This window comes from Phodopus roborovskii, unplaced genomic scaffold (assembly GCF_943737965.1).
Source record: "Phodopus roborovskii unplaced genomic scaffold, PHOROB, whole genome shotgun sequence".
In the NCBI taxonomy this organism is placed as follows: Eukaryota; Metazoa; Chordata; class Mammalia; order Rodentia; family Cricetidae; genus Phodopus; species Phodopus roborovskii.
Window position 1 is genome coordinate 2,180,268 of NW_026125554.1, and position 68,984 is coordinate 2,249,251.

Consider the following 68,984-nt stretch of genomic DNA (forward strand, 5'->3'; position numbering starts at 1 on the left):
AGAGTCCACCTGGCTCTCAATGCTGGAATTGAAGCCATGTGCCATCACCACCTGCTGCACTTGTTTACTTTTGGGACAGTTTCTCAACACTGCGGGGATTGGCTTTTAACTCATTCTGTAGCCTGGATTGTTAAATGCATGGGATGCCAAGTGCCCTATTTCTGCTAGTGTTCCTGGGTCCAGCCATATCTGACTTTCCCCAGATGGGAACCTGTAGTTTTTTGCTTTATTTAGTCATCTGAGTTGGGCCTTTTGTCACCTGCCACATGTTTAGGTTCACAGTAACCTTGGATATTACCTTTCAAAATCAGGTCTTTGTTTATCTTTAAGAAGCATGGAATGAAAGGGGGGCGGTGGGGGACGGTGGTGGTGCACACTTTAATCCTAGCACTTGGGAGGCAGAGGCAGGCAGATCTCAGTGAGTTTAAGGTCAGCCTGGTCTACAGAGCAAATTCCAGGACAGCCAAGGCTACACAGAGAAACCCTGTCTCAAAGAAAACAAAACAAGAAACAACAAAAGAAGTGAGTCACTGGGCCAAGGAGATGGCTCGGCATGAGAACTGCATTTGGATCCCTGCATCAGGTAAGACACAGGTGTGGGGGTGCAGGTCTGTAACTCCAGCACTGGGATGGAGAGGCAGGAGGATCCCTGCGAGTCACTGGCCAGTCATCCTAGTGCAATTGAGAATCCCTATGTCAGAAAACAAGAGGAGGAGCCATTGAGGAAAAGAACTGATGCAGACTGCTGTCTTCTCCGTGCACACATGACAAGGCACACCACCATGTAACTGTCACACAGACTGTTGAGTTGGTCCCATACTATTTAACTCAGCCTGACCCAGTCTGCTGTCAGCTTTGTGTTTGGAGACAATGTATTTCCCTGTCTCAAGTAGCTCAGGCTGGCTGGCCTTGAACTTGCAGTGTAGCTGAGGATGACCTTGAACTCCTGGTCCTCCCTCCACATACGGCTGCTGGGATGACAGGTGTGCAGCACTATCGTTCACACTCTGGTGATGGTGAGGGAACCCTGGGCCTTGTGCATGCCAGGTGAGCGCTCTGCCTACTGAGCCACAGCCTGACCTCCAGGAGCATGGCCTCCCCAGTGACACACAACAGTGTTCATGTTATTACAAGTCCTCTTTCCCATCTCTGTTGGTATTTGTCACGTGGAAAAGAACGCAAAGCCAACTCCATCATTCGTTTCACTGTGCAAAAAGCCATACTTGAGGGAATAATCCACCCACTTGGGAGCCCCGAGGACAGGCCACTGCTCCCCTGGGAGGTCCTGTGCAGCTGGGAAAGGAGCCAGGGCCAGGTAGTAGGCTGGGCTGGGGTGGGCTGGGGAGGGTAAGGTGGACTGGGGTTCGGTTGAGAGAGTGCCTGTCAGTACAGAGCTGGTGCAGCATGCATGAAGCCCCAGGTTCTATCACCAGCACCACATAAATCAATTGTGGCTCACACTATAAGAATGGAAAAATAGAGCCTAACTCTCCAAAGACCCCAGGAAGCTAGAAGTTTAAACCTTAAATTCCAGACCCTGCCCTCAGCCAGTAAACAGGCTAAAGGTCACATTCTTTGTACAGGAAATGAGCTTTGTTACCCCACCCAGGAACCTGTGCCAATGCAAACCTCTGGGGCTATAGGAAACTGATTGGTCTATAAAGCATGGGCTTGGATGGTTTAAATTGATTGGTCTGTACTGCGCAGGCTCTGGATGCTATGAGATGATTGGTTTAAGATGTGCGGGCTTTGTTGTAATCCTATAAAAACTATCTCAATTCTGCCCTCACGGTCCTTAGTCCTCTGCCCCTGCGTGGCGCATGACTGTGGACCCCAGTGCACTGGAATATAAAAGACCTCATGCTTTTACATCAAGACCGCTTCTCCTGAGTGATTTGGGGGGGGGGACGCCTTTCCTGAGTGAGAGTGTAAAGGTCTACTCTCTACGGGTCTTTCAACACCTGTCGTCTCATCACTTGGGAGATGGAAGCAAGAAGATCCTCAGCTACTTGTGGATTCCCTCTCTTAGCTTGGCTTATTGCTAGTCAGCCTTTCTAAATTATCCCACCTACCTTTTGCCTCTGGGCTTTTTCCTTTTCTCATTTCTGTATATCTTATTTTAACTCTTATCCCATGGCTGGCTGGCCCCTGATGTCCTCTTCTTGCTCTGCCTTGCCTCTTCCCACTGATCCTTTCTTCTGTCTCACTATTGGCAGTTCAGCTCTTTATTAGACCATCAGGTGCTTCTTTGAGACAGGGTTCCTCTGTGACTTTGGAGCCTGTCCTGGAACTTGCTCTGTCGACCAGGTTGGCCTCAAACTCACAAAGATCCGCCTGCCTCTGCTTCCCAAGTTCTGGGACAAAAGGTGTGTACCACTAATCTTGGCTAAAATATATCTTTGTATAACCTTGAAAACATATCTAACTACCTTGACTATAAGTTTGATTGTTATAGATGGTTATTAACCTGTATTTCTTTATTGTTCTAAATAGCTTTTAAGAACTAAAAGTTTGCATTATACTTTAAGATCTCATTATGGATGGTTTTGAGCCACCATGTGGTTGCTGGGAACCAAACTCAGGACCTCTGGAGGAGCAGCCAGTGCTCTTAACTACTGAGCCATCTTTCTAGTCTCAAGGTACAATATCTTAGACAAGAAATAGAAACATAATACAAAAATAACTTTAAATTTGTATTAACATACAAAAAGTCCACATCAATGTAAAATATTTGAGACTGTTGGTTATTTAAAAGTAGACTCACTGGGTGGTGATGGCACATGATGCCTTTAATCCCATCACTTGGGAAGCAGAGGCAGGAGGAATTCAGTAAGTTCCAGGACAGCCAGGGATACACATGGAAACCCTGTTGAAAAACAAAACAAAACAAACAAAAAGGTAGACTCAACCCTTTTATTCCATCATTTTTATAGTATATTGCCCCCTTTTCCCTTCAGAAAGATATCCCTGAATTTAATCTCCTTTGTTCAGCTTTCTCCTTGACCATGTCCAATAACAACTTGTAACCAACCCATTTAAATGATGACAGATATCCATAACCCACCAAATGACCAAAAATCATCCATCCCATCTCTTGGGAATATGGGCATTGTGTTCTCTAGACTGGGGGCACTGGAATCTTTGAGGTACCTGAGATAATTGAGATAATGTTCAAATCCTGGGAGAGCTAGTTGTTGTCTAGTCTTGGCGCAATGGGAAATTGTGGGGCTTATCTGAAGTCTGGCTGGAGTAGTCTGTGAGGCTGGACCATCTCAGCCAGCAGCCTTGAAGCTGTTCTTGTAGAGCTCTGAGGAAACTGCAACAGAGGCACTGAGAGGCTGGACAACCTGGGCCACACATTTTCATTGGTGTCTGGTCCCCTGCTCTGAAAACACACACACTTTCAAAGTAACACACATATCTGCATTAACACAAGTATGGAATGTGTGGTGTGCACATGTCAGCTACAAAATGATTTCTGTTTTATGTTTGAGCAGGTAAAATATATGTCACCTCTCTTGTAGGTTTTTTTTTTTTTTTTAAAGGTTTATTCCTTATGTCTGTAGCCAGGATTTTCAGGGGTTCTCCCCTGATCTAAACTGTTCCTCTTTAGCCTTGAACAAATCCACAGCCTTTTGTTTTCAGTGGAAATAAAAGCATAACCTCTTCCTCAAAGCAATGCATTTTTAAATTTTAATTTTAAAAGGCATTTCTAAAGTATCTAGGTTGGTTTAATTCCACAATCCAATGTCTCTCAGCAGTTGCCATTCTCTGTTCATTAGAATTAGAAAAATTTAAAGTCAACTCAACACCATACAGGATCCAGACTCTATGTATTTCCCATCTTTATATGGCTTATCTTTTTTATATTTTATTCTCTTTTTGGGGGGGTGGGTTTCGGAGATAGGGTTTCTTTGGAGCCTGTCCTGAAACTTGCTCTGTAGACCAGGCTGGCCTTGAACTCACAGAGATCTGCCTGCCTCTGCCTCCAGAGAACTGGGATCAAAGATGTATACCACCACTGTCCAGTTATTTTATTCTCTCTTTAAATACTTTATTTACTAGGCAGTGGTGGTGCATGTCTTTAATCCCAGCACTTGGGAGGCAGAGGCAGGTGGGTGTCTATGAGTTCGAGGCCAGCCTGGTCTACAAAATGAGTTCCAGGATAGTTAGGACTATTATACAGGGAAACGCCCTCCCCCACCCCTCCCCCACCTTGGCCAAAAAAAAAAAAAAAGAAAAAGAAAAAGAAAAAAAGACTAACTCATTATTTATAAACTATTTTTTTCTATGACTGTCCGTACCTATTTTCTTTCTTTCTTCTTCTTTTTTAAACACAGGGTAATCTGGTTAGAAGTTTTTTCCATCTGGATCTGTCTTTACTGAACATCTGCTGTGTTCTCTGATGCTGTGAGACAAACTGCTATGTCAGCCACTAGTGTGGCTCAGCTTAGTGTGTCAGTAGTACTTGTGCGTTGTCTAGCAGATGGCTCCAGCCCACAGGCAGCAGCTGTACGTGGGCCTCTCTCTGCTCTCTCTGTGTGCCACTAAGCACAAGCCTCCCTGAGAGACTCCCTAGTTACATCTCTCTGGTTACTTCCTGTCTATTGGTTGCTTGCTCAACCTCTTGACCTATGGAATGTTTTTATTTAGTCCTGTTTACAACAATCTGAAAGCTCTTATATTAAAGGTGTGTGCTAGGACTGAGTCACAACTAGAAACAGGTTTTTCCAGTAAATAATGCCATCTTGGGGTTCTCAAAGTGATCAAATATCCTGCAATAGTAGGGCTACTTGTTCTGCATAGACAGAACCAGACTCTAGGCCAACTTTACCTAGAGCAGAATGCCTGTAAATACATCTCTATCTGACCTCTTAGTGACTGAGGCAGATCAGGCAAGGTCAGAAGGCCAGAAATTCAGCAGCACATGCTGAGCCAGAGGCCTTCATCTTGCTGGGACCTTTCTGCAGCCTGTCCTGGCTGGGCAAGGGGCTGGGCCCTTCAGTCACATGTGCTTTATCAAAGAGTTTCTATGCAGCCACAGCCTAAGCTTTACTGTGTACCTGGAATTGGACTGATTAAACTGAGTATGCCCTGAACATCTTTTCTCACGTTGTACTGTGTTTTATGTATGCTGACAGTGAACCACGTGGCATTAGACTTCTGAAGTCTCATCATCCAGGTTGATGAAGTCAATCTACCCAGGGTTTTCATTCTCATCTCTCTGAGGGGTTTGCTTCCCTGTTTGATACCTGCAGGGACACCCTCAGATAGCTGGGGCCATGGGGTGTCAAGGACATTCTGGTGATCTGTGACTGGTGCAGTGCCAGGAGGTGGGGAAGTGGTAGGCTCTTGCTAAGGAAGCTATGGGTTTGCATGGGGTGTAGGGACCAGACCCTCACCCAGCCCCCTACTTTGGCAGCCATGCTAGGCTACAGAAAAGTCCCAGCAAGATGTAGGCCTCTGACTCAGCAAAATGTGCTGAGCTTCCTGACCTTGCCCTTCCTCCCAGTCACTAGGAGGTCAGATACCCTCCATGTGGCAAGGAACCAATCAGAAGTTAGCTGGTGGACTCTGGGTGTGCTTTATAGTAATAATGGCATGACAATGGTGTACACAGCATAGTAACCACCCTGGGAGGGCCTATAGGCCCAGCAACCAGTTGACCAATCAACACAGGACAGGTTGCCTTTAATCCCAGTACTCTGCAGGCAGAGGCAGGCAGATCTCTGTGAGTTTGAGGCCAGTCTGGTCTACAGAGCAAGTTTCAGGACAGGCTCCAAAGCAATACAGAGAAACCCTGTCTCAAAAAACAAACAACAAGTGTTACATCTGTGTTACATACAGAATAATTGTTTATGTAAAGATATATTGCATTGTTAATTATGTAAAGGTATGTTTCTTGTGTTTATGCTACATTTGTTTAGCTATGTAAAGATGTGCTGCTGTTTTACTTTGCCTACCTGATTTAATAAAAAGCTGAATGGCCAATAGCTAGGCAGAGAAGTGATAGGTGGGGCTGGTAGGTAGAGAGAAAAAGGGGGCTGGAGGCCAGTCGGCCAGATGGGTAAGCATGAAAGCTGGATGGACAGTAGTAGATGAGCAGTAAATGAGCCTCAGGGCTGCACATAGATGAATAGAAATGATTAAGTTAAAGATAAATAAATAAAAGCTGGGCTTGAATAGAAGTTTTCCTGTGAAGCAACCCATGGGGGGGGAGGGAGGGGGAGGGGAGGAGGAAGCTACCCCGAAACAAGCCTTAGCTAAGGACCAGCATTCCTAACTAGTAAGTCTCCGGGTCATGATTTAGGGGTTGGTGGTACAAGAAAGCCTGCTACAAGTCCTGCCATCAGCAGAGATGTGTTGTCCTTGGGAAGATCCTCCCCAAATCCCCTCATCTTTGTTGGTCTCTAGGGTGAAGGGCTAGGGGCCGTAGCTGTAGTTGGTGGTAATGGACGAGGAGCTGCACACAGACGACCAGCAAGGTCAGGTCTTTTCAACTTTTATTTCTTTGAGTAGGGATGGCAGGCCAGTACAGAGGGGACTGAGCTGCGGGTTCTGGTCCTGCAGGGTCCACGCGGGGCTTCCTTGGGTGTGGGCCCCGTGCAGGGTGCCAGGACACTGGTTTGCAGGTCCCAAGTCCTGTCAGAACCTTCCCAGGTGACTGGGCGTGCCAGCGTCGTGGGCTCAGCCTACCGGTTTGACCTTGGCGATGAAGAGGGCTGCAGCCTTCTCCAGGAACTCTTCGCGGGCCATGGGGGCGCTGGGCCGCCGTCCAGTCGCTGCCCGGTCCAGGGCACGTGCCAGGCTGTCGGGGCCCAAGCGGGAACCGGCCTCTAGGTAGTGTGTGGGAGCCGCCGCCAGGTCTCCGGTGCCTAGCGCACCCTCGAGCGTGTCCAGCACAGCCTGGCCCACGCGCCGATCAGCTACCGCCAGGCCTGGGTCCTCCAGCAGCTGGAAGAGGGCACCGGCCCGTGCCACGAACTCCAGCAGCACGAAACACGACAGCATGCCTGCCCGGAAGATGCCCAGCGGCACAGCCTCGTGGTCCCGGCACTGGATCTTGCGTAGAAGTGGCGCCACCACCTCCTCCGGTGCCCCGCCATCCCTGCACACGCGCTTCAGCAGCTCACTGTATGTGCGCCCATCCAGCCCCGGCTTTTTCTTGCGGCCACTGGCGCTCAGACACTCATAGGCCACACTCACATTGTTGTTGAAGGCAGTCCTGCAGGGATAGCAGGGTGTCAGGGCTCCGCAGCCTGGCCGGCCACCGGGGCCTTTCCAGACCTCCCCAGCAATCCAGCTCATTTGTCTGCCCTCCCTCCCGAGCATAAAGGAACCCCAGATGTTTGCTTTCTTAAAGTGTATTTAAGGGGCTGCTGAGATTGTTTGGTAGATAGGCCTACACTTGCAGAAGACCTAGGCTCATTCCCAGCACCACATGGCGGCTCACAACCATCTGTAACTCAAGTTGCAGAGAATCTGATGCCCTCTTCTGGCCTCCCAAGCACCAGGCACACATGCAGGTAAAACACCTATACATAAACAATTAAATTTAAAAGTTCATTTAAGATGAAAGTGGTAGAGCAATCTTTGAATCCCAGCACTCAGGAGGCAGAGGCAGGAGGCTCTCTGTGAGTTTTGAGGCTATCTGATCTATAGAGTGAGACCTTGTCACAAAACCAATTAATTGCTGGGCGGTGGTGACACACACCTTTAGTCCCAGCATTCGGAAGGCAGGGGCAGGCGGATCTCTGCGAGTTCGAGACCAACCTGGTCTACAAGAGCTAGTTCCAGTACAGCCTCCAAAGCTACAGAGAAACCTCGTCTCAAAAAAAAAAAAAAAAAAAAAAAAAAAAAAAAAAAGAAACAAACAAACAAAAAAACCAAACAACAGCTAAACCAATTAATTATTAGTGCATATGAATGTATGTGTACCTGTGGTGTATGTGTAGGTGGCCAGAGGATGACCCTTTAAGAGTTGGGTCCCTTCTGTCTTCGCATGGTTTCCAGCAACTGAATGGATTCAGGTAGTGAGAATTCAGCAAGCACCTTTACTGGACAAGCTTTTGGGGGTTTCTGTTTGAGAAGGGTCTCATATAGCCCAGACTGATTTTGAATTCCTGATCCTCCACTTCTTGAGTGCACTATGTCCAGTTTATGCAGTGCTGGAACCAGTGGTTCAGGCATGCTAAGTGAGAGTTCTGCCAACTGAGTCCCACCCCAGCACATAGTATGCACTAGTAAGTGCCCACTCAACCAAGCAGCAGACTTGTTGGGGCATCTAAGGGATCATTCACTGCTCCCCCAGGGAACAGCCGGGGAGGGGCATCAGGGGCAAGGACAATCCTCATTACTATCACCTACACACCTAAGCCTTCCTGTGATGTCCTCATGCAGCCATCCTGTGACAAGCAAGCTGTTTGTTGTGAAGCAGTGTCTCTCAGTAGCTGAAGCTTGAGCCTTAAACCCATGATCTCTGTGCCTCAGCTCCATGGCTGGTTGTAAATGAAGTTTTATTGAGGCACAAAGTGGCCAGTTCTGACATGGATCTCTCAACTAAGAGCTAGTGAGCACAGAAAGTGTGTGCTGTGTCAGGTAGCTCTTTCCCTCACCCCAGGGTGGGGACCCTCCTAGTGGACCACAGTGGTGACCACAAGCGCAGCTTTGTGGGAAATCCAGGCTCTGAGTAGGCTGATAGTCTGACTGTAGAACCCAAAGAGTAACTGACAGTGGACCTTACTCTGGTCGTTGTGTGGCTCAGATTCACAATGAGGGTGGTCTGTTTCACCCTGACCTCCTGGGGCTTCCTAGGATGCCTCACCCTCTAGAGACCTTGGTGTAGTAAGAACTTAATAAATCTTAGCCAGCTGCAGCAGATGCCCAGAGAATGGACTGTGTGTCTTTTGTGAAGGTCTGTCAGCAGGGCCCCAGCTGTGTTAAGAGCCACGGAGACGCTGGGGCTATTTGTTATAGCAGCACAACATAGCTCTTCCTGACTGATACACAACCACCAGAACTCTTGTCCTGTTTCTACCTTCTCTGGCAGTGACCTCCAAGGGTACAAGGCCTAGGCCCTTGCTTGGTTCCTGGACCAGATCCAGACCTGCCTCTGAGTAATTGGCTTTCTGACAATGCTGCCTCTGTGAGCTTTGCTCTGCTTACCCAAGGAATGCAAACCGGAATTCTGCAACTCCAGATTCTTGGGAGGATGGACAACATGATCTTCTGCTCACATGGGAGGAGGGCCCCACCCACCTTGCCAAGCCCTTGGCTGTTTACAGGTACTTATGGCCTGGTACAAGGACACCCACCTCTCAGGTGGCTCACATCAGCTCCTGGGGATCACAGGATGAGTCAGACAGGTGAGGGGGCAGAGACACGGTGGTGAGCTCCAGCCTTGGTAGAGCATGGGCTATGGATCTGCTTTGCACAGACAGCTCTGTGCTCAGCACTGTGTGCAGGTAGTGGGAGCCCCTTCCTCCTCCTCCCTGGGGCACGGCTGGATGGGGGGGCACATGCCCCTGTTTCAGCTCTCTATACTCAGAGAGCTCCTAGTATGGAGGGGTGTAGGCAGGGATGCTCTTCAGCACCTTGCAGGATCTGGGGTGCCTCAGGGAGAACGGCTGTGGCTGAGGGGAGGCTTTCACTGGATCATCCTTCAATGTGACCAGCTAGTGCTTCAGTGATTTTTAAATCATTAAGTTATATTTGATCAAAAGAGCCCTAATAGAGTCACAAAATGACCCCCTAACAGCTTAGGGACAATATAGCCAGTGTACCTTCCCTGCCACCATTAGCAGCATGGTAGCCAGGAAGGTTTGCAGGGGTTTCATCTCATGGGTCTGACTCCTTCCTGGTTTGGCCCCTGGTAGCCAAGGCTTCAGTCATATTCTGGGGTGAACAGTGATTTTAAGTAGCTCTCATGGGTTGGCAGGGAGATGATACATGGGGACACCAGGGCCATGGCCTATAGAGGCTTGAGAGAGACTTGAGACGTGCAGCCCCTTAACTCTAGGGAAGTGGCTCTGCTGACAATTTGTTAGTGGCAGTGTTTCTATGTGTGGTGGCTCATGCTGAGCACTGCACAAGGACCTGCTCTCTACATAGACACAAATCATGGGTTCTGAAGTGGAGAGCAGTGACTGGGGCTTCCCTGGGGGAGGAAGAGAAGCCTAGTTCTGTGACATCAGATGGACACATTGGTGGTTTCACCCTTGGGTGCATTTCTGGGGACTTGATTGGCTTGCTGTTCTGAGCTGCCAAAGGTTAGTGGTATAACACTGGGTTCTGGGGTGAGCAGTTGTTGTAGAATATTAGTTTAACATGTGTTACATTTGTTTATGCTGTGGAATTCTTTTATGTTGCATTTGCTTAACTTTGTGAAGCTGTGTTACTTTGTCTGCTTAAAACACCTGATGGTCTAATAAAGAAGTAAGTGGTCAATAGCTAGGCAGGAGAAAGGATAGGTGGGGGTGGCATGCAGAGAGACTAAATGGGAGAAGAAGAAAAAAAAGATCTAGGAACAAGAGAAGGATTGATAAAAGAAGGGGCTAGATACTCAGCTAGCCACAGAGTAAGAGTGAAAGTAAGATTACAGAAGTAAGAGAAGGAAAAGGCCCAGAGGCAAAAGCTAGATGGGATAATTTAAGAAAAGCTGGCAAGAAACAAGCCAAGCTAAGATCAGGCATTCATAATTAAGAATAACCCTCCAGTGTGTGATATATTTGGAGGTGAGTGGCAGGCCCCCAGACAGCCAAGGAGTAAAACAATCAACAACAAGCAGTGACCCCAAGTTCATGTCCACACACAGCTCAGAATGGGCTAAACACCATTTTCATGGTTTCATCTGGATAAGATGAGGCCATGTCAGAGGAGGGCAGGTATGGACCCAGGGGCTGGCAGGATTAGGATACTGGCACAGAGGCTATGCACGTGGTGAAGGACACAGAGACCTGATGACATGGTCACAACCCTTGCCCCAGATAATCAGACGAGGCTGTGACTTCAACTCAGACAATGTGTCTATGTTAAATCACAAGCTGACTGCTTTTCATCTATGTGAGACTCTCTTGCAGACAGATGCCCCAGGAAGCCATTTATTCCTGTTTATTCTCTCCCTCCCTCCCTGGGGCACCTCAGTGTGCAGACCTGTGTGCTTCCTCCTCTGCTGATATGTTGTGGAATATTACTTTAACTATGTAAAACTGTGGTACATTTGTTTCTGTTGTGGAATATTTAGCATGCAAAGATGTGTTACATTTGTTTATGTTGTATTTAATGATGTAAAATGTGTTGTTTTGCCTACCTGATTGGTCTAATAAAGCTGAATGGCCAATAGCTAGGCAACAGAGAGACAGGTGAGGCTGGCAGGATGAGAGAATAAGTAGGAGGAGAAATCTAGGAAAAAAGAGCGAGAGAATTAAGGAGAAAAAGAGGGAGATGCCAGGGGCAGCCACCAGCCAGAAACAGGAAATAGGAAAGTAAGATGTACAGAGTGGGAGAAAGGTAAAAAGTTCCAAAGAGAAACAGGGTAAGTTATAAGAGCTACCAAGAAGCTAAAGTCAAGCGTTCATAACATAAGTCTGTGTCATGATTTGGGAGCTGGTTGGTGGCCCAAAAGAAAGTCTACCACACTGATAGCTTCACCCTCTGCTCACATCCCCACTGCAGTCTCAGCTGTAGACTGTCCACCTTCTTGCTTGGATTCCTCATCAAGTGACTAGCAACTTTACACAACCACTGGTCTCTCAGCCTTTATGACTGTGTCCCACCGACCGTATGTTTGTAACCCCCCTCTCCTGCCACATCAGCCCATCCTCCCCTTCCTGGCCATCATCTGGGGACACTGAGTGCTCTCCCCCTAGTGTAGAGATGTCTGCTCTGCTCAGACCCACCCCTACTCTGTTCTACTCTTCCAGCTTCTTTGGGACTCGGGGACGGAACCAGCAGGAATGTACGATGCCTGGACTTTTGACTCCCCTGGGCAAAACCGGGGTCACTGCTGCCTAACATCTTCTGAGTCTTTCTCCATGCACCCTTTGTAAAGCCACTTCCATGCTGAGACCCCAGACACCAGTTCACTCACTTTGTCATCTGCTGGTTAATGACCCCTACTGATCAGCTTCCTCTATCCACTGTGCAATGGGAAAGTGTCCCTCAGTCATCTTCTACACTGGGAATTTTTCCCACTGGGGCACAGAAGCGATTGCAACTGCTGAGCTCCAGGCCTCCCAGCAGGTTCACACCTGGCTCTAGACCAGCCTATGCCCTGCAGGTGCCCCCCTCAGGATTGCACTGCAGGGTGGCGCTTCAGTACACAGGCTGCCCATCTCCTGGACAAGCACCGCAGCTATTTATGCTCTGACTGCAGGGGTGGCGTCTTGGGCCAGGTCGTCGCTGCGCTTCTTGACCTCCAAATCCCTGGGCTGCGAGGAGAAACAGGGCAGGGCTCAAAAGTAAAACCCCTTAGGCCATAATCATCAGGAAGCTCCAGCAATATATGGACTACAACTCCCAACACTACCTACTAGGACCATAATCCCCAGTACACCCCGTGCATAAAGCTGCCAGAATCTACGCGAAGCATGCCGGGAGCTGTAATTCGGATGTCACACCGCTCTTAGCGGACCAGGCCCCGGAAAAGAGGACAGACTACTACTCCCGGATATGCCCCGCGCTGGCGGCAAGTTGAGCCCGCGCGGGGCCTGTCGGGAGCTGTAGTCCGGGCACCCCGCCCGCCATCGGTCCGCACCTCTGCGAGTGGTGAGCCAGGCGAAGGTGCCACAGTGCGCGGCCCAGGCGCTGCTGCTGCAGGAGGAGCTGGCCTGGGGGCTCCCCAGCGCCGCCGTTGGCTGGCGAGCGCAGGCCCATGTTCTCGAAGTAGTGCGCCAAGAAGGCGATGGGCTCTTCGGGCCGTGTCTCCAGCACTTTCAGTAGGGCCGCGCGCAGCATCTCCGTCACGCCGACCTGCCGTAGGAAGTCCTCCTCGCTCTCGGCTGCCGCTGCCGCCTGGGACACCGATGTCCGGCTGCTGTCCGCGAAAGTGGCCGCTGGTGCTACTGTCAGCCGCCGCTTCTCCACTGCCGCCATCTTTGCTGAGGGCAGCGGGACCGGAAGCACTGCCATAATTCACGGCGCGACAAGGCACTTTCCTTGGACGGCCATTTTTGTTAAGGGTAGAGGCGGCCGCGTCCTCTCTGAGTCTTGTCAGTGACAGGCACAGGCTACCTTTCCCTCTGTGCCCTAAGTGGCATTCTCTGTTTTCATCTCTTCTGGTACTCCGTGACTGGATATCTTAGCTTCGGTCCGGAATCGTGAGCTTGCCAGACCAGGAAGGGCTTGATTTCTGGTTCGAAGCGCTATCGCTCGCCATCTTGGTCGTGGGCAATTCTTCATAACCATGGTCTCCTAGCAACGAGGCTCCTTGGGTACCAGAGAAATCCTTGCCTGCCAAACCTGTGTAAGGCTTCGTCCACTGGGAATCTAGGACTGAGGGCGGGGTTCAGACCCTTTTCTGCGTTTAGTCTCAGACGTTGTACTCGGCTTGAACTCTGCCGGGATTTTGGCTTCACACTATGTCTCCTGAAAGGTTTAGCTCTCCTTGAGCAAGCCTTCACCAGATTCCCTTTCCTTCTCAAGGCTGTTAGTTACTCTTCCTGTCCACCAGGGGGTTTGTCCTTGCTGTATCTCTAGTACCTTCGCGAGTCCCTCTTCTGTTAACTCCATCCCCTTGCCCCCCCTTATGCCCCATTTTCGTGTTTGCCCAGGCTACTCTCCCACCTCGAGTACTTTTTTCGCAGGCCATTGGGTCTGCTAGGGCCTACCAAAATGGACTGGGATATATATGCCAGTCTCCAGGGACCCCGGGTGTAAGTCTGAGAAATGCACAGAGCTTCTCTGTTTTCACAGTACGACAGGACACAGCAATGACCAGATAATGGGATCTTTATTCTGCTCTGGGCCAGCAGCTGGAAGGAGCTTTTAGAAGTGCCGCCCATCAAGAAAAGGGGCCATACTCTTATCATCGTGACTGCCCTAAACCCAGCAGCTGGTCATTCTCCGATCCCCATAGTCTGGCACAATCGAGCTTCATAGGCGTGTGCATGAGGTGGTGTCTGGGGGAGGACTTGATCGGTAGCGTTTCCACAGGCGGTAGGCAAGGAAAGCCAGCATGAGCAATGCCAACGCCAAGCTGCCAATCCAGAGGGTGATGATGGAGGCTGAGAGAGTAGAAAGGCTGTCATGAGACCCTGTGCCTGCAGGCTCCATTGAGGGAACTGTACATAGGCCCATATTGTTTAAAAGTGGACTACCATCTTATTAATGTGTTTTAAAATCCAACCATTAAAACAGGTGTCGTGGTGCACATCTGTTATCCCAGCACTTATGGGGCTGAGGCAAGAGGATCAGGGTCACTTTCAGCTACAAAGCAAGTTTGAGGCCAGCCTCAGCCATCTGAAACCAACATTAAATAACTTTTTTTTAACCATTTATTTCACAGGATCTGCAAGGTGCTTTGAAGGCTAAGTGAACTCACAAGGAAACAGAGTCTAGGCATGGCACAAAAACCCAACTAGTGTTTTGTTGTTGTTTGATCTTTTTGTTTGTTTTTGAGGCAGGGTTTTTCCTCTGTGTAGCCCTGGCTGTCCTAGAACTAGCTCTGTAGCCCAGGCTGGCCTTGAACTCATAGAGATCTGCCTGCATCTGCCTCTGGAGTGTTGGGATTAAAGGTGTGGGCCACCACCATCCAGCCCCAACTGGTCCCAACTAGTGTTTTAATCCCATACTTCCATCCCTCCCCAGGTCCCCAGCACTTACAAGGTTTTGAGAACACCTGGCCAGAGACATACAGACTGGCTACCTGGCCCCCAGGATCCAGCCGGCACTGGAACCAGCCCTCAGGAATGGGACCTGAGGGTGGTATGCTTAGCCATGCCTGGGCCCCGACCTCCTTCTTGTGGTACTCTGCCAGGTCTCCAGGAGCCAGCGTCCAGTGCACCGTAACTCCAGGGCCACAGGGTGCCTTGCAGAGTAGTTGCCAGCCAGCTGACTCCTGGTCCTGATGGATCTGAGGATGGCAAGTTCCAGCGTAGCTCAGAGTCCTAGAGCTAAGCGTGGAATGAGGAGGGGTAGACAGCAGGGTTGTGTGGTTGGGGAGTTCAGTGGAGCTGGCCTCAGTAGTGTATGGTGAGGTCAGAATGTAGGGCTTGGTAGAGGTGGTGGTGGTGGGCTCTGGTGAGGTCCGGCTCTGTAGGACTGCAAACAGAAGGTTCTTCCTGTAGCCCTGGGCCCCTCTCCTGCCTCAATTTTTTCATCTGCATCCCAGTATTGGGACAGAATCTACCCCCCTCCCATCTTCCCACCCTTATCACTGAAGGGGCATGGGACATCATAGTAGAGTAGCTGGGGTCAGGAGATGCTGACACAGGCAGAGAATTTATTGGGTATCGGGTCCTATGTAAGTCTACTAGGCTGCTGCTTGCTTATTTATTTATTTATTTATTTATTCCTTTGAGACAGGGTTTCTCTGTGTAGCCTTAGCTGTCTTGGAACTCATTCTGTAGACCAGGCTCACCTCAAACTCAGAGATCCACTTGCTTCTCTCCTCCTAGTGCTGGGATTAAAGGCTAGACCACTGTTTATAAAGCACCTATTGGGCACAGGTTCCTATGAGTCTACTTGACCAGTGTTTATAAGGCACCTATAGTGTGCCAAATTCTATTAATCTGCTCAGCCAACATTTGTAGAATACCTACTGAGTGCTGGGACCTGCCTTGAGTCTACTTGACAGTGTTTATAAAATACCTACTGAGTGCTGGCTCCATCCTTGTCTTTCAGCATAGAATGGCCTTGGCAAAGCCAAGAATTGGGGAATGGAAAATGATGGAGATATCATTTTGGAGCTGGCACAGAGTAGGCCCTCATCTTTCGAATTTGTCTTTTCTCTGGCTGCCTCATGGGGCTGGTACCCTGACCAGTTCTTGTGGGTGTTCATAAAGATGGCTGCATTCCATCTTGGCACAAGGACAGAGTTCAAAGCTGTCAGCAAATCACAAAACCTAAAGGTCAAAGGTGTGGCTACAGAGGGATGTTTCAGCTGTCTTAGTCTAAATAACAACAGACCTGAATCTGAGGTGTGGCTACTCCTGACCTCAAGGCTAGGGAACAAGAAGTTGAATCTAAGGTGTGGTTACTGAACCCTTAGAATAAATGAGGAAGAAAAGTCTGTTTGTTCCATATACATGATACTGTGTTCCCCTTTTGGTTAAGGTATATAAGAGTAGTGAAGAATAAACTTGTGGCATTTCAGTATTGAGTGACCTGCCCTCCTGACCTTTATTCTGTCTCTCTGTCTTTCTTTATTGTCTATATCTAGCCTTTCCCTCATCCACACTCCCCCACTCAGGTACAGACGTGGGGCCTCTCAGCTGGCTCCAATTGCAGCCCCACCAAGGCTGCTTCCAACAAATTCTGTTGGGAATATCCAGGTGTGGACAAGCAATCCTGGTTCAAGCTCCAGAGCAGCTGAGCCTAGAGACAGGTGGGACACAGAGGACTTACCCGGAAGCTCCCTTCTGTGGGTCAGCACCACATTGGGTAGCTGCATGGTGGCCTGGCAGTAGAGGGCAGAAGGGGCAGGGGTCTCCAGGGCGGGTAACAGCCAGCGCTGTGTCACTCGGAACAGAGTCGTGACCTCGGCCTCCTGGGTCTCCTCCTCCTCTTGCTCTGGTTCCAGGGCCTCAGCACCCTCTAGACTCTGGTTTCTCAGTAACAGGGCAAAGGAGAGACTGTCCGGGCCTGCAGGCCAGATGTTGTGGGCTGTGCAGGACACTTCTCGGTCCTGTCCGGGTACAAGGGACTTTGGGGACACCACCAGCTGGTCTGGGAAGGCTGTGGATGAAAGGTAGGGCTCAGGGCTGAGTTTGAAGATCAGCGCTGGGCCAGGCAGAGGAGGTAGGTTTGGGGAGATGGTACCTTAGGTACCCGGGACAGGACAGGAAAGGTGGATATGTTAGCCTGCAGGTCTGGGGTGATGCTGTTAGTGTGGTATAAGGTTCTGATACCCCTGGGTAGGTAGCACCTAGAAGGGCAGGGTGGGCCTCACCATACACAAGGATCTGCACGGAGTGCTGGGAGCTTTGGCCCCCACAGGAGCCCACACACATACGCATGCCCGTGTCTGTCAGCATGCCTTGTATAGAGAGGATGCTGCTGCCAGGGAGGGTCTGCACATTGGCCAAGTCAGTGTCCAGGCCAAGCCACTGCACCCTGGCTACGCTCTTGTTACAGGGCAAGCTGCAGGTGAGCTGGAGCGATGTGCCATTGGCCACAGCCACCACAGGCTCAGGGGGATCCACATGGAGGAACTGGCCTGGGGGAAATAGCATTAAATCCACATTGGGGTGACTGGGTCTCAGATTCCAGACCTGACTCTAGGTTGAGACCCCAGGGCTCTAGACCTCTGCCCCAGGTGCCTGACCTTGATCAGAGCAGCTAGAACCCCCACTTCCCCGACCAGCTTCTAAAGCTCCAGGCTTTCACAGTACTCCCAAAGCCCCTTCCCTTATACCCACTCATCTGTCAAAGCCCCCTCCACTCCCCACATCCCTGCTCACCACTGCCAAGCTGGAAGGGTACCATGGCCATGGCCAGCAGGAGGGCCGGGCTGAACTTCATGCTGTCCCCTCTGTCTTGCGACTGCCAGGGGAAGCGGTTTAAATAGCAGCAGGCTGGCGACTTCCCGCTGTCTTGAGACCCTGCCTCTCCTTCCCCTCCTCCCAACTCCGTGGGAGTTTCCCTGGGGGCTTTCCCAGCCCGACCCCCACTCCACAAGAGGCAGAGACCTGGGAACACAGTTGGAACAGACAGGCAGGGAAGGTTTGGGAAGGTTCCAGGCCCCAGTTCTATGGACGGGAAGGCTGAGGCTAGAGGCTGGGGTCACCATGGTGGGTCAAGTGCATGGAAACCAGCCAGTCCTAGGCTGCTCCGCCCCGGCTGACTTGAGCCCTGCCTTCATTCCCACAGGTGGCCACATGGGGGTGGCATAGGGGCCTGGTCCGGTTCAGGATGGAGGGAGTCCCTTGTGGCCATGTGCATGAGGTGGGAGTGGTGGGGGGTTGGGGGTTTCTCCTGGGACTGAATGTCAGTGTCTGGGACAAGTCACCAGTTGCCCCCTGAATTTGTGCCCTTTCATTGCATAAGACTTTGCAGGCCTGACAGAGACTGGAGTCTGGGGCTGGCTTGCTTTTGATCCTGGGCCTCACTGCTGAGTTCTGAGAATCTCTCACCACTTCCTTAAGTTCTCTCCCATTTTCCTCCAAGATACTTTTCCTCATGGCCCAGACCCTTCTTGAGGAACATTCTTCCCTATATCAACACCCAGAGAAGGAAGGTTAGAGTCATATGTCCTTCCTGCCTCCAGCAGCCACAGGACCTTTGCACTGCTGCCCTGTCCTCTCCAGTCTCCGTGACATGCCCCTGCCTTCCTAAGGTCCCTGTGGAGGTCAAGTCTGCAGATGCTTGAAGTTTGTCTCCATCAACATGGACTTGCCTAGGGGTTTGGTGACGATATAAGCAGAGTCATTTGGGAAGAGAGAGAGAACTTCAGTTGAAAAAACTACCCCCACCAGATTGGTGAGGAGGCAAGCCTTTGGGGTATTTTTTGATTTTGTTTTGCTTTTTGAGGCAGGGTTTCTCGGTGTCCTGGAACTTGCTCTGTAGACCAGGCTGTTCTTGAACTCCTAGGGATCTGCCTGCCTCTGGCTCCCAAGTGCTGGGATGAAAGGTGTATGTCATCACCTCCCAGCTGGGTGGTGGAGATGTATTTTTGATTAATGATTGATGTGGGAGGGCACAGCCCATTGTGGATGGTGCCATCTGTGGGCTGGTGGTCCTGGGTTTTATAAGAAGGCAGGCTGAGCAAGCCATGGGGAGCAAGAGATTAAGCAGCACCCTTCACGGCCTCTGCATCAGCCCCTGCCTCCAGGGTCCTGCCTTGGCTTCCCTTCCTGAAGGATAATGATCTGAAAGTGTAAGCTGAAATAAACACTTTTCCCCAATTTGCTTTTGGTCATGGTATTTTATCACAGCAACAGAAACCTTGACCATACAGGGTGAGACCTTGTCTGCTCCTGCCATGATCATCCTACTCAGCATGCAGACTGTCAGTCAGGCTCTTAGAAGTAGACACGGAGGCACCAGTGGCAGGGGGTATGACAGGTGGAGGCTAGTATCACAATGGGGAAACTGAGGCCCAGAAAGTACTGGACACGAGGCTCAGGTGTGTGGACTCTGAACTGTGGTTGCCTAGGTCCCATCCCCCTTCCCTTTGCCCAGCATGCACCAGGGCCCGGAAGCTGTGCAGGAAGGTGACTCCAAGGCACAGGCCCTTCCCGGGAAGCTGGGCCCTTAACCCGGGTGGGGGGCAGCGGGCCTGGTGAATGGGCTACTTCCCAGCCCCTGACCTGGTTTCCTGTTATACCAAGGCCAGGTGGGGAGGGGTCAGCAGGCGCCAGGCACTGTGGGTTGCAGGCGTGGTCCCTGCTTTCCTTGAAGATCTCAAGGGACACTTCTCAGCCCTGACTCCAACTGCAAGACAGTGAGCATTCTGCTCCTGGTGGGAAAGAGAGAGTAGGGCCAGGGCCACAGTGTAGAGGGGACAAGCTGTGGGGAGGCCAGAGAGGGAAGAAGGAGAGGGGACACTAAGGGAAACAGGGGGATAGAGAGGAGAGAGGACCAAGACATGACCCAGAGAGACAAAGGGCAGAGAAGGAGATACAGATAGAGACACAGATGACAGACAGGGTCAGAGACATGACACAAGACAGAATGACAGAGACAGAAAGACACAAAGACAAAAGCAGGGTCAGAGATACAGGCGGGAACAGGGAGGGCACAGGGGACTGGAGTGCTGGTGGCCCAGGGGCTGGCTGTCCCCAGCAGGGCCAAGGGTTAGCAGGACTCTGTTGTGCTCTCCGTGGCACTTGGGGCACCTCCTGTCCTCACTCCGACTCCCCCCTTCCCGCCATTGTCCTATAAGAAGGAAGTCCTTCTCAGGAGACATCCTGGCTCCCCTGCCTACAGCACGAGGAAAGTTCCAGAAGGTAGCTTTGCTCTGATAGTGGCCCTTCCACTCACTCACTCTCGTCAATTTTGCATGCTCACTGTTCCTGGCTCCTTCAGAGTGTGGGTCCCAGAGGACCCTGGGGTGGTCTGACCCTGTGGAGCTTAAAAAGGTGGGTGCCAGCTGGAGGTTGGACTTTGAGGGGACAGTGTGGGGGGCTGGAGAGATGGCTCAGTGGTTAAGAGCACTGGCCACTCTTCAAAGGACCTGAATCACAAGCACACAGATCAGGTAGCTCTGAAAATCCAGTTCCAGGGCGATCCAAAGTTCTCTTCTAGCCTCTGAGGTCACTTGAACTTACACACATCCCTCTACCCCCCATACACATAGGCACAGGGCTGGCAGGGCAGTGGTGGCTCATGCCTTTAATCCCAGCATTCTGAAGGCAGATCTCTGAGTTTGAAGCCAGCCTGGTTGACAGGTGAGTTTCAGGGCTAAGTAGACAGGCCCTAAGTACAAAAACAAAATTGAAGAAGTATTAAACAGACAAAAAACCCACAAAAAGCTGGCGTTGGTGGCACATGCCTTTAATCCCAGGACTCGGGAAGCAGAGGCAGGTGGATCTCTGTGAGTTCAAGTCCAGCCTGGTCTACAGAGTGAGTTCCAGGACAGGCTCCAAAGCCATAGAAAAACCCTGTCTTGAAAAACCAAAACAAACAAAACCACCACAAAATTAAATATTAAACAGACAAAACAAACAAACAAACCAAAACCAACAAACTAAGATAGGGGCTAGACTCAATAGTCTGTAACTCTAAAGTCTCAAAGGATCTGGCGCCCTCTTCTGGCCTCCATGGCCCTGCATGCATGTGGTGTACAAACACAAATTCTGGCAAAATACCCACACATAAAAGAATTAAATAAGGGGCTGGGTGGGTGAATCTCTGTGAGTTCAAGGCCAGCCTGGTGTACAGATCTAGTTCCAGGACAGAGAAACCCTATCTGAAAAAAACCAACACCAAACCAAACCAAAAAAAAAAAAAAAAAAAAAAAAAAAAAAGGATTATCAAAAATACAAATAAAAGAATAAAATAATTTAAAAGAACTTTAAAAACAAACACATCCTATTACACTGTGGAGACACAACCTCTGTACAGACCATCTATGGTAGGGCTAGACCTGGTTACCCACTGTCCATAGTGGGACACCTGACTCCAATCCACATAGCCCCTGTGTTCCTGAAATCTCCTGTTTGAGCTGTGCTGGTCCTGGAGAGAGGCCCTGAGGGGAGGGCCAGGACCCAAAGCCACAAGCACAAGCAATGGCTAGCACACAGGTTTTCTCTGCCTGTCTTCATCATTTGCAGAAGAGATGGTGTGGGGGTGTAGGAGGTGGGAGGCAGCTTCTGACACACCTTCAGTAAAGGCCCTGGCTGGACCAGGACTTTTGGAACCTCAGAGCTCATATGGTTGGACATAGGAACAAGAAGGGTTACCAGGATCTGGGAGCACAAAGCCAGGACTATGTCATTTAGCCCTGACACTAACCCTAACCTTCTATCCCAACCCCAACTCTATCCTCATCTCAACCCCAAACCCACCCTAATTCCACTCCAACCTAAACTTTACAAAGTCTGGATTCCAGCCCCACCTATAACAACAGTTCCTGGCTGCCAGCTCCTCTGAGCCTTCCCCTCCACACCCTGCCCACCAGCACTAGCCTTTCCCCCAGCCTTTGACCCAAGGCCAACCTTATGGCCTCTATGCCCCACCCATCAGAGAGAAGCCCTCCCCATCCACTAGGACACACCTATGGACTCAGCAACACTCCCTTCCACCTCTCCATGCTTGGCCCCACCCATGCAAATTTAGCCTTTCCCTGTGGTCTCAGCCAAGTCCATAGTTCTCTGGAGTCCTGTGCTACCACCGTGACTGAACTCCAATTCCTCCCATCATGCTGCGGGCTCAGTATATGGCCCACAAAAATATGGAATCTGGGCACCTGAATACTCAATCTTCAGCACTCTCAACTGAGGATGCATGGGCTGCAGGGGTTTGGAGCTGAGGGAACTGTGATTCTCACTTCTTTGTCAGTCACAAGTCTCACTGGGGGCTTTGGTCAGTGCCAGGGTGCAGGCATTAGAGACCAAGGGTACACTCATGGCCTCTCTGTGCCAGGGATGTGTGTTACTGTTGGCTTGGACCATATTGCTAGGTTGGGATAATGTTGCTAGGGGCTGAGACCATGTTGCTAGGCTGGGATCCTGTTGCTAGGGTCTGGGACTGTGTTGCCAAGGACAGAGACTTGTTGCTAAGCCTGAAGTCCATTTGCTAGGGGCTGGCTGAATGTTGATAGGTCCGGGGTCCTGTTTCTAGGGAGATGGGTTCAATTTCCTTATGTCTGGGTTCTGTTACCAAAGTTACCATTCTATTACTAGGGGGCTGAGATTATGACGATGAGGTTGCTAAGCAGCAGTCCTTGTTGTCAGAACAGAGTCAAGTGCTTCACTTCCTTACCTGGGGTGAAGATGCTGGGAAAAATATGATATTTTATTTATTTAATTTTCATAACCCAGGCTGGTCAAGAACTCATTATGTAGCTCAGGCTGTTCTCAAACTCAGTTCTGTCTCAGCCTCCTGACTCCTTGGGTACACGTGTACACCAAGGCATGCAGTTGCAATGTTTTGTTTAAAATTTGCAGGATGTGTCTGGAAACACACATGATGGTACACCAGGGTCCTGCTTGATATGAAGATTTTTGGCAGAGCCCTGAGATCCTGGAGTGTGAGATCAGTTACTAGGATAAGGGATGGTCAGTAACTTAGGATGAATTTATTGAGTGATGCTCTATAAGTGTTGTTCTAAGTACCATGGAGACTCCTGGCAGGAGGAGCTTATGTTCTGTGCCTTACATGGTAGAGAGGGAGCTGGGGAGTAACTGAGGGCATCTTGTGTGGTAGGAAAGCATGCTACCATAATCTCACACACCCTTCCCCAGGGAATTTTAATCAGGGACTTTACCCTTAACCATTCTAGGGGAGTCTAGGTAGGCTCTACCTTGACCATGCCCCCCAGCCTCTCATTGGGGCTTCTAGGTGGAGCCCCACCCCTGACCATGCTCCCAGCTCCCTCACTCGGGCTTTCTATCTGGGGCTCTATCCTTGAGTTACAACCCTAATTCTGGAGCTTTAGTTCTAGGGGGAGGAGTCTGAGCTCTGAGTAGTCCATTTTCTTTTATTGTTACACCTGGGAAGTGGCTTATTTTGACTCAGAGTTTTGGGAGTTCACGATTAATTAGTTTGTGGTAAAACAGGATGTGTGCAATGAATGGAGCATCCTATTTACCTCGCAGCCAAGAAGCGAAAGGGAGAGTGAGAGCTGGGAATAGTGGCATGCACGCGCCTGTCATCCCAGGACTCGATGAGTGAGGAAGAGACACTTTTGAGGGTGCAACATTAGTGGCCTAGGACCCACTGCCTAGGATCCCATGCTGCGACTCAGGGATCTTTGGGGGGAACTGAAAGCTTAAGCCACAGCTTGCTTACAGCTTGGAAAACAGGATTTCTGAACTGGCAAGTGCTTGGTTAGTGTCTTGAGTTACAGCCTGGGGGAATCTGTGTGGGGTAAACTGTGGGACAGATTGAGATCAGGAAGGTCATTCATTTGGGGACAAAGGCTTGGGGGAGGGGAGGAGAAGGCATGGTACAGGCAGAAGACATGGCTAGGTGTGCTGGCTGGGTTTCCAAGGAAAAGCAGGAAATAGGAGGGGCTGCCAGAGAAGGAAGGACAGACTTTGTGGGTGCAACTGAGTCTGCCGGAACCCCTCTCCAGACCTCACCCACTGGTCCTTAGCTCATGAGACTTTCCTCTCTGAGGAGGTTCATGTCCTCCTGTTCTGAACCTGAGGCTGGATCCCACAGCAGAGCACGAGAACCAGAAAGCCCTGCATGGATTCTTTTTGGGAGGGAAAGGATGAAGCCCAGCCAGAACAGGACAGGTTTTCTTTGTTATAGTCCTCATGGGACAAAGCCAGCAGGCAACTGCTGAGCTCTGAGTCTGAGTCAGTGGACCTGGCTTTGGGAGAGAGGACAAGATGAGCAGTACTAGGAAGGTGACGGACAGATCAGTGTGTCCAGGACGGCAGTTTGTGAGCTGGCAGCATCTTTGAATGCCCAGCCTTCTGAGTTGCCATTGTCCCTGTAGGCTAGTGACACAAACAACAGGAATCAGCCTCCTCAGGAGTGCTCATTCAGGCTACACAGTCTCCTTGCCTGTCTCCCCAAGCTGAGGGGCATGTACCACCCTGCCTGCTGTTGTAATTTTAAAAAGCAGCATGCAAAAGAAAGATGCCACGAGACAGCTTGGGTGGAGGGGTTGTTATTGGGGGTGAAAGTGAATGGGGAAAGGGGGAAGGAGAGAGGGAAGACCTGCCTCTGGGGACAGGAGTGGCAGGAGAGAGAGAGAGAGAGAGAGAGGTGGGAGGTGGGTGCCTTTTAAAAGGGAATGTAGCTGGGCAATAGTGGTGCACACCTTTAATCCCAGCTCTCAGGAAGCAGAGGCAAGTGGATCTCTGTGAGTTTGAGGCCAGCTTGGTCTATAGAGTGAGTTCCAGGACAGGCTCCAAAGCTGTGGAGAAACACTGCCTTGAACCCCTCCCCCCTAAATAAAAGGGAACATGGTGAATGTGCACAGGTGGTGCTCTTAGTGGCTGCAGCTAATGGCGTATTCTATTCTGTCAGAACCCCAAGGACAAGCCAGTACAGATGCCTGAGTACTAATACCAGCCACCCTCCATCTCCTGCTCATTGCCTTGGGATAACAGAGTGGATCTAGAATCTGCCTTGTCTGATCCCCCACAGTCACCCACCAGCCAGGTCCCTGGAGCCCATCTGTGTCAAAGCAGTCGCCTCCCACTGTATCTTCCCAAACTCAGGTCATCTGTCAGACAATCAGAAGGGGTCTTCTTGGATTTTTAGTCTCCTACATCTTCTGTGTGTGTGTGTGTGTGTGTGTGTGTGTATGTGTGTGTGTGTGTGTGTGTGTGTGTGTGTGTGTGTGTGTGTAGGCCAGAGGACAACCTCTACCACTGTTCCTGGTTTGTATGGAATGTACCAGTGACAGCACAAATTGGACATTGGAAGACCTTGCTTCTGTTTGTGATAGGGTCTCCTCTGCTCCTTTATACATCAAGGTGGCGGGCCTGAGAGTTCCAGGGATTCTCCTGACTCCACATTCCATTCTGCCATCTGGGATTACAGATGACCTCTACCACTAAGGTTTATGTGGGTTCTGGGGATTTGAACACAGGTCCTCAGGTTTGCTTAGCATGCCTTATTCCCTGAGCCTCAGCCTGGGGAGTCATTCCTCAATAGCAGCTATCTGCCTTTTTTTTCCCCATTACATTATTTATTTATTGGTTCTTTTCCTTCCTCCCTCTGTCCCTCCCTCTGTCCTTTCATCCCTCCCTCGCTCTGTCCCTTCTTCCCTTTCTTCATTTGTTTCTAAAGACTGGGTTTCTCTGTGTAGCCTTGGTTGTCCTGGAACTTACTCTGTAGACCAGGCCGCCTTGAACTCAGAGATCCACCTGCCTCTGCCTCCGAGTGATGGGGTTAAAAGGGTGTGCCACCACACCCATAAGTTATTTATTTATTTTAAAAAATCATTTATTTTGATTTTATGTGCATGAGTTTCTGCCTGTATGTATTTATGTGTACCACTTGTGTGCAGTGCCAACACAGGCCAGAAGAGGGCGTTATACCCCTGAAATTAGAGTTAACAGAAGAGTGTGAGCCACCATGTGGGTGCTAGGAACTGAACCCAGGTTCTCTACAAGAACAGTAAATGCTCTTAACTACTGAGCCATCTGTGCAGCCCACTCAGGGGTTCAGTTAAACTCTTAAGTTTCCCCTTACACCCCTTCAGCACTCATGTTGCCTCATTGTGGTTCAGAGTAGACCCAGCATCTTTTCTGTCTACAGGATACTGTCCTTTTGTCCTCACTGCTGTCTTGGTCCCTCTTTGTATGCCCATGTACTGCCAGTTTTTATGTCAACTCGACGCAAGCTAGAGTCATCTGAGAAGAAGGGATCTTTTTTATTCTCACCATGTAGGCCTGGTTATTGTGGAACTCGCTCTGTAGACCAGGATGACCTCAAACTCACAGAGCTCCACCTGCCTTTGCTTCCCAAGTGCTGGGATCAAAGGTGTGTGACACCACACCTGCAGGAAGAAGGAATCTTAATTGAGGAAATACCTCCATCAGATTGCCCAGAAACAAGTCTGTATGACATTTTCTTGACAATTAATGCAGGAGGTCTAGCTCACTGTGGGTGATGCCACCCCTGGGCAGGTGGTCCTGAGTTATACAGGGAAGCAGGCCTTCTAAGCAGCACCCTCCACACCAGTGCTTTTCAACCTTCCTGACGCTGCCACCCTTTAATAAGTTCCCCATGTTGTGGTGAGCCCTAGCCATAAAATTATTTTCATTGCTACTTCATAACAGCAATTTTGTTACTGTTATGAATCATAATGTAAATATCTGATATACAGGATATCTGATATGCAACCCCTGTGAAATGGTCATTTGACCCCGAAGGGGCATGACCCACATGATGAAAACTTTTGCTCCAAGGCCTCTGCTTCAGCTCTTGCCTCCAGGTTCTTTCCTTGAGTTCCTGCTCTGACTTTCCTTCATGAAGGGATGTAATCAGGACACGTAAGGTGAAGTAAAATCTTTCCTCCATGTCTTGGTACTGTTCTATTGTGGTGAAGAAGCCATGACCATAGCAACTTATAAAAGAAAGCGTTTGACTGAAGGCTTGCTTGCAGGGTCAGAGGGTGAGTGCATGGCCATCATGATGGGGTACATGGCAGCAAGGTTGGAAGGCATGGCTCTGGAGCTTATATCCTATCTAAAGTTGGAGGCAGAGAGAGAGAGCCTGGGCCTGGTGTGGGCTTTTGAAACCTTCAAGCCCACACCTCCTCCAACAAGGCCACACCTCCTAATCCTTCCTAAACAGTTCCACCAACAGGGGGCCAAGCATTCAAATATATAACCATATGAAGGCCATTCTCACTCAAACCACCATATCCTACCCCCTGGCCCCCAACAAACTCATGACCATATAATAATGCAAATGCATTCAGACCAACTTTAAAAGTTCCCATTGCGGGCCAGGTGGTGGTGGTGCACACCTTTAATTCTAGCACTCTGGAGGCAGAGTCAGGTAGATCTCTGAGTTCAAAACCAGCCTGGTCTTCAAGAACTAGTTCTAGGACAGCCTCCAAAGCTACACAGAGAAATCCTGTTTTGAAAAACCAAAAAAAAAAAAAAAAAAAAAAAAGTCCCCCACTGGGGGCTGGAGAGATGGCTCAATGGTTGAGAGCACTGGGTGCTCTCCTAAAGGACCTGGGTTCAATACCCAGCATGCACAGGGCAGCTCTGTCTGTAATCCAGTCCCAGGGGTCTGACACCCTTACACAGACATATATGCATGTAGAACACCAATGTACATTAAAATGAAGTTCCTGTAATCTTTCAGTTTCAGCACTCTCAGAGATCAAAGCCTGAGATTTAAGTTAGCCTTTTAATTGTCACCTCCTGTAAAATTACTTCTAATATACAATGGCATAAACTATACATTATCATTCTAGAAGGGAAGAAAGGGGACATAGCAAAAAAAAAAAAAAAAAAAAAAAAAAAGTAGAACCCTGTAAGGAGTAAAGTTTTTCCTCTGTCACCTCGCCAGCCCCAATTAACATACTTGAGACTCTGTATTTGAGATATGCTGTTGGCTAGGTACTAGTTTCTTATCAGCTAGCTCTGTCTTAAGTATTAACCCATTTCTGTTAATCTACATTTTTCCACGTGGTCTTATCAGAGAGCCGGCTGCCATACTGCGTACTGCTCTCTCCAGACTCTCCATCTTGATTCCTCCTTACTACTCCCTCTTTCCTCCTTGTCTCCTAGTCCCATCTTCCTTTCCTATTGGCCAACAGTGCTTTATTCATTAACCAGTATGAGAAACATATTTACAGAATGGCATCTCCCATCAGAACCCGGCAGGAAAAACTTCAAATTCTGTATGCCTGTATGCCTGATGTTGCCAAAGGGCTTATTTGATGGTTCTTTATGTCTCCCATTCCTTTCAATTTTGCTGACTGCAACACAGTTTTCTCTCTTAGGCATTTTAAAGCCTGTCTGCTGCTCTAGTTGGCCAGTGTCCTATAGCTCTGGCATACCCAGCATCTTGGAGTCTCCAAAGCAATCCAAGCTTCATCAGCTTCATGCAATGGTCTCTCCAGGCCTCCATGAAGGGACTCCCCCAGGGACACCAGGCCTCAGCAGCATTCCTTAACTGCAGAGGAAGATTCCACAGCCCCTTTACTCCTGTATCCTTTTTGACAAAGCCAAGCCAAATTCTGCTGTCTGTTGGGGCTAGAACCTATCTCCCCTCCATAAATTACACTTAACACAATTTTTCCCTTTCACAGGTTGCAGGACTAGCTGAGTGGGGTTTCACCTTGAGGATATACCAGCATCTTTATTCCATTTCATATTTAGTCTTCCTTTAAGTCTCTCATTTCTGCAGGGTGGTGGTGCACGTCTTTAATCCCAGCACTCAGGAGGCAGAGTCTGGTGGATCTCTGTGAGTTCCCGGCCAGTCTGGCCTACAAAGTGAGTTCCAGGATAGCCAGGACTGTTACACAGAGAAACTCTGTCTTGAAAAATAAAGATAGAAAATAAAATAGTGGTGTCAGTTGTCACCATCCTCAACTATCTCACACCTCCTCCTACCACCTTCCTGCTACTCTCCACCATCCTCCCGAAACCATCCTCCACCATCCTTCTACCGTCCTCCATCATCCTCCATCATCTTCCAACCTCTTGTCACCACGCTCCACCATCCTCTCCATCCTCCACCATCCACCATCCTTCCCGATCCTCCATCAAATACTCACCATCCTCCACCATCCTCCCAACATCCTTCTCACCATCCTCTACCTCCACCCTCCTCCACCACCTCCACCGTCCCCCACCATTCTCCATCACTCTCCACCCATCCACCACTTATCCATTCCTTCTTATCTGCTTTCACCAGTCTTTTCCTCATGTCCCCTCCCCATCTTTTCTTCCTAGTATATCTCCACAGACCCATACAGGCATGTTGGGCCTCTTCTCCAGTCATCCACCAGGGGGCACTCGTGAGTACCCTGTGCAGTGGGTTCCGGAACCCAGGAGCACTCAAGCCTTCCCTTGCCCTGTACCAGGGGACCAGTCTTTCCTGTCCAGACTAAACCTTTCATACTTGTCCCATAGTCTCTTTGTCTCTTTCTCCCCTCCCTCCCTCCATTCATACAGACCCCTTCCTCACCCCAAAGCCTTCCTAAACTTCCTTCCCTTGGCCCCATGGAGAAACAGACACTCAGGGTTGAGCTTTGGATTCCTGCACATCAGGTTTCTCAGGACCTGGGCCCAGAAGATGGCCTTGGATGGCTCAGAGAACTTCTCAGGCATGGTCCTCTCTCTCTGCCTGGCTCTGGGTCCATGGCTGATGTCAGGCAGTGGATCTTCCTGCCTTTCATACTGGTAGGGAGGCAGACTGGGCCTCTGTCCTTTAGGCTGAACCCTATCCTAAGTTACACCATATTGTATAACCTCCACCCCGCACTGTGCATTGCTCTAGGTGATTCCACCATCATCCATTTTACAGGCAGCCCTTGACTTTGTCCTGAGGGAAAGAAGCTGCACCATCTTCGTGGGTAATTCAAGGTTGACACATGAAGTATTCCGGGCAGTAGAAAAGGAGTCACTCTACGTTTATTGAGGTCAATTGAGATTGACACATGGGCATATTAAAATTACATCAGGTAAACCAGGATCAGGAATTTACCAGACACATCCAACCAAGGAAAGGTGTAACTCCTTCACCTGGGTCCCAGAAAGTAATGGACACTGGTGGCATGGCTACACACCAATTCATTCACCATCTGTGGTGTGTGTGTCAGGGACCAACAAGCTGTGGACTCCCTAATTGTTCCTGGTGCATTGGCTCAGTTTGTTGACACTATCTATTGGATTGCCTGCCAACTACCTGTTTGCCCATCTGGACCAGGATTCGAACCTGCTGTTCTCTACTTCAGACTCAGTTTGGTCTTTTACCTTGTAACAGAACATTGCAGCTTCACCCTTGAACCCTGACCCCAGTGGCCCCTCCTGGCTTTGGTCTTGTTCATTATCTTTTAATATAGACTCTTTCTCAGCTCCCCACACCTCTGGAACAGCTGCTCTAACTTTTGTTTGTTTTTCAAGACAGGGTTTCTCTGTGTAGTCCTGGCTGTCCTGGAATTCACTCTGTAGACCAGGCTGGACTTGAACTCACAGATCCCTCTGCTTCTGTTTCCTGAATGCTGGGACTAAAGGCACGAGCCGCCTCCCCGCAGCATAATTTGTATCTATTCTGTAGCCCATCTATACGTACACCTATAGAAATATAGGTGGGGGCTGGAGAAATGGCTCAATACTGGCTGCTCTTCCAGTGGACATGGGTTCAATTCTCAGCACCCATATGGCAGCTCACACCTATCTGTAACTCCAGTTCCTGGGGACCTGACACCTTCACATCAATGCACATGAAATAAATTTAAATAAATCATTAAAAAAAAAGAAGTATAGGTGGGCCAGGCAGTGGTGGTGCATGCCTTTAATCCCAGCATTGGGGAGCAGAGGTGGAGCATCTTGTGGAGTTGAGGCCAGCTTGATCTACAAAGTGAGTTCCAGGACAGCCAGAGCTGTTACACAGAGAAACCCTGTCTGGAAAAAAAAAAAAAAAAAAAAAAAAAAGAAAAGAAATTCAGTATGTGCTGTGTGACATGAGAGTTAAAAAGAGCCTGCATTAGCCCCAGGGAGGCTCCTGGGGTAGGTGGATATATGACAAATTGTTGTCATTGAAACCACACAACATTGTAAATTTATTGCTATTCAGCATTTTCTGACACTGCAAAAAGACATGAGTGTGTTTGTGTAGGATTTCTGGCATAGTGAGCTCAGGATAGGCAAGTCCTTGTTCCTTACTACCAAGACTGTTGTGGTCTGGAGCAGAGTGCTGCATGATAGGAGCTGGCAGGCCAAGGGCCCAGATGACTGAAGAGTGAGCGAGCTGTGAGCTCTTACAACTGGTTGGTTGATGGAGGACTCCTACCATGGGAGGACTTGGGGTGGAGGTGTCTTGGGGGCTCCAGGATCAGCCATCTAATCTCATGTGGCCAGAATGGAGCTGCACACAGAAGTCCAAGAGGACAAGGGCATGCACATATGACTTGTGGACCACTCTGAGACCCCTGGCTCCTATCTAAGGCTTCAGGGACCAACAGGACCCAGAGAGTCAAGCTGGAGCTAGAACCCAAAATGGCTGATGTGGAATATGTCAGAGCATCCAGGGCTCAGGCCTGCTGGTGTGTTCCTGAGGGACCCTGAGACTCATTTCCATGTGTGACCATAGAAGAGAGTGGTGCTCTGTCACCTCTCTTGAATGAGATCCTAGCACCAGGGAGGCTGAGGCAGGAGGATCAGGAGTTCAAGACCAACCTGGGCTACATTGTGAGTCCTTGTCTCAAACAAAACAATACAAAGCAAAACCCCAGGTCACTACTTTAAAAAATAAATGCCCAGCAACATAGAAACAAATGGGAAGAAATATGTTTGCCTTTCAATCCACTAACCTTCCCAGAACTCTCCAGCTGGAACACAGTGGTAGCCTTCAGTAAAGGTGAAGGCACAGAACTATTCTGGACTGCTGTCCTCAGCCCTGCCTCACGACCTTTGCATAACTGGTCCTCTTATCCTGACATGGTCTTCCTTCTCAATATGGGTCATACCAGAACAATCTGCTACACTTATTGTTTAGCTACTATCCCACCCCAAGAACATACTGGCCCTTTACCAGTCTGTTCCTGTTTTGTTCACACCACCCTAAACAGAGTCTGGGATACATCAGGTGCTTGGTACCAATGAGCACTGGGCTGAGTTGGGGACGTGCTGTCCACAACCCTGGGCTCTGTGGAAATGGGGCGCTGAACCCTTCATCCATGCTGCTGCTGGTGTCCTGTTTGCAGTCCCTGGGGCCTGCTCTGGCCCCGTGGCCCAGCTCAACCGGCTCCCTGGGGACCTGTTCGGCTGACACTGGAGTCTTTCCTGGGCCATCCAGCCACCTGGCTGACACTTGATCTTAGTTCCACTTCCAGGCCAGCGTCCGGCCGAACAGCCTGGCTCGGGCCAGGCCCCGAGATCCTTGCATAGGGACAAGGGGCTGTCTGTGTGTGTGGTGGGAGGGTGTGGTGAGGCCAGGCCTCTGCCAACACACTGGCTGAGCTGTGAGGATTGGGGACTGTGCCTGGTTCGTGGCACCAGAACAGCAGGGCACAGGAGCCCACACCAGCCCCGCTCAACATGGGGACCCTCAGCTGCGACTCAACAGTCAGGCTGGCCACAGTGCCTCTGGCCAGGCGGGTGGCCGAGGGCCACATTCCGGAGACTGGGCTGAGGAAGTCTTGTGGAATGGCCTCCCTGGAGAATGGTTCGTGCTGGCCTGGTCAGGGAGGGCTCCTCTTGTCACCCTTCTGGGGGCTCCTGGGATGCTCTAGAGTTCAGGAGAGGAGTATCTGCAAGAAGGCCCATGTCCCCTGTGGGAACACTTGCCCAACAGGAGGACAGGTTGAACACAGTAGGAGAGAACCTGAGGGAGGAAGTCAGAGGGAGGGTTCCTGTGGGGACTGCAGAGCTTTGGCGTGTGTGAAGGGGCTGAGGCTGGGAGCTCAGCAGGGGAGACATTTGTGGGGGACTCAGGCTGTAGCCTGTACCTCAGTTTCCCATCCTAGGATGGACAGTGGGATCAGAGGTAGTGTTTTTCTGTGACTGGCCTCAGTTTCTCCTCCAGGATGATCTTTCTGTCCTGGGCTCAGCTTTCCTCCCTTGATGGTTTCTATTATCCCTAGCTGCTTCCGTTTCTCTAGCTGTGGTGGTCTCTATCCTCTGGTCTTAGTTTCCTCTCTTGTGAGCCTGTCTGCGCTGACCTGTTTCCCTTCTCATGATGAGTCTCTCTGCCTGTTTCCCCACCTGTGACAGGATCTGTGCCTTCAGCTTTAATAACCTCCTGTGAGACACTTGCTTTGTCCCAGGCCTATTTCTCCACCAGTGATGGTTTTTGACCCTGGCATTAGTTTCCTGTCTTCCTTGCTCTCTTCTTCCCAAGTCGCTACAGCCCTGGGACTCATCACTAGCTCACAATGCCCTCCAGGACTCCTGTCCCTACTCTGCTGGGGGTCCAGGGTGGGGCTTTTCCCAGCCTCAAAAGGTTCCAGACACCATCTCTGGTCTGGTCTTTGGGTCTCAGGCTCCGGACCTGGCTTGTATGTTCTTCCATCTACCATTGGCTATGTCAACCACGATCGCACCAAGGCAGCCAGCCCCGCTTACTCACTTGCTCGGAGGCTCTGTGAAGGTAAGGCCAGATGAGGGGTACAGGGTACCTCCTTGGGTCTCCAGAGTTGTCCTGAAGGAGACCTCAGGGTGAGCAAGGCAGGGCAGGCAGGCATGGTCTCCCTATCAGTTGCTGTGCTATGTTGGGTAAGTTGTTGCCTTCTCGTGTAGCTCAGACTGGCTCTGAACTCCTTATCTTCCTGCCTCCACCTCCCAAATTCTGGGATCACAGATGTATATCATCACATCTGACCAGACACCAAGATTTTGATGGGCCAACAAGGATTGGGTGGCTAGGGTACAGGGTGTAGCTCAGTGAGTAGAGTATATGCCTACCTTGTGTAAGGCCCTAGGCTTGATTTAAAAAGCACTCAAAGTGTATGAGTGTGTCTGTTGTTCCGAGTGTAGGCTGGTCTCTAGTGCTTGGCAGAGATGCAGGTGAGCAGGCATGGGCCCCTCCCTCTCTCGGACATTCTGCAGTATGTGGCATCTAAGCTCCATGGCAAGTGATATTGGCTGAACATAGCAGCCTTTAGTCCTAGTGCTGGGTCCTAAAGCTGTTCTAAGGTCCCATCGGGCTGGACGGAGGCCCTGCTATAAAAAAGTTAGAAGCCATGAGATGGAAGGCTGGGGAATCCACTGAGCCTCTCACCAACCTGGGATAGGAGAGGGCTCTGGGTGGGCTGTAGGAAGTGGCAGTGAGTGGGATGTGGGCTCTGGGGGGGTCAATATGGTTGTGGTGGGATGGGACTGAAAAGGTGGCTCAGCTCTTGATGGTTCTTGCTGTTCTTGCACAGCGTGGCTCACAACCTCCTGTAAACCCACCTCTAGAGGTATCTGATACTGTCTTCTGGCCTGTGCGGGCCCTGCAGCCACAGTGCACAAACCCTCCCCTACATTTAAAATTTAAAATGAAGTCTTAGTGTGTTGGTGCACACCTTTAATCCTAGGACTCAGGAGGCAGAGGCAGGCAGATCTCTAAGTTCCAGGCCAGCCTGGTCTACAGAGTGAGTTCCAGGACGAGCTCCAAAACAATACAGAGATACCCTGTCTCGAAAAACCAAAACAAAACACAAAACCAACCAACCAACCAACCAACCAAACAAACAAAAAAACCCAAAAACAAAAAAACCAAGTTCAGTGAAGGGGGACCCAGGAGAAGAGAGCATCAGGTGCAGCCTGAGGGTCATCAGGTGGGACACGCTTAGGTGCCGCCTGCAGGATGGGTGGGATAGGTCCTGGTGGGCAAGCTGGATTCTCTCATCACACACATTGGGTAGGAAAATGTGAAGGAGGTTTGCCCATGCAGAGCAGGGTTGAGCACTGACAGTCTTGTTTGCCACAGGCTGGCTGAGGTGACATCTTCCTGTGTGCGTCCCAGCACATGCTGGTGACTGTGACCCCAGCCCCTCTTGTCCTGAGAGTTTTTTAGATTAGCTCTGAGTTAGGGGATAGCGGGTGTGGAGGTGTTTCTGAGGGCCATCGTTTAACATTAGTGATCACCGTAGAGGTGGCAATGCCAATGCTGCCTGTGTGGGTGTGCACAGCAGCCCACACCTGTGTGGTCCTTACACACATGCTGGGGCTCACTGAGGCTTTGAGAAAGACTCAGTGAGGCTTATCACTCACAGGCAGGGCCCAGCATGGGCCTGCCCACCAATGCTTGCCATGCACTCAGACACTCACCATGCACATAATCGTGTGCCTGAAGTCCAACAATTACTGATCAGGCCAGGCATGCTGGTACAGACCTCTCATTTTGGCAATCCAAAAGCTGAGGCAGGAGGATCATGGGTTTAAGTAAAAAGGGATGGAGCCCTATCTAGAATCCCCCAGTGAGGGGCTTGGAGTGTGGTCAGGGGTGGAGTCCTTGCCTAGAATCCATCCCCCAGTGGAGGTCTGGGGTGTGGGTCAGAGGGAGAGCTCAAGACTTCCATTTCTGAGGGCCTGAGAGCCATTCCCACATATACAACTGTGAGAATGGTGACCAGCCATGGCCTCAGTGACCTCTTCCTTCCATGTTGCTGTGAAAGGCAGACTGAGCCACCTCAAGGGTGACTCAGGGTGACTCCTTGTGAGCCAAAGCTCTGCTGGGATTGGCATGCCCCACACAGTCCCTCTGCTTGATCCCTCTCAGGGGCCTCAGCATTGCCCAGGCTGACTCCAAGGTTGAGACACACCTCAGGCTCCATGGAGGCCCTGGGCTAGGTGTGGGGAGCCCTTAGCTCAGGACGCCTTTGGGATTCTGGGTCCTTTCTCCAGCACCTCTTCAGGATTGCAGCCCAGGACCTGTCTACTTCTTGGACCCCAAAGTTACCCGCTTTGGCCGTAGCTGTCCCCCTGCCTACTCCATGCAGGGCCGGGGCAAGATTCGAGGTGAGTATGGTGTGTGTGTGGTGGGAAATGACCTTGGAGACAGTCCACTTCCTGCATGATTGGAGCTCTGAGAACTTCAGTGTCTGCAAAGATAAATCCAAGTTTCAGATGAAGGGTCACTACTCCAGTCCCACAGCCTTGAGCAGAGGTGGCAGCACATGGTGGACCCCTGCTTCCAATGGGCAGGGAGGCCTGACTCTGACCCCTTCTTGGTCCTAGAGAAATGTTCAGAAACTTGGTTTTATTCTCTGCACATGTATCAATTCATCCACCCATCTGTCCACCCACCTACCCACCCATCCATCCATCTATCCATCCTATGTTCATCCATCTATCCATCCATCCATCCATCCTATGTTCATTCATCCATCCATCTATTCTATGTTCATCCATCCATTCATCCATCCATCCTATGTTCACCCATCCATCCATCCATCCATCCATTAATTCTATATTCATCCATCCATCCATCCTATGTTCATGCATGCATGCATCCATCCATCCTATGTCCATCTATCCATCCATCCATCAATTCTATATTCATCCATCCATCCATCCAACCATCCTATGTCCATCCATCCAATGTTCATCCATCCATCCATCTATTCTATGTTCATCCATCCATTCATCCAACCATTCTATGTTCATCCATCCATCCATCCTATGTTCATGCATGCATGCATCCATCCATCCTATGTCCATCCATCCATCCATCCATCCATCCATCAATTCTATATTCATCCATCCATCCTATGTCCATCCATCCAACCATCCTATGTCCATCCATCCATCCATCCAATGTTCATCCATCCATCCATCTATTCTATGTTCATCCATCCATTCATCCATCCATTCTATGTTCATCCATCCATCCATCCTATGTTCATCCATCCATCCATCCATCCATCCATCCACCCATTCACCCACCCACTATCTTCCTACTCACCCACTCCACTCATCTATCTCCCTGTGCCCCGTGGCTCTGCTCAACCTTCTCTCACTGCCCTGCCCCAGCTCTATAGTCACACTAATGCTGCATCAAATACACGAAATCAGCAGCTTAGACATCTTTGCTGAACTTCCTGGTGGGCTCAGGCCCACCTATAGGTCCATCTCAGGGTGCCCAGATCTTAGAGAGGATGATCCAGGTAGTCTTGAGCTCTGGAGGGGTAGAAGGTACCATGTGGTGGGTGTGGGAAGGAGGAGGTGTGTGGTTGGGCTGTGGGTGGTTGGAGGAGGGTGGTGGCTTGGTGCAGGGTATGGGAGTATCAGGCAAAGAATACATGTGTGAAGAATGCAGCTGGGTAGAGACTGGGTCTGTGTGACCTCTGATGCAGATCAAGTGAGGCCTCCATCTTGTCCCAATGCTCATTCACCCTCCAGGTCTGGAGGTGACACCAGGCCCTGGGGCCTACAGCCCAGAGAAGGTGCCTCCGGTACGCCAGCGGAACCCCCCGGCTTTCACTCTGGGCTCCCGCCTCCGACAGAAGCCCCCTGACACCTCTGTTCCTGCCCCCAATGCCTACACCATGCCACCCCTCTGGGGATCACAAATCTTTATCAAACCTAGCAGTCCCAGCTACACAGTTGTGGGCCGCACGCCCCCAGTGCGCCCCCCTCAGGATCCCTCAGAGATTCCGGGCCCTGGGCAGTATGACAGTCCTGACCCCAACACCTACCGGCAGCGTAGGCCCGCCTTCAGCATACTGGGGAGACCCCGAACCCCACGGCCCCTGGAGGAGACACCTGGTCCTGGTACCCACAACCCAGAACAGGTCACTGTGAACCGGGCCCGGGCCCCAGCATACAGCATGGGCATCCGTCTCTCAAAGCCGGCATCAACCATGGCAGGGGACACCAAATGCTGATGGCTCTGGATACAGGCAGCTAGGGCCTTCCTGGGCCTACTTTCTTCAGAACGGGGCAGAAGAGGTACCTCCCTCTGCTTCAGCAGTCCGAGGTTCTTTGAGGCTGCTTGGTTTTTTTGTCCCTGGAGCCTGTGACCCTAGGCCCCATCCCGGGTGAGGGTGGAGCCTCCCTCCAAGGTCCCAGTTTCCTTTCCCAGGTCAGGCCAGGCCAGGCCAGGCCAGGGAGAAGTGGCCTTTGCCTGTGTGTCCTAGAATTCAGCGTCTAGGCCACTTGAGTTTCAGCAGATGAGACAGGAGAAATCTGGAGGTGGCCCTGACTCTCTGCCCTCCCTGCCCTACCTTCTAGAGTTGCTTGCCAATAAATCACTCCTCCACCGACAGCTGTCAGCATTGTGCACATTGGTTTATTTAGCACTTCCAGTTACACCACAAATGAACACTAAACATTGCTTTCCAGGGCCAGACCCACAAATCTACAAACCTCTTCCAGTTCAGATGGCAAATGGGAGATCCTTGCATCAGGAGGCCAGTTAAGAGCCTGGATTTGGATTGTGGGACCAGCTAGGGTCTTGGGAATGGGTACTGTGAAGCTGGGCCTTGAGGGATGTATAGGAGCTTAAAGTGTTAGAGTATGATTTACTGTCATTTGTACTGTGGATTAAAAGGGTAGCGTCAGCTCTCCCTATAACCTCCCCATTCAAATGGGGAGACATAAGATAGCCGTTCAGACCTAGAATGACATGGTCCATACTTGACACAACCAGATCCCACAGTCCCCTTCACAGACCTCAGCCCAGCAACATTGCTCCTTGGTCGGAGAGCACCCGGGGCTCTGTGGTATGCCTGTGTTGATGTTGCTGAGCGTCCTTGCGCAAGCGCAAACCCCCTACCCCCAGGCAGTGATCTAGTTTCTCTCATCATCGATCTGGCTGGCCTTGCCCCTCCTCCGCACCCTGCCCCGCCCAGCCCTCTTCTCTTTGTTTCCCGGCAAGACTGTCCTAGGTAGGGCCAGAGAACCGGGGAGAGGAGGAGGGACAGAAGCAGGGTGATAAGGACAACTCCTTCCCCTCACAGAAGGAATCCCCTTGGGGTCTGAGGGAGGCATCTCAGAGATCCCTTGAGCCTGGGATAGGACTGGTGGCAGGCCCCAGAGTTCTGGTCATCGGATTCTTATTGGATCCCGTAAGAACCGATGGATGTCCTTGACTTAGAGTCTGGGAAACAGGCCAGGAGCCAGCAGAGGCTGCCTGTGTTTACTCGCAGACCCTTCCAGACGCAGCCCCACCTGCTGTGTTCTGGGCACTGATTCACTTCCAGGCCTCCATTTCCCCACCAAACAGTAAAATAGGGCAAGTTCCAGGTGGAGGTGTGTGTGCGTGGGAAACTTCTGAGTTCGAGGTTCTCTAGTCCTGGATCCCAGCCTCTGCCCTACTCCAGGCCTTATTTAGAAGTAAAGTTGGGTAGGATACGGCTGGAACAGTGTCGACCACTGGGACCCTCTCATATGCCTCTGTCACCCAAGACCTCAATTCCCCAACTGTGCTTCTCCCTACCCTAACCCTCAGTTTCCCCAATTGAGCTATTGCCCTGCCTCGGCTTCAGCGTCCCTACTCAGTAAAGAAAGCACGGTCCGGTTGGGACAGTGGCTTAGGGGGCACGCAGGGATCAGAGGATGCCTCTACAAAGCCAGGCCTCAGTTTCCCAGTTTAGAAGGAAAGAAGAGCAGGTTGTTGCTGGAATGGTGACGGGGGACCTCGGGGTTGGACAATGATGCCCCACACCGGCTACCCAGGCCTCAGTTTCTCCATTTAGAACAAGGCAGGGTAGGATGGTGCTGGAGCGGGGGGGGGGGCAAAGAGGGACTTTAAGGTTGCAGGATCGCGCCCTGCCTCCCGTCTGCAATCCTTAGCCTCAGTTTCCCCACGGGTCAGAGGAAGACTGGACAGCCCCTACAGGAACCTCAGCAGCCCGTGCGGGGTCGGACGCAGCGCCTCCAGCGCAGGGCTGGGGTCCCAGGAGCGCAGCCCCCCGCGGCTGCGCGCTGCGCGAAGCGGTGACATCACCCGGCGGGGAGGAGCGCGCGGCTCGGCGCCAGGCTCAGCCGGGGCTCCTCGGCGGCCGCGGCCATGACGCAGGGTCCGGGTGGCCGCGCGGCCCCGGAGCCCGAGGCGCCCACGACCTTCTGCGCGCTGCTGCCGCGCATGCCGCAATGGAAGTTCGCGGCGCCCGGCGGCTTCCTGGGTCGCGGTCCGGCGGCGACGCGCGCGGCGGGGGCGGCAGAAGCGCAGCCCGGACCCGGGGTCCCAGCGCTGGCCGCTGTGCTGGGCGCCTGCGAACCGCGCTGCGCCGCGCCCTGCCCTCTGCCCGCTCTCGGCCGCTGCCGGGGCTCGGGGACGCGGGGAGCGCGGGGGACCCCTGACGTTGCCGACGAGTGGGCGCGCAAGGGCGGCTTCATCCACAAGCCGGCGCACGGCTGGCTGCACCCCGACGCCAGGGTCCTGGGGCCCGGGGTCTCCTACATCGTGCGGGTGAGTGCGTCCACCCTCCTTCCCGGCACGCCGGGGTCGGGAACCTCTCCAGTTTGATCACCCGGACCTCGAGAGCCAAGTGACCTCTCCCCATCAACCTGGAACCCCGTCGCCAGTGCGTGCTTCTGGGCCGCCCCCGCCCGCAGGCGCTGGGGTCCGGGTTCCCACGGCATCACGTGGGGAGGGGCGGGGAGAGGGCGCAGGTGGGGAGAGGACACACGCATGCGCAGGCTAGCCCCCTGTGCTGTTGAGTGAGAGTCCATAAGGTGAGGACCAGGGAGCAGAGGACCCCTCGCTCTCGGAGCCTCAGGGAAAAGCGACTTTGCAGCGATATAGTGGGGACGCAAAGACGTTGATTGGAGCGTGGAATCTTAAGCTCAGGGCTCAGGGTTCCAGATTCGACATCAGAACTCATGAAGTGAATGGCCCTGGCTATGTTTATCTCTTTTATTTTGGCAGGGGTGAGGGGGGTAGCAATTTGGGGATGGGATTTTGTTTCCAACTGCGAGCCACCACCATTCTGCCTCATCAACTTCCCAGATATTGGGATGCTAGATGTGTGCCACCACTCCCGGAACTTTATTCTTTGTTTTGTTTTTGAAATAGGGTCTCCTGTGGCTCAGGCTGGCCTGGTCACTATATAGCAGAGGATGACCTTGAATATCCGACCCTCTTGCCTCCACTTTGTAAATGTTCGTGCAACAGTCATGCACTACCACATCCCGTCTATATGGTGCTGAGGCTAGAACTCAAAGCCTTAATTATGCTAGGCGAGATCTGAATCCACTGAGCGCCAGCCTCCAATCGCCCACCCCCACCGGGTTATTATTGTGACCTTTGCAAGGGATGCATTGTAAGGGATGGTCTCTCACATTTTCTTCACCTGTCACTGCGGACAGACATTTTATCTCCTTTCCAAGCATCTGCTTCTGTGTGTGCAGTTTGATCAACCACTTTAAATCAAGCTGTGTGTGATGTTCACCATAGGCAGGCACCCTAGTCTGCTGTCACGCCCACCACGATTATGAGATGAGTGATCCCAGAATGCCATTTTGTGTATGTCCTAGGCCAGAATGCTGGTGTGTTTGTGTCTTTCAAAGTGTCCTGTTTGCCCACCTTGATCCACAGTGTCACTTCCCTCTTCCCTGGTCTGGGTTGAGTCCTCCAATATTTTTGCCTTAGGGATCTACAAATAGGACCTTTTTTGGAAGTGAGTTCAGCTGAGAATGGTGGAGCACATCTGTAAGCCCAGCATTAAGGAAGCTGAAGCAGGAGGATTACCAAGAATTGTAGGCCAGCCTGGGCTACATGCCCAAAGAAAAAGAATCTGGGCATGGTGGTCCACACCTTTAATCCCTGTATCCAGGAAGCCGAGGATGGATAACTTGTGAATTGGAGGTTAGCCTGGTCTACATAGGGAGTTCTAGAGCTGTCTCAAAATGAGCAAACACAGAAAATAAGAAACAAAAAGGAAGTAGGTGCTGTGGATTGAGGTGTTTCACTGGAGCAGGGAGGGTCCTTGTGTAGTGACTCAGACCACAAAACCAAGCCAAGACACAAGGGGGCTTGGTATGGTAGCTCATACTTGTCATCCCAGTACTTGGGAGGTGGAGGCATGGGATCAGGAATTCAAGGCTAACCTTGGTTAGAGGATGAGCTTGAGGTTAGCCTGGGCTATTTGAGACCCTGTCATAAGACAACTGGATAGCTCAGAGAAGAGCCAGAGTCTACAACAATAGATAAGTCTCAAGTCAAGGACCACTGGAGATTCCTGGGAGCCTCCAGATGTTGGAAGAGGAAGGGGACCTGTAGCGTCTGCGCTACGATCTGTTCCATGAATCGGGTGAAGGTCTAGAGATTGAAATAAAGACACAAGTCAGCGGGTCATTTGTTCAATGGCAACATCGGAATGCCGAATGCCATTTATTGAAGGATGGAACGGGCTTAAATGCTGACTTACAGCATAGTGGAAAATTACAGGAATTTTAGGCTTAGCTTCTCCCCACCAGGTATGTATTGTCACAAGGTGTTATCAAAACGGGAAGAGTACCAACAACAGCCTTGGGGCAAGGAGTTCTGGCCAATAGCTTCAGGCTTGCTCAAGGCGCCTCGGGGGCCCATGCAGGGACCTACAGGTCCCCCTTTTAATATAAAGTAACACCTGCCTTAGATGGCAGAGGACGTCAGCAAAATTCCTTACCCATCATTGGAGAGGTCACCCAGGTCCATAACCTTCCTGTCTTAGGTTGGATATTTGCCCCCTTCTGCCTTACCTGTCTCTGGTGAATAGTTTGTCAGCCACATGTGGCAGAGGCATTTTCTCTTGAGCCAAAGACAGTAGAATCTGTCTTGTTTGAAAGTTGGCCTGGGCCTGTCTAATGCTGTGGCGAAGTAGCACCAAGTGCAAGGGCTACGAACCCCAATAATCTGCCCGTAAGTTGAAGTCCTTGTAAAAGGTCTTCTGCACTGGCAGGTGGCACTCAGGTTTCATTGATGTTAATGGTCTGCATGGCTAAAGCACGTGTATAATTTAAAAACTGACCACTCCAGGATTCCTGGAGAAAAATGATGCATTGACACAGATATGTGTGAAAGACAGAGAACAAGAAGCCATATGAGCTTCTCACAAAAAAATTCAAGTGTTCATATAGGAGGCTAGTTTGTAAATTTAGTTTAAAAATGCCAATTTGTGCTAGATAACAAGTGTGTTTTGGGTGTCTAAGGCTACAGCCAAATCACCTGATAGTTGACCCACTGTGCTTGCTGTATTTACAGATTGGGAGAGGGCTGTCCTAGAAACTGTTGCTTCAGTGGTGGAGGCAGCACTGGCAGCCGTGATCCCGGAATCTCCTTTCCTCTCTGCTGCACACCTAGGGTACATGGCCCACAACAGCTGTTACTTCATATGTCCAGAAGCTAACCAGTTGGCAGACTGCTGAGAAAAATTGAAACTTTCTCCAAAATTAGTAGCATTGGTTACAACAAAAAGAAGGGAACCAGAATACAAGGGCCTGAGATGAAGGTGAAATTCTTGTCCTTTGGGTCAAAGTGTAAATTTATAGCAGCACCATCAATAGTTAAAAAATTTAAAATATAAAGGACAAAGGTGATTATGAGGAGGCCCTGTAAACTCCCTCTTTTTGGTTTTATGAAGATAGGCTTTAATTGTGCGATGTGCATGCTCCACCATGGCCTGACCCTGAGGATTGTAAGGGATGCCCATCTTATGTGAGATAAAAAAAATTTTGCAAAAGGAGTTGAAACCCTGACTAGTATCATTATCAGTTTTTTTTTAATTGTCTGGGCATTCCCATATAAGCAAAGGCTTGTAAAAAAAATGGCTATTAACATCCTTAAGCCTTTCTCCAGTATGGGCAGAGGCAAATATGAGATGAGAATAAGTATCCACAGATACATGAACAAATTTTCATGTAGGCCAAAGTAAGCAACATCGCTAACATCCATCTACCAGATATCATTAGTCGTGACTCCCCGGGGGTTAACTCCAAGGTGTGGAACACAAGAAATGTGCCCAATTCTCATCAAGTTGAGCCATTGTATCTGTTGTTGAGTATAGGGAGTAACAATTACATCTGGGATCTTGCCAAAAACTTGAAGACTCATTTTGTGTGCCTTTTGAATAATACAAAGCATTGCCTGAGGATAAGATCTAACTGTCTTTCCTGGGGAATGCATGTTCATGCACCCATAATATAGGACCAGTTTGCCAAAGTACCTCGGTAGGGGAATACCCTGAAGCAAAAACTAATAGCATCAAGTTTTGAGAATAGTCAATATAATTTAAATGTGCAGAATGGAGGCATTTTGCACAAGCTGTATGCATTCTTGCGCAGCAGGCGTTAAGGTGTGCTGAGAAGTGGGATCAGAATCTCCTTGTAAAATATCAAATAAGGGTCTAAGCTGTCCAGTGGTTAGGGCCAAACTAGATTGAACCCAATTTATATCTCCCAATAGTTTTTGAAAATCATTAAGGGTGGTCAGTCTATCCAGGCTTAAAGTAATCTTTTGAGGACAAGTACCAGAATATAACAATTGATGACCCAGGTATTGATAGGGAAATTCTTGTTGCATCTTTTCTGGGGCTATTCTTAAGCCAGCTAGCTGAAGATTATATTGCAATTCCCCAAAAGCCTCATTCACTTCCTTAGGATCTAGGCCGGCTAAAAGAATATCATCCATATAATGTATAATATACAGGGATTGAAATTTCTCTCTAATGGGGGCAATGGCCAAAGATACATAAATTTTACAAATAGTGGGACTATTGGCCATTCCTTGAGGCAACACCACCCATTGATATCTCTTATAGGGCTCTTTAAAATTAATAGAAGGAATGTTAAATACAAATCACTCACTATTCCGAGGATGCAAGGAAATGCTAAAAAAGCAATCTTTTAGGTCTATAACTAATAAACGATAGCCTTGAGGAATACCTACAGGGGAAGGTAAGCCAGGTTGTGTGGCTCCCATAATTTGCGTGCAATCATTAACAGCTCGGAGATCTTGTAGGAATCTCCATTTTCCAGATTTTTTCTTTATAACAAAGTTTGGAGTATTCCATGGGGAAGTGGAAGGAGCAATATGTTCTGCCTCTAATTGTTCCTTTACAAGTTGATGTGCAGCCTGTAATTTCTTAATAGATAAGGGCCATTGCCCCACCCATACTGGGTTAGCAGTTTTCCAGATAATAGGAATGGGAACAGGCTGCACAGCAATAGCCCGTAAGGAAAATTTCCCAACCCAGAGCGATCTCCAGCTCTTTTGATGATTAAATTTTTGGATGCAACAGACGGAGGGTCACCTTGGAGGAATTTACCCAGTCCTCTTCCTTGTACATAACTTTGGTCAGCCAGCATATTTTTAATGGGCTCAGTAGTAAGGACCACTCCCATGGTCTGAAGCACATCTCTTCCCCAAAGATTAACAGGGATATGACTTAACACAAAAGGTTGACCTTTTGTCCTTCATCATCTGACCATTTAAGAAACTGAGTACTACATTCTGGAGCCACAGCAGTTCCCACTCCTTGTAAATTAGTGGTGGCTGGCGGAAGAGGCCATGCTTGTGGCCAGTGTTTTTTGCTATTACTGAGGAGTCAGCTTCCGTGTCCCCAATTCCAGAAAAATGTTTATCTTGGATGGTAAGGGTGAGCATGGGGCGCTGTTCAAGACTTGATAGCCAAAAGGCACCTATGGAGCCTGTGGACCCAATACCAGCAGATGAACTGATGTCCTTTAAAAAGGGATTGTTGTTGGTTTTGAACATAGGGAGATGAACCAATTGTGCTATCTGAGTGCCCCCATTTTTATTTCTCCTTGAAAATCTGAATGTACTACTCCTGGAATAACTCTTAATTCCTTTCAATAAGGCACTACTGTGTCCGAACAATAGCCTAATGATAGCCCTATTGCTCCCGGGGGAAGAGGCCCAAAGACTCCTGTGCTTAAGGCTTGAGTGCCCATTTGTGGTGTTAATATTGCCTGGGTGGCGGAACAGAGGTCCAATCCTGCGCTTCCTGGGGTACCTCTGATAAGGTCCTGGACATAAAGGGGTTTCTCTGAGGGATCATCTGTATTGGATGGGTTACAGGTGTATCCATTCCCCGTACACCTGGGCTTGAGGGGCCCGAGGCTGGCCCTGCTTCCCGTTTCCCAGAGCTGGTAAAGGATTACCAAGAGCATTTGTTTCTGATCTACATTCATTGCTCCAATGGTGACCTTTACTGCAATGGGGACAAAGCCCTGCCTGGCCTAGGACTCAATTGTGTTGTCACACTCTGGGGGCAGTTCCTTTTGAAATGTCCTGGGTGTCCACATCCAAAGCAAGTCTTTAGTCTGGCTCCTCCATTGTTCCCACCTCTTTTCATAACTGAAGCTATAACCTGGCCCATAATGTGATAACCATCTATGTCCCGACATATGCATATATAGTCATTAAGACTTTTGGCCTTATGGGGACGTAGGAGCCTCTTTACAATACTTGTTTGCATTTTCGAATGCCAATTTTTAACTATGGGCATGGCATTTTCAACATCACCAAAAATGCGACCAGCCAGTTGTAGGAGGCGGTCTGCAAATTCTGCATAGGGCTCAGATGGTCCCTGCAATACCTTAGATAGTTGATCTCCTGCAGCCTCATTAGGCAGGGCTTTCCAAGCTCTAGTAGCAGCAACAGCAATTTGTGCATAGAACGCTGGGTCAAAAAGAATATGAGCTGCAAGGGTAGAATAATATTGCCCAGCACCTGTGAGCATATCTAAATTCCTAGCAGGAAATCTGTCAGCAGCATTGCTTTGGGTGGTTTCCTTGCAAAATTCTTGAAATTCGCCTTTCCTAAGCAAATAGTCACCCCCCTCCCACTCAGCACGGCTCTACAGAGCTGCATCCAATCACTAGGGGTGCAATTTAATGCTGCAAAAGACTCAAAAATTGAGTAAAAGGAGCATGGGGCCCATATGCAGTTACAGCCTCCTTATCCTTAAAATTTAATGGGCTATGCTCCCTAACCCTGTTATCCTGAGGATCCACTGTCTCAATCACTGGAAACACTTGTCTTTCCTTTTCTAAGGCTTCTACCTTGGTTATTAAATCTTTGACCTCTTCCTCTAACCCTTGCAGTGTAGAGGCCCTACTAAAGGAATCGGAATCACAAAAGGGGTTGTGCAGACGGCATATATGCTCATCATCTTCAGTTTCTGATTCCAAAGTATCCTCCTCATCAGTTACGGTAGAACTATCATCATCTCCTAGTTGGGATCCCTCTTATTCCCTGATAGATTTCATAGATTCTAAGTCTTGCACTTCCTCAAAAGTCCTATCCATCTCTGCCAACTGTTCTTTTACTTTAACATTGTTGTTCAGGAGCACACCTTTAACTAGACGCCAAAGGGACAGGGTGGCAATAGGGAAATTATCTGGCCCCTCTTCTTTATAAGCCTTTTGGAGGTCTCCTTTTACCTGTTCCCAGTCAGGGATGTTAAAGCCTCCAGAGTGCATAAACCAGAGGCTATGTTTCTCTAATATTTCAAAAAATTCTTTAGCTGTCTTGGTTTTAATCCTGGTGCCTGCCTTTTCAATAGGGCCACTAATTGCCTGCTGAGCTTTTCCTTAGAGTTACTGGCACCCATCCTTCAATACACCCTCATTCACTTACTTTGCCGGCCGGCCTTTGAGGGCGATCTCTTAGATGATCCTTTCTTTCCCGATCTCAGTGGGACCACGATCTGTTCCATGAATCGGGTGAAGGCCTAGAGATTGAAATAAAGACAAGACAGCGGGTCATTCATTCAGTGGCAATGTAGGAACGCTGAACGCCTAACGCCTTTGAAGGGATGGAACAAGCTCAGTGGAAAATTACAGGAATTTTAGTTTTTTAGCTCCTCCCTATGAGGTGTGTATTGTCACAAGGTGTGTGTTATCAAAACGGGAAGAGTACCAACAACAACAGCCTTGGGGCAAGGAGTTCTGGCCAACAGCTTCAGGCTTGCTCAAGGCGCCTCGGGGTGGGGGTGGGAGTCCATGCAGGGCCCTACTGGGACCCTCTGTGGAGGGTCAGTGCCACCAGCACAGACCAGCCTTCAGAATAATGCACTCCTGTTGTGTTCTGTCTTTCAGCCGTGGTACTTTGTTGCAGTCGCCCAGATAACTGATAACCCTCCTGCCCTTCAGCCTCGACATTGAATCCTTGGTGCCAGCCGTGGCTCTGGGTTTCTGCATTCCCCTTGCCCCGTTTGGATCGACCTCTGGTTTCTTGGCCTGTGCTCATGTGGGATCTGAGTGTCCTCTGTGGATGGTGTCCATGTTCTGGGTCTGGCTTATATCCCCTGTCTCCTGTGTCCAGAAGGTTTGATGTTCAGCTGGGTTCTGGTGTCACACTGTGAGAGCATCCCCTCAATGCTTCATTCAGCTGACTCACACCCGGCCCTTCCAGGGCCCTGTCCTGTCTGGTGGATACATGTTGAGAATTCAGATACTGTCATTGTTGGGGCTCCAGATGTGGGAGTGTAAGCAATGTGGGGGTTCTATCAGCCCCTGTGGAGTATCAGCCTTGTAGAGGACCTTGTCAGGTCTTTGAAACAGATGATAAATACACAAGAAGACGGCACATGGGAAGACTGCCAGGAACTGATGGGGCTTGGGTGGTAAAATCGTTGTGGTACTGGTAGGAGCTCTAGCTTCGCCAGTCATAGTGGTTTGGAAGATGTCTCTCAAGTTCTGAGATCTGAAATTGTGGAAACCCCAGGCAGAAAACAACATAGGAGACATTTCTGGCAGGACACACTAGTGCAAAGGCCCTGTGGCAGGGAGCAAATCTAGAATTTTCCAGTAGCAGTGCAACGTTTGGATAAGATGAGCTTGTGGTTTCCAAAGGATCTTTTCAGAGGCATTGTCAGAACAGTATCATGGGGCACAAAATGGGGCTACAGGGATTCAAGGGATCCTGGGAGGAGTGGGGAGAGATGGCAGTGGCTTGGACCTGGGTAGCTGGTGGTTATGAGAATGGTGTCCATGTTAGGAATGGACATGAAAGGTATGTGGGGTAAAGCAGCTAAAGCACCCATTTGCTCCCCAGGCTGAGCCTTAACAGTGTGTGGGAAGCCAGGTTGGCCTCCTGGTTCACAGTTGGGAAGGTCAGAGCAACAAACAGCTGAGTCACACAGGGAAATGACCACAAGGATCTGGCTGAGCAGGACTCTTGCCCTGGGGAGAGGATGCACCATCCTTACTTACAGATAGGGCAATGGAGGCACATGGGATTGGGACCAAGGTTACTCTGTCAATGTCAGTAAGAGGCTCTGCCTGCAGTAGTTAGCACCCGTCCTGTTCTCTCGCATGTCTCCGAGGCCAGTGGACTGATGACCCTCACGTTGGGTCCCTATGACTATAGCCTGTGGCAGAAGGGACCCTGCGGATGAACTCAGACCAAAGCCTGGCTCTAGATTATCTGGGGACCAGTGCCATCGTACAGTGATGTTTTCTGAGCTGCGGAACCCAGTGAAGGAGAAGGGCTGCCTGAGACTTTCCCTAGTGTGGAGGTGCCAGTGTACCGCACTACCAACCTGGTCCAGCAGCTCAAACCTGGAGGAGCCTGTCAGAAGACAGAGACCCTGGATGGCCAGCTTGCTCCATCAAGTACCCAAGTTGTGGGCATTTGTAGTGGGGTGAAGGTGCCCCTCCAAATTCATGCTCACCTAGTACCCCAGAATTCAGCCATACTTGGGCATAGCGTCCCTGCAGATGTAGTTAGCGGAGATGGGTTCGGGCTAGGGAAGTCCCAAATCTAGTGACTGTTGTCCTTAGAAATACCACAGGAAGACATAGGTAAGGAGGCTGTGATAGATAGTTCAGGCTGAGTGAGTGGTGTAGCTGCCAACCAAAGGTCAGAGAGGGCATGGCTACCCAGAAGCCCAGGAGAGGCAGGAAGGGCCCTCTGCAGCTCAGCCCCAGCAGAAGGGTCTTGGTCTTTGGCCTCTAGAATGTGGATGGAAGTATTTGTAAGCCCCGCCCTTGTGGGAATTGTCAGGTTGTCTCTGGAGACCTATTCTTCATCCTGAGGGTCTTGGCTGTCCCTGGCCAGCTCCTCTCCTGGTGGCTGTGGTCCTAGAGAAAGAACGTTCATGGTGCTTTTATTTCCTGACCAGCCAGAACAGGGCCACGTGGCTTCAGAACCACACGGAGGACTGTGGCCCTTGCACGTTTGTGACCTGAGGCATGGCAGCTGATGGTGGCTGCTTGCTCCGCTCCCTGTGGTTCACTCCCCCCACCCCCTTAGTGCATTTGTGTATGTGTGTATGTGAGTGTGTCTGGGTGTATGTGTTATACACATGTGCTCTTGTATTCTCACTGGCCCAGAGCTCATCAATTGGGTGAGGCTGGCCATCAAGCAAGACCCAGGAATTCTGTGTCTCTCTGTGTCTCCACCACAATGTGGGTGCTGGGGATCTGAACTCAGGTCCTCGTGCTTGTGTGGCAGGAACTCTACCCATGAGTCATCAGCTCCCTGTCCCTCCCCCCTCCCAGGAGGGACTGGAGCAGTAACACTGTCAGAGATAGGGGCTAGGAATGAGAGATGTGGGAGCAAGAGCAGGGAGCCTGGCTGATGCTCTCTTATGTAGTGACACATGCCTGATCAAGTCCTTATTGTCTGTCTGTTGCTCTTCTCTAGCCATGAACTGACAAACTGTCTATCAGCTATCCACCTGCTCACCCACCCACTTACCAACCCAACAAGCAAGCATCCCTCTACCTATCCATTCATCTACCTACCCATTCACTGGCTCATCTGATTACCTCCCGACCCACCCACTCATCTACCCATCCACCCATTCATCCATCCACCCACCCATTCATCCACCTACACACCCGTTCACCCACGCACTCACCCATCCATCCGCCCACCCACCCATCTTCTTACTCATCCCCTACTGGCCATTCCTCCCTCCTCCCCTCCCTCTTTCCCTCCCTCTCATAGGAGAGGCCCTCAGCTCACTCCTGTCGTTAGCACCCCATATACCTTCCACTCAGAGTGACACCATCACAGTGGGGGCTGTGGCTTTGGCTTCCCAGCCTTTGTTCTCATGTCTCTTCCACTTGGTCTCTATTCTGGCCACACCCTGGCTCCCACTTCTGGCTTGACACTGCTGCTCCATCTGCCTGGGTCCTCCTGTACTTCTCCCTTCCTTTGGTCACTGCCCCATGGGCCCAGAGATGTGAGCACAGACCCCCTTCCTGGTGGTTCTGTGCCCGGTAGGTCCTGAGTACTGTCTTTGTACCCTTTTGCATGTGAGCAACCTGGCTGGGACACAGGTCACTTTGTCCAGCTCCTGGCTTTGCGTCCTGGACTGTCATATCACCTTAGGTAACTGCCAGGGATGCATCAAGGTCCCTGTGTTTCTGAGAGCCTGTTCCTTTGCTGATACCACATTGGCAAAATCATAATGGGTCTATGAGGGGTGCTGTATTGTCACTTTAGAGTGTCCTTTGCCTGGAGGCATCTCCTGAGTCTACATACCTGCGAATGCAAGCTGCGTACTTCTTCATGTCGAGTCACACGAATGTTCTTATGATGATGCTCCTGTCCTACTTGCAGTAACATTTGGAAATCGTATCATATAAATTCATAAAAATAACTTGTCTCATTTTACTATTGCGGGCATTTTCTCCCGTATGCATGTTTGTTCAGTTTCTCCAGTTCAGAGGGCAGCCAGTTTAACATAAACTTTGAGAGAGCACAGCAGATCTTAGTGTCCACATATCCCTGCTAGGGTATCTACTTGGGCTGCGAAGCTATTTATTTGCTTACAGGGTGCTATCACAGGGCACCCTGCCTCCTGCGACTGTGGAACTAATTCCTGCTGGGATTAGAGGGGTTTCAGCACCTTCAGGGCTGGGATTCCTCAGGAGAAACTGAGGCAGTAGTTGCAAGAGGAGGGCTGTGGTAGGTGCTGTGCTGTGCTGGGAGGGGACAGGACAGTAGGTGCCTCAGCTGGAAAGACCACCCATGGGGGATGTGCTCACATGGCCCAGTGCTGATGGGCTATGGAGTAAAAGTCTAGAATTGGAGTCACAGGGTGAACACATGTATACACCAGTCATTTTATTTTATTTTATTTTTAACTGAGAGCTGGGCATGATGGCACATAGCTGGAATCCCGGCCCTTGGAAGGTGGAGGCTGAAGGATTAGGAGTATAAGGTCATACTTGGTTATATAGTGAGTTTGAGGCCAGCCTGGGTTACATGAGCCCCTGTCCCCAAACAACCTAAGTAAATAAATAACACAAAATTATAAAATAAGCTGGGTGTGGTGGTACAGAATGTCTCAAACCCAGGAGTTTGGGGGCTAGCCTCTGCACCAAGCAGGACTCCAAAATTAATTAATTAATGAGACCTAAGTCAGCGACAGGCTGGAGAGATGCCTCGGTTGTTAGTTAAGAGCCCCTCTTGTGCTTGCAGAGGGACCTGCACTTGATTCCCAGCTCCCACAGCTTCCACAACTGGGTGGCTCCTGAGAGCCTTAACTCGAGTTCTAGGACGCCCAGTGCCCTGCAACCTCATGTGCACAAACAAACCCACGCACGCAGCCTGTGTGGATGAAGGCTGTGCCACGTCTGCCAGGATGGGGATGGAAGGAAGTGGCAGTCATTTCTGGTCACTTCCCTTGAGACAGTCTCCCTGTGCAGCTCAGGGTAGCCTTGAATTCCTGGCAGGCCCAGGTTCAGCTTTGTCCCTCTTATGCGCTTCTGACTGTGTCCCTTTCCACAGAGATGTTTGTCTAGATAGAGGCCTACAAAGTTTCTTTTTCTTTTGAGAGCCTCTTTGTCTCCTAAATTGGCCTTGGGAGGCAGAGGCAGGCCCATCTCTGTTAATTCAAGGCCAGCCTAGTCTACAGAATGAATTCCACAACAGTCAAGGCCACACAGAGAAATCCTGTCTTGAAAAAACAAAATACAGACTCCCTATGTAGCTGAAGATGGCTGTCAACTGGTGGCCGTCCCTCCTCCTCAGGCATGTGCCACCATACTGCATTTATGGGGTGTTTGGGATGGAGCCAGGGCCTAATACATGCTGGGCAAGTGAGTGTTCTACCAACTGAACTTCAGCCCTATGAGGTTTCTATGGAAGGCAGTTGGCTGATGTTTGCATCTTTGCCAGCCAGGTGGTCCCTGTCTGGATTGTGTCTGCCAACCCTGTGGGTGGTGACTGGACTCAGTGAATGCTTACGCTACCATCCTGCATCAGAGCCTGGACAATGAAATTGAGCCTTGGGATTGGGGATGGGCAGCACTCAGTGGTAGTTGGGGGAGAGCAGATCTAGGACATCAGGTACAAAGGTCCTGGGGCAGTGGCTCTAGATGTCAGGAAGGGAGAAGAGCTCTGGATAGCTGGAGAGAAAGTCAAGTTTTCTGCAGGGAACCAGCTCCTGGGTTGGGCTCCGCCTGCTCAGTGACCCTTCTCTCTCTTCCCAGTACATGGGCTGTATTGAGGTGCTCCGATCCATGCGCTCTCTGGATTTCAACACCCGAACGCAAGTGACGAGGTGAGGCCTTGGCGTGGGTTGGGAGCTCAGATTGTAGTTGACTCGTCCATCGAGAGGCCTCTTGAGGGTGGCATAGTGGGTTGGAGGTGACCTGCCAGGCACCCAAAGACAGTAGGTAGATTGGGCTTGGCACTGGCCATACTTGAGCTCTGCATCTCAGTTTTGTCCCTGGTTATTGTGTGTGGCTGTGATGGACACTTGCCAGACTATTTTCCTTCAGCCTGCTCTGCAGTGGGGTGTGACTTCAGGAGGGTGATGGGAAGGGCTTCGTTTATTCCAGTTGCTGTGAACTTAAAAACCAGGACACAAAGCCAGGTGTGGTGGCCCAGCACTTGGGAGACAGAGGCAAGAGGTTTGCTATAACCAGGCTAGCTTAGGATAGCCTAGGCTATAGAATGAGACTGTCCCAAGAAACAAAAACAATAGCTAGGATTTATTTAATAACCCACCCCTGTCCACTGCAATTCATTACTTTAAAATATCTCTGCATAGTGTTTCATAGCCACCTGACCTATCTAATTCCAGAACATTCCAACACCCTCAAAGGAAGCTCTGTTCTCATGAATAGTTATCCCCCACAGCCCATCCAGCACCTACAAATCTACTTCCTGTCTCTGGGTGTTCCTTAGCATGGAATCCCACACTATAGCCTCCTGTCTTTGTCTTAGTCACTCTTTGAGCTGCTGTGACAAAACCCTGACTAAAGCAATTCAAGGGAGACAGGGTTCATTCAGCTCATCCAGTCAGTGCATCAGGCCGATGCTCACAGGATCTGCTCATCATAATAAGTATATAATAAAATAACAAATAATAAAATTTGTCACAGTCATAAGGGACAGAGAGAGATGAATCAGTATGCTCATGTTTATGCTCAGCTTGCTTTGTCCCCTCTTATACAGTCCAAGATCCCTTGCCTAGGGGATGGTGCCACAGATCTCCCTTCCTCGACACTATCAAGAAATTACAGTCATTTTCTGAGGCTCCCCGATCACAAGTGTCCTCACGGTCCCTTCATCACGGTCCCTGAGATGTATGTCAGACCCTCACTCCTCTGCAGGGCTGAGTAATACCACAGTGGGTGGATGAACCACTCTGTATATGCATTCACCAGTGCTCGACACTGGGTACCCAGGACTCCACTTCCCATCAGCTCTGTCCGATCCCCGCCCCAGCCCTCCCCATCACCCATGCTCATGAAGCCCAGGCTGGCCTCAAGCTCATTGTCTTCCAGCCTCTGCCTCCCGAACAAAGAGCTAGTCAGGCCTGGCTTTCCTTGGCTCATCTCTTAGCCCTAGCCTCTGCTGTTCCTTAGTTTGGTCTCACCCTTCTGCAGGGAAGCCATCAACCGGCTCCATGAGGCCGTGCCAGGCGTCCGGGGCTCCTGGAAGAAGAAGGTGGGTGTGGCCTCTTGTCTCCCAGAGCTGGTGTGTGTCTCCCAGAATCTAAGGGGCCTCTTTGGCCCCAGGCATCTGACTTGGGTGGGTCACTGTACCCTCCTAGGCCCCCAACAAGGCCCTGGCCTCCATCCTGGGGAAGAGCAACCTGCGCTTCGCTGGCATGAGCATCTCAGTCAACATCTCCGTGGATGGCCTTAACCTGTCTGTTCCTGCCACTCGCCAGGTGGGAGCCAATGCCCTCTGCCCATAACCCCACCTTTGCCCAACCCATAACCTTGCCATCTCTACCCTGCCCACATCCTGGTCTTGGCTTCAACACCCCCTCCCCAACTCTACCCACATCCCTACAATCCTTTATGCTTACAACCCAGTATCATTTTCTCAGTCCTATACTTCCAGACAGGGTTTCTCTGTGTAGCCATGACTGTCCTGGAACTACTCTGTAGACCAGGCTAGACTCAAACTCAGAGTTCTGCCTGCTTCTGCCTCCTGAGTGCTGGTATCAAAGGTGTGTGCCACACTACCTGGCTTCAGTCCAATAAGTCCCCACATCATTTCATCCACATCCCCAACCTGGGCACTGAGCCTGAATCCATCCTGCCTGCTCACCACTCCCTCAGTGCTGTCACGTGCCCCATCACGCCCACTTTCAACCCAGTCCACAGCCCTGCCTGCCCCATTCTCAACTCCGCCCATTGGTGACCCAGTCCCGGGGGCTTGCCCTCCACTTCTCCCATACACAAACCCTTCATCCCACCCTTAGCCCCACCAGGCTCAAAGTCCTCAGCCACACCCACCAGGCAGGCTTCTCTTATAATCTTCAGGACCTTTAAGATGGCCAGTAATATGTGATGCCCACGGAGGTGGATTCAGGATGTTAGGGTCACTGTGGGCACGAAGTCCCCAGTAGCCAGGATATGAATGGTGTACTTGCTGACGTTATGCAGGGCAAGGCCAGCACTAGGCAGATATGTCTCCACAGTTCCCAGAAGGGTACCTGGGCTGGAGTGGGTGGCAGCCAGGGAATGTTTTCAGCACCCTGCACTCTGAGGGTGCCAAGTCCCCAGACATAGGGACAAAAGGGATTCTAGGCTGGGAAAGGACAGCATGAACCTGGGGGAGGGGTCTGGTTCTGTCCTGAGAGTAGTGACGTGGCATTGTAGTCTCTGCTGGAAACGGAGGAGCCAATGCAGGGCCTGTTGAGGAGTTGTCCTGGTGACAGGGGCCATGGCCAGGTCTCATGGGAAAGGGACTGAAATTAGGATAGAAGCGGGCAGGACCTGCTGAGTGGGGAACAGACAGGCTGTGGAAGACCTTGACCCCAACAATAACCCCAACTCTAGCCACCTGAACCCCAAGCCCAGATCTTAATTCTGATCACCCCAATTCTAGCTCTAACCTCCACCCCAACTCCACTTCTTTGTTTTTTTTTAAAGATTTATTATGAGTACAGTGTTCTGTCTACACACCAGAAGAGGGCACCAGATCTCATTATAGATGGTTGAGCCATGTGGTTGCTGGGAATTGAACTCAGGACCTCTGGAAGAACAGCCAGTGGTCTTAACCTCTGAGCCCAGCCCCTCCACTTTTTTGTTTTGAGACAAAATCTCACCATGTAGTCTTGTCTGGCCTGAAACTCACAGAGGCCCACTTGCCTCTATTGGGATTAAAGGCATGGGTCACCATGCTCGACTTCAACTGCACTTCTAGCACTACCCCTGATTGCAACCTTAACTCTAATCCTAACCAGGTCATCAGGTCTGGTGCAGATCTGGGTCTCTTAGCTATGGGCACAAATTCTTGCTTTGCGCTGGTAGATCCGAGATCCAAGGAAGTCTGAGCTGGAATTTTATCAGCTAGCAAGGCACAGGCTGAGTCTTATCAACAGAGGTTGCAGCTGTAGTCCTACAGAGAGCCTTCCTTCATGCAACCTCGTCTCTGACCCTCCTGGCTGGGGCTGCCATAGGCACATGCTGTAGTGCAAGAGGGTGTGTCGAGCTACACATGGCATTTCACATTAGGTAGGGGACAAGGCTGGCCTCATATCGGACGCAGCTGGTGCCAAAGAAACAGGCTTGTGGGCTGGGGTGCAGCTGGCAGAGTGTGATGCCCCCAAATGGGGGAGGGTGTCTTTTCTGAGCAGCCCAGCCCCCAGCTCCAGGATCCAGATGGTTAGTAAGTGGGGGTGTGGAAGGTGGGGGTACTCTGCCCCACATGAAGACTGGGAGCCTGCAGCATGGAAGGGGCTCCCAAAGGTGCTGCTGCTGAAATTGGTGGAGAATGGGGACCACTCTTGACACAGGCCTAGGGATAGGGTGAATGAAGGCAGCAGGCAGGGGACCAGAGCCTGGAGAAGAGGCCTCAGGCAGTCTGATGTCCAAACCCTGCAGCTGGTGGGAGGGACGTTGCTTGTCCCAGATCATCCTGAGCTCATGGTTCTGCCGAAGGGTCACTGGGGAAGATGTGGTCACTGAAGCCCCTGGTTTCAGCTTTCTGAGCCTTGTGAGTTTTGTTATTTTGAGTCTTAGGAGTTTTTCTTCTCCCCACTCCTCCCTCCCTCTTCTTCCCTCCTCTCTACTCCCTCCCTCTTCTTCCCGACTCCTGTCTCCAACCCACTCCTCCCTTTCTCCTTCCTCCTTCCAAGAGAGAATACTTTAATTCTGAGGAAATCAAGTCCCTATACAACTTTAGGAACCCAAGTGACAGGCAACAGATGGGGTGGGGTTGTGCAAATGAACAGGAATGAACACGTTGCTGGTCCATATTCAGAGACCAGAGCCTGGGATAGGCTGCTTGGAAATGTATGTGTATATAATTGAGGGTGTTGCCATGTCTACACTCAGGTGGGTACACAATCACGTGATTTCCAAGACCTGGCCTTCCTGTCCCCTCCTTAGGCCCTGTTCCAGTCCTCGTGGGGGCCTTAGCTATGTTAGACAAGTCAGAGGAACATACCTCCACCCTCATGTCCCTGCCATGCCCATCTCCCTTGTGGCTGGTTCACCTGCCAGGACTATGGGTGACCACGCCTGCTTCCCTGTCCTCACAGATCATCGCCAACCATCATATGCAGTCTATTTCCTTCGCTTCTGGGGGTGACACGGTAAGATGGGATGGGTGGACCTGTGTCCTGTGTCATCACAGCCTTCCCCAGACCCCACTTGCTGGGTCCTGTGCCCCTCAGGGGAGCTGAACCTGGCTAATTTCTCCCACCTGTCTCTCCAGGACATGACTGATTATGTGGCCTATGTGGCCAAAGACCCCATCAACCAGAGAGGTGAGTTGAGGGGAGCCCAGGGCCCTGGGCCTGGGCAGAGCTGTGCTGGAGGTCACGGGTGCACTGACACCGTGCCCTCCACAGCCTGCCACATCTTGGAATGCTGTGAGGGTCTAGCCCAGAGCATTATCAGCACTGTAGGCCAAGCCTTTGAGCTACGCTTCAAGCAATACCTGCACAGTCCCCCCAAGGCCGTAGTGCCCCCCGAAAGGTAAAGAGACACCAGGTTTCCTGGGCCAGGCTGCTGGCTTGACTCTCCAGAGGTAGGCTCCTTCTGCCTTTTCCCCCAGAGTCCTTTGTGTGGTTCCATCTTCATTCATCTCATGCGCAGCCCCCCCCCCCATCCTCCTGAGGGATGAACCCTTTGGCTGTCCTACGTCTGAGCTGCCTGCTGCTTTCTGACATTTGTTCTAGTACAGACAGCTGCTGGTGTTTGTGGCAATCCTCCGGACAGGGCACCACCTTACATCTCTCATGGATCTGGTTGCTGTCACCAGTGTTACCCGGGAAAGGCATGGCTGATAGGTGGAGGCTGAGGGTTGGGATGAGAGGACCAAGTGTTCTAGCCTTGCTCTGTGTCCCCAGGCTGACAGGGCTGGAGGAGTCGGCCTGGGGTGATGATGATGAGACTGTGGACCACAATTACTACAACAGCATTCCAGGAAAGGAGCCACCCCTGGGTGGGCTGGTGGACTCCAGACTGGCTGTCACACAGCCCTGTGCACTGGCAACACTCGGGGGCCTCGGACAGGTCAGTCTCCATTGTCCTGTGGGGCCAGAATGGGCATGGACCTGCCCTTGGGGTGGGTGGGGAGTGGAGTGCTGGGTGGGAAGAGGGCCTGGCACATACCAGGATCACCATGCCTTTCTTACAGGGAATGTCACCTGCCCGGAGAGATGCTCGTGGCTTGCCTTGGGATATGTGTCCCTCCGGAGCAGGTAGGTTGTGCTGGTCTCATGGAGTCTGGGGTCCTCTGAAATGTTCCGTCCCAGCAAACCTCTCTGCACGTAATTGTGCCCTTCAGGGTGTGTGCTCCCAGCTCCACTCCATCCTGCCATCTTTATTGCTTCACACGATAAGGTCATTACAATTTGGGGGCACACTTAGCTTCTCACACTTATAAACTCCAGGGGGCCCCTGCCTTCTGCCAGATTGTCTGTTCCCTGTGCCCTTACTAGGCAGGCATATTAGTGGCTGATGACTCTAGAAGCTTCCTGAATTTTTTGTGCATATGCAAGCACTTTGAATATGGATTACTTTATCGTGTCTCCAGGGGGCGCTCTCACATAGATGACACACTTGGCTTTTGTCCAATCCTTTGTAGGGTCCTCCCACACCTGTACACTGCAGACGTTTTCTTCTTTGTTTTAAATACTTTATTTAACTTTATTTTATGTGTTTTGGTATGAAGGTGTCACATCCCCTGAACTGGAGTTACAGACAGTTGTGAGCTGCCATGTGGGTGCTGGAAATTGAACCTGGATCCTCTGGAAGAGCAGCCAGTGCTGTAACTTCTGAGCCATCTTGTCATCCCTACTGCAGACTTCTTAATCTTTTCATGGCTGTATAATACTCCTCTGTACAAAGCAGTGTGACTCCTCTCTGGTGTGAGGACAGTGGGCCCACTCCCAGGTGGATGGGGTCCCTGTGAACTTGACAGAGATCCCTAGTGTCTTTATTAATCTTCCCAATCTTCCCATCTGGTGCTTTGGCTTGCTCCTCCCTTAGCAGTCTTTGAGCACGCATGCTCTCTCTCTCTCCCTCTCTCTCATACACACACACACACACACACACACACACACACACACACACACACACAGAGCATCTCCTGTAGCCCAGGCTGGCCTTGAATTCACTATGTAGCTGAGGGTGACCTTGAACTCCCCATCCTCCCCCCTCTACCACCTGAGTGTTGGGGTGGCAGATATGCACCACCACTCACAAATACGTGTTTTTTCCTTAAGACGGAAACAAAGAAAACAAAAACAAAAACTTTGAGATAGGGTCTCATTTTGCAACCCAGCTGGTTCTGAACATCACATCCAGCTAGCTCCTGGACTCACATTTAGTTGCTGTTAGTATTTTATGATTAAGCTCTCATTATCCCTATTTTATAGCGGCTCAGTGACATGTATGCATTCTTGGAGGGCAGAGCCACATGTCCTGTATCATGCTGATGATACAGGCAGGGCTCACACTGCCTGAGGAGGGCTTGGTCACAGCTGGTACTGTCCAATCCTCACTTCCTGCTTGGGGTTCTGTGAAGTGACTGGAACCACCCTTGGGATCTGAGAAATCTGCTGAGCTGAGCTCAGATGGGAGAAATGAAAGTCGGGCTGTTCATGAGGTTGGCATAACCCCCAGTGACCTTGAGGGGTAAGGTTGCAGGGACAGGGTGTCCTGCTACCCCTGGGTGGGTAGACACATTGTATAGGACCTGGCAGGATGTTAACAGTCTTCAGGAGACCGAGATCCATTCCACATGTAAATACAAAAAAGTCAGCACAGAGATATGAATTTATCCTTATTGCCCAGGTAAAAGCTGAGCTAGGGGCTCATGTCACCTAGGTAAAAGCTGAGTGAGGTGGCCCATGTCCAAAGTCCCAAAGCTGAGGCAACAGAGACAGGAGGACTGATGGGAGATGTCATTCTGTAAATACGTTTCTCTTATTGGTTAATAAATAAAGCACTGTTGGCCAATAGGAAAGTAAGATAGGCGGGATGAGGAGACAAGGAGGTTTCAGGGAGAGGTAGGAAGAGATTCAAAATGTAGGACCAAGAGAGAAGAACTCCAGACTCTCTCCAGTAAGATAAGACCACATGGAAATACTTAGATTAATAGAAATGGGTTAATATTTAAGACAAATCTAGCCAATAAGAAATACAACGTCTCTATGTGTTATTTGAGGCTGGCATGGCAGTGAGACCAGGCTGGCGGGTAAACCTACTCATAACAGAGGACCCCTTGGGCTCATTGGCCATCCACCCAATTCTAGTTTAATCAGAGTTTTGGGTTCAGTGAGAGAACTTGTCTCAAAAAATAAGATGCATAGTGAGTGAGAAGACACCCAACATTGACCTCCAGCCTCCACTTGTGCATACATACATCGACACACACACAAGAGGAGGAGGTGGCTGCTGGCCTTAAAATAGGAGCAGAGAGTGGTAGCAGCTCAGCCATGGGCAGGATTGTGAAAGCCATGCCGTTACAGTTTAAACAGATGGCCAATGTGAGCATCCAGCTCTTTGGAGCTTGGAGTCCCTCCCCACCCTCCCCTTGGCCAGAGAGCTGCCCTCTTGCTGTGGCATATCTGGGCCCTGGCCCATGTTTGCACATGCAGCCAGCTTCTGTCCCCAGCTGGAGCACTGTGTGGCTTTTTGTTCCAGTTTGGCCCCTGTGGAATGACACTGGTGGTATCCCTGTGCATTCTTGTCTCTCTCTGGATCTGGTTTCATTCAGTGTCCTTGCTCCGCTCTCTAAGTTCTCTGGGTTTCTTCTGACTTGCCACCCTCCATCCTTTCCAGTCCCACCTGGGGATGGCTATGTGCAGGCAGATGCTAGAGGACCACGTGACTACGAGGAGCACCTGTATGTCAACACCCAGGGCCTGGATGCTATGGAGCCGGATGACATTTCTGAGGCACCTCTGATGCCTGAGGACAGCCCCAAGAAGGACCTGTTTGATATGCGTGCGTGACCCGTTCCCCGTTCCCCATCTGACCTGGGATTGCATGGGGGAGGTTCTTGGGAATCCAGAGGATAGAGGGTCCCAGACTATGAACCTCAGTTGGCTAGGGACAGACTTCTATGCCACACCTAATCTAGTGCAATGGATGAGGCCGAGGCCCCTTCTGTGGGCCTCTCAGTCTCTGCCCTCAAACTCAGTCTGAGGAAAGAGTCCTGATCGGTCAGTGGGGCCTGTCAATCCCCACCTAGTTGGCTAGGAGATATCTCTGGCTGTCTCAGTCTTCATCAGGGTCTCATGTGGGGGTGGGAGAGCTGCTCCATCTGTCTCCTCTGGGAACCCCAGCCTGGAAAGCGGGTCATTCACTAGAGACACCCCCCTATCCTGATGAAGGAGAATTGGTGTGGCGGAAGTCTCCCCTCAACCCCGAGATGATGACTCAGTCTGATAGCCAGGTTAATCTTTCTTCCCAGAAGGATTTGTAACAGTCTCCATATTCTCATGTTAGTTCCACCCCCTTCCCTGGGCACTGAGGGATGCTGACTCTCCCAGGGCCTCCCAGATGGCTAGAAATTTCTTCCTCCAGATCTTTGCAGTGGTCTCCCATTACTGGCATTTTTCTTTGGTGTTTTTCTGAGAAGATTTAGAGGCCAGAAGACAACCTTGGCTGTTGTTGCTTGATGCTAAAACCACCTTGTTTTTTCAGTGGCCGGGGGTGTACTAACTAGGTTAGGCTGGCTGCCCAGTGAGCCCCCCACCTCCCATCCTCCTGTCCTCTCTTCCTCGGTGTTGGAGTACTGGGACACATCATATGAGTGCTGTAACAAGCTTTGGTCTTCTGGTTTGCATGCAGGGACTTTACTGAGCCGTTTCCCCAGACCTCTGCAGGTGCATTCATTCCTTTTCATTGTTGCAACTGTGGTGTGAGGCTGCACCTCCCTAGTGCCTGCACTGGTTGTAGAGCATGGCCTCTTGGCTCCTCACAGTGGGAAAGCAGGTTGGGGTGAGCTTCCTACAGAGGCATCTGACCCTGAGTGACAGCCATTTGCCTGACTTCCATGGGGAGGGGGGTTCCTAGTTAGCACTTGGTCCAGTCACTGAGGCTTGGTGGAGCTCCTGTGTTGGGCACATGGGTGCTGATTTGTGTCACCCCTTGTCCTTGGAGGGTCCTGAGACTGGGGAGGTCACCTAACCCAGAGCAGTGACAGCTCCACAGAGGTAGGGATGTGAGGCCACCTACTGTTACCAACAATTGGCCAGGCCAAGTGCATAAGATGAAATCAGCAATGAGAGGCATACACAGGGGTAGAGGCTAGGGCACAGGGAGTGTGGTGCGCCTCACCTTCCCCTGAAAACAGCTTTGACAGTGACTGGAACCAATAAACCTTGTTGACAATCACTAGGCTGGAGTTGCAGGGGCTGTGCCCAGCACCAGGTTGAGTCTAATAAGTTCTAGGTGTGGGCTTGCAGGTGAACACCTGTCATTCTAGCTTAGCATAGAATGAGGCAGGAAGACAGAATTCAAGGCTAGCCTTGGCAACTTGGTGAGACTCTGTCAAAAAGTAAAACAAGGACTGGGGACATGACTAAGGGATGGAGCCCTTGCCTAGAATACCCCAGTGAGAGGCTGGGGGCTTGGTCAGGGTGGAGCCTCCCCTAGAATCCCCTAGGAAGGGGCTGGGGGCGTGGTCAGGGGGTGGAGCTCCTGCCTAGACTTCCCCAGTGACTGGCTGGGGGAGTAGTCATGGGCGGAGTGTCTGCCTAGGATCTCTCATAGAGGGGCTGGGGTTGTGACTGGAGTGTGCCTATCTGGCAAACCTGAGGGCCTGGGTTCTGTCCCAGCAAATAGAAAACAAAATGGCCCACAGGACCCTTTGAGGACGCCCTGAAGTTGCACGAGTCCTCAGTGGCAGCAGGCATCACCTCAGTCCCACTCTCTTTGGAGGACCAGTGGCCCAGTCCCCCTACCCGCAGGGCCCCCATTGCACCCACAGAGGAGCAATTGAGGCAGGAGCCCTGGTACCATGGACGCATGAGCCGTCGGGCTGCGGAGAAGCTGCTTCGTGCGGATGGGGACTTCCTTGTGAGAGACAGCATCACCAACCCGGGGCAGTATGTCCTCACAGGCATGCACGCAGGGCAGCCCAAACACCTGCTGCTGGTGGACCCCGAGGGTGTGGTAAGCTGGCACTTGGGGAAGGAGGGAGGGCAGGTGCCCCTGAACTTAAGGGTTGGCACCATTTTTCAGATCACGAATCCTGTACTGTGGAAAAGCTCTTTGACATTAGCATTTAGAGAACTACAAAACATTTTCCAGTTTAAAAAAAAAATTTTTTTTTTTTCTTTGAGACAGGCTTTCTCTGTTTAGAGTTCTGGAACTCACTCTGTAGAACAGGCTGACCTCAAATTTACAGAGATCCACCTGCCTTTGCCTCCTGAATGCTGGGATTAATAAAAAAGAATGTTGAATCCAAATGTGGTGACTCACACCTGTCATCCTAGCCCTTGGGAGGCTGAGGCAGGAGGATTGCTGTAAGTTTCAGGCCAGCCTGCAACTTCAGAGTGAGAACACAATAATATAACATTTGAAAGGAATTTCCACTCTGGAAAGCATTTTGGGGTTCACATGAAGGACGACAGCAGCTGTGATGTATTTATCTGGATCTCTAAGTAACTTATCAAGCCAGGGCCTTTCTGGAGTCAGTTGGTCTGCCCCCATCTTTTTAGTCAAATTCTCACTGGGTAGCCATATCTGTGAAGCTCCCTCTGTAGACCATCAGCCTGGCTTTGAACTCAAGAGATCCGCCTGCCTTTGCCTCCCGAGTGCTGGGATTAAAGGTGTGTGCCACCACACCAGCCCTGTTCATTTCCATTTTTCAAATGGGTTGTTATTATTTTATGTCTATGGGTGCTTTGCCTATGTGTGTATGCATGTGTGCATGCTCGAGATCATCCTCAGAGACCAGAAGAGGATCCCAGAGGACTGGAGGCTATGAATGCCCATGTGGATCCTGGGAATCAAACCCTGGTCCTCTGCAAGAGCAGTGGTGCTCTTAACTTCAGAGCGCTGTCTCCAGCCCCGCCCATTCATTCATTCATTCATTCATTCATTCATTCAGTTTTTGAACCAGAGACTGCCTTTTGAATGGCAGCATGGCTAACCTTGGATTTCTTCCTCCCTGTTCCTCTGGCCCTGATGTTCCTGGTGCCATTGAGAACTCACAAATGCCTGCTTCTGAAGCACTCAGGGTTTGGGAAAGACCTAGAGGATTTTTTCTAGGATCCCGGTTAGGAAGGATTGGGGCTTGGAGCCTTCTCAGCCACAGAAGCCATGGTTATTTTATTGTCTAGAACAGTGGTTCTCACCCGTCCTAAAGTGTGACCCTTTAATACAGTTCCTCATATTGTGTAACCCCAAACATAAAACTATCTCATTGCTGCTTCATAACTGTCAATTGTGTACCGTTAGGAATTGTAATGTAAATATCTGATAGACAGGATATCCGATATGTGGCCCTGTGTGAAAGGATCATTTAACCCCAGGGGCTTGTGACCCATAGGGTGAGAACTGATGGTCTACCTGGACCCTCGTGTGATTTCAGGGGTATTTTGGTTTCCTGGGGTTCTGAAGCACATGGCCGCCAATGGGATAGCTTAAAAGAAGGCGGGGCTTGTCCTGAGGATACCTCTGAGCCAGTCCTTTGCTGGTGTCTAGGAGTGGTTGGTAAATCTTGCTGCCTTTGACTTGTGGACACATCAGTACCATCTCTTCTTTGTGTCAGCCCCCCTTCTCCACCCCCGCCTGTCTTCTTTATCTGGGGTGCCCGTGTATCTTTCTCTGTGGCTTTCTACCTTTCTTTTTGAGTTAGGGTCTCACTGTATAGCAGTAGTTGTCCTGGAGTTTATAGGCCAGGTTAGCCTCTGCCCTCCTGAATGCCGGCGGGGTTAAGGGTATACAGCTCCACCCTGGTCTCTCCCTGAGGCTGGAGCTCAAAGATTTAGGTTGGCTGGTGAGCAGGCTCCAAGGGCCCCATCTATCTCCTGCCTTTCAGTGCTGGGGTCACAGGTGCCTGCAGGTTTCTCATGGGAGTTGGGGACCCCAACTCAGGTCCCCATGCTTGTGAAGCAGGCACATTGCTGAGACTCCTTAGCTTTTCTGCTTTTTATTGTTGTTTTTGAGACAGAGTCCTTAAACTCGAAATCCTCCTGCCCCAGCCTCCCTGAGCACTGTGCCTCTGGTTCTGGAGTCTTGGGGCTGGTTCTGGGGAGGAGTCCTCTGCTCCAATAAGTTCTTACCCAGCAGGCCTAAGCTGGTGGGGGTGTGGCCTGTGGGGTGTGTTCCTGGATGACTGCTGAGGTCTCTGCCTACAGGTGCGGACCAAAGATGTGTTGTTTGAGAGCATCAGCCACCTCATAGACTACCACCTGAAGAATGGGCTGCCCATCGTGGCTGCAGAAAGCGAGCTGCACCTGCGGGGAGTGGTCTCCCGGGAGCCATGAGCCAGGTGCGTAGTAGCCAGCTATACCCGCTGTCTTCGGAGTTCCTGTGATATTCATCCATTCTGTGTACCATCTATGGCTTTAGTACATTCATTGTGTTGTGTGGCCATCACAGTGGTTAGTTGCAGAACATGTCATCCCAAAGCAAGCCAGCCCCTAGAAACAGTCACCCCATCTTTCAAGGGTGGCCATACTGTGTGCTGCTTGCCCAGGTTTCCTGTCTGGTGGATGGTGGCTTGGGCTTTTCATGTTAAGGGGATGGAGAGCTGACTGAGAAGGAGGGAAAGATGTGATGACCTCAGGGTCTCTGAGCAGAGCAGGAGGAGGGAGGTGGCTGTGCTAGAGGAGGGCAGGAGGCAGCAGCTGGATGTGGGGGCTGGGTTGGGGGAAGGGGAGCACTGTGGAATTTTCCCTGGAGCTGCTGGTCAGGTCAAGCCGTTCTTCGTCCCCATGACAACGCCTCCTTCCTGTCCCCTTCTGGCCTCCTCCTGCCTGGGGGCCAGGGCTGCAGGCAGAATTGCTCTATTGAGATGGAGGTTGTAGCTCTGTGGCCCTCTCAGGTATCTGTTCCAAGCTGGATTGGTGTATGCCACCCAGACATAGGTTCTATTCTAGCCTCATAGAAGTTTGTGAACCTAGTTGCGAACACTGAGAGTCGCCAGGCTATCAGTCAGTGGGTATCTCTTAGACCACACGGTTCTGAGACAGGCTCTGAGGCTAGCATCTGTGTCTGCACAGAGAGATTAAGAAATTGCCCTGGGGCATAGAGCAGCAGCTTGGGGAATCCCAAGGCCCAGGTAGCTGGGCACCCATGGCTGCTGAGGCCCTTTCTGTTCCTTAAACACAGGTGGTTATCATGGACACCCTGATTTCACCTCTTTCTGTCCACAGGTGACGGTCCTCAACCCAGCTCCTACCCCCAGAGGCCCTTGCTGTGGCCTTGAGGGCTCAGCCTTTCTCTTGGACCCTGAAACCACCAGAAACAGAATGGCCATCATTTTTCCTTCCGCATGAGCCTCAGGAAGCCGCCTTTTCCTAGCTGTACTCGGCTGGCTGGGCCAGTGAGACCGAGTCAGGGTCCAAGCCCCTGGTCCTGCCTGAGCTCCCACCCTGAACTTGGGTGAGGTTGTATAAACCAAAGACTGACCAAGTCGCCTTTAACAAAGAAACCCCAAATGTAGGCCTTGTGCCTTCGGTCTCCAGTGGGGCAGAGACATCAGGCTGTGTCCACAGAGAGGTACATATAGCTCTGTGTGGGCAGATGTAGATTCCTGCCCTGGCTGGGCTCTGAGGACTTCAGATGCACTGTTGCCTTTGTGGGGGATCAAGGTGCTTTTGGGTTTCAAACCCTGATGGGGGAGCAGCCTTGGGGCTCACCTGAAAAGGCAGGGCATCCTGGTGAGTTAGAGGTGGAGGAAACTTGCTGAGGTGTGGCGCCCACTCAGCACCTCCCAGCTGTCACCTGCCTGGACCTTCAACTGTAATTAAACACAGCATTGAACATGAGCCTGCTGTGCCTGTATGGATCTACCAGGGGTTCCTGGGTGGACAGCCGAGGCTGAGGAGGAAAGCTGGTCCGAGTCTTGGGGCTTGGGTGCCTGTGGGGTCTGAGCTCTCCACAGCACCTCCACCTCACGCCATGACCTGACTCCCAACAAGCTTCTGATTTTATTCCAGGATAAAGCTATCTCTTTCTCTGTCCACTGTTTGCCCAGCCCCTGCTTGGAGGTGGCTTACCTCCTAGGAGGACCACCTGGATGAATGGTTTCTGCACTCAGGTACCCCTATGGAGGACTGGGTTGCTCTGTGTGGTGTTCTGGAGTGCATGCCAGGGAGGATGTGCGAGTAAAAGCTTCCATCTACCACAAACATGAGACATCAATAAAGGCAGAGTCACAAGTCACTTTGATATCCTTGTCCTCCAAATACAGAGAGGCTGCTAGCCCCATCCCCCCAGCCATCTTTCCATCCCCCTACTCATCCACCTAACTTATCCATCCATACACTTATCTTTCTGACCACCCATTCATATGCCCATCCATCCATCCATGCACCCACCTATCCAGTCACCAGTTTATCCATCCACCCACCCACCCATCCACTCATCCATCCATCTATCTGTCTTTCCATTCAACCACTCACCCATCTATTTATCTACCCACCCACCGTTCTATCCACTTACTCATCTACCCACAGCGCAGCTCATCCATTCATCCCACCACAGTCCTTTGAGCACTTCTCATCATCCATCAGGACTTCTGATGGCAGTAGGGATGCAAGACTATCCTAGACATTGATCAGCAAGTCACCACTATGTGTACTTTCCAGGTAATATCTGGGAAAGGGAGAGTTCTGGAGCTCAGGAAAACTGGAGGGCTTCGTTGTGTTGATCCCCAGGTGGAGGGGGTAGAGTTCTGGGTGGAGTGAGAGCATACACAGAGGCCCTGTGCATGTGAAGCTGGCATGCTCAGGGAACAGAAAGGTGCCCCGGGGTGGAGACCACAGGACTGAGGAATGGCTAGGTACCAGAAGGAGCTTAAGCATCAGGTCATAAACTTGATTCCAGTGAAAAAAGCCACTCTGGCAGGAAGTATACTGTTGACAGGGATGTCCGAGGACCAGGAAGAGGCAGTGACGTTAGATTCTGGAACCTGGGTCAGAGAGGGGTCTTAACTAGCTTCATTCATTCACTCATGAATCCATTCATATACTAGGTCTCCCCAAGGCCTAGCCCCCATCCTCTTTGAAGTCC

General features: G+C 50.7%; 4 protein-coding genes across 4 annotated transcripts; 2 read left to right on the forward strand and 2 right to left on the reverse strand.

Moving 5' to 3' along the window:
• Positions 1 to 6,486: 6,486 nt before the first annotated feature.
• Positions 6,487 to 13,179, reverse strand: Tpgs1 (tubulin polyglutamylase complex subunit 1). Its single transcript, XM_051177463.1, has 2 exons — positions 12,755 to 13,179; positions 6,487 to 7,225 (listed from the first exon to the last, which is right to left on the reverse strand). Exons 1-2 carry the CDS (start codon positions 13,126 to 13,128, stop codon positions 6,688 to 6,690), a joined length of 912 nt encoding a protein of 303 aa, XP_051033420.1. The 5' UTR covers positions 13,129 to 13,179; the 3' UTR covers positions 6,487 to 6,687.
• Positions 13,180 to 13,952: 773 nt separating this feature from the next.
• Madcam1 (mucosal vascular addressin cell adhesion molecule 1) lies at positions 13,953 to 17,869 on the reverse strand. The gene is made up of 5 exons (XM_051177464.1): positions 17,619 to 17,869; positions 17,108 to 17,374; positions 16,564 to 16,893; positions 14,821 to 15,258; positions 13,953 to 14,222 (listed from the first exon to the last, which is right to left on the reverse strand). The coding sequence occupies exons 1-5, from the start codon at positions 17,677 to 17,679 to the stop codon at positions 14,092 to 14,094; spliced, it is 1,227 nt and encodes a 408-aa protein (XP_051033421.1). The 5' UTR covers positions 17,680 to 17,869; the 3' UTR covers positions 13,953 to 14,091.
• Positions 17,870 to 32,358: 14,489 nt separating this feature from the next.
• On the forward strand, positions 32,359 to 37,786 carry Odf3l2 (outer dense fiber of sperm tails 3 like 2). Its single transcript, XM_051177677.1, has 4 exons — positions 32,359 to 32,640; positions 33,457 to 33,564; positions 35,805 to 35,918; positions 37,302 to 37,786. The coding sequence occupies exons 1-4, from the start codon at positions 32,514 to 32,516 to the stop codon at positions 37,784 to 37,786; spliced, it is 834 nt and encodes a 277-aa protein (XP_051033634.1). The 5' UTR covers positions 32,359 to 32,513.
• A 2,059-nt stretch (positions 37,787 to 39,845) lies between these two features.
• On the forward strand, positions 39,846 to 67,738 carry Shc2 (SHC adaptor protein 2). The gene is made up of 13 exons (XM_051177465.1): positions 39,846 to 40,314; positions 53,301 to 53,371; positions 54,705 to 54,765; positions 54,872 to 54,991; positions 57,818 to 57,871; positions 57,994 to 58,045; positions 58,130 to 58,256; positions 58,631 to 58,796; positions 58,921 to 58,984; positions 61,572 to 61,736; positions 63,601 to 63,911; positions 66,104 to 66,237; positions 67,124 to 67,738. The coding sequence occupies exons 1-12, from the start codon at positions 39,913 to 39,915 to the stop codon at positions 66,230 to 66,232; spliced, it is 1,722 nt and encodes a 573-aa protein (XP_051033422.1). The 5' UTR covers positions 39,846 to 39,912; the 3' UTR covers positions 66,233 to 66,237; positions 67,124 to 67,738.
• The last annotated feature ends 1,246 nt before the right edge of the window (positions 67,739 to 68,984 follow it).

Excerpts from the sequence above, each read along its gene's own strand:
- Tpgs1 (XM_051177463.1), bottom strand. The coding sequence starts at position 13,128 with ATGGCAGTGCTTCCGGTCCCGCTGCCCTCAGCAAAGATGGCGGCAGTG. Across the intron at positions 7,226-12,754 it reads CTGGCTCACCACTCGCAGAG|GACTGCCTTCAACAACAATG; the intron begins GTGCGGACCGAT and ends CTATCCCTGCAG.
- Madcam1 (XM_051177464.1), bottom strand. The coding sequence starts at position 17,679 with ATGAAGTTCAGCCCGGCCCTCCTGCTGGCCATGGCCATGGTACCCTTC. Across the intron at positions 17,375-17,618 it reads ACCCTTCCAGCTTGGCAGTG|GCCAGTTCCTCCATGTGGAT; the intron begins GTGAGCAGGGAT and ends TATTTCCCCCAG. Across the intron at positions 15,259-16,563 it reads CCACAGAAGGGAGCTTCCGG|TCCTACAGAGCCGGACCTCA; the intron begins GTAAGTCCTCTG and ends TTCTGTTTGCAG.
- Odf3l2 (XM_051177677.1), top strand. The coding sequence starts at position 32,514 with ATGGGGACCCTCAGCTGCGACTCAACAGTCAGGCTGGCCACAGTGCCT. Across the intron at positions 32,641-33,456 it reads AATGGCCTCCCTGGAGAATG|GCTCCGGACCTGGCTTGTAT; the intron begins GTTCGTGCTGGC and ends TTTGGGTCTCAG. Across the intron at positions 35,919-37,301 it reads GGGCCGGGGCAAGATTCGAG|GTCTGGAGGTGACACCAGGC; the intron begins GTGAGTATGGTG and ends TTCACCCTCCAG.
- Shc2 (XM_051177465.1), top strand. The coding sequence starts at position 39,913 with ATGACGCAGGGTCCGGGTGGCCGCGCGGCCCCGGAGCCCGAGGCGCCC. Across the intron at positions 58,797-58,920 it reads CACTCGGGGGCCTCGGACAG|GGAATGTCACCTGCCCGGAG; the intron begins GTCAGTCTCCAT and ends CCTTTCTTACAG. Across the intron at positions 61,737-63,600 it reads GAAGGACCTGTTTGATATGC|GACCCTTTGAGGACGCCCTG; the intron begins GTGCGTGACCCG and ends AATGGCCCACAG.